Raw genomic sequence first — 72,089 nt, 5'->3', positions numbered from 1 at the left:
AGAAATTCCTGCGTGACCTAACATCCAGCTCTTCCTATAGTGTGTTAGTGTCTGTCATTTTTGTCAGCTCCCCAAGGTCTTTGGTCCTCTTTTGGCTGCCATCTTTAGTCAGGGCAAGAGTTTTCCAGGCATGCACAGGTGCACCTGTATCTGTCTGTCCTGGGTGGGGCATCTGGCCCCCACAGCTCACACAGGGGCTACATGAGCTTCCACCCTGGCTACGTCATGAGTCACTCTGCCAGCACCTGTTCTCAGGGTCACATTCACAGTTCACCCCAGGCAGCAGCCTTCTTCCGCAGCAACTCCCTTCAGAAAGGTACGGGCTGTGAATCTACCTTTGTTACGCAATATGCCTCAAACGCTGTACTTTCCGCTGTTCAGTGGACACTCTTGCCTCCCCACCCCCCTTTTGGGGTTCCCCTCTTTTCTGGGGACCAGTGCTCCAACCTAACCTGTTACATACAGGTTTGTTGGAGTTTTATTTTAGGGGGGACATGTGTATCCATTTCTCTTGATTCAATACGGAATCGCTGGATACTATGGTAAATGTATGCTAAACATTATAGGAAGCTGATGCCCTACCTCCCAAAGTGGCTGTGCTACTTTTAATTCCAGTTGCTCCACATCTTCCTCAGCGCTGGATATTATCAGATTTTAAAATTTGAGCCATCCTGGTTTTAATTTGCATTTCTGGAATGACTAATAATGTAGAGCATATTTTCATATGCTTAGTTACTATTCATATCTTTTTTTGGGAATGTGTCCAAATTTGTTACCCATTAAAAAAAATTAGATTCTTTTATTATTGAGTTGTACTATTACTTTAATAAAAATTTAAATAATTTAGATATTTTATCTAGATTTATTTATTTGGATTACTTAAATAATTTAAATATTTAAATTAAAATTTCTGAATAGGTAATACAGTCACATGGTTGAAAAAATTGTTCTAAAAATTGATTCATTGAGATGGTGCCCATCTCTGTCCCTGTTAATCCCTGACTGTACTGCCTCAGTCGGAGAACAATCTCATTAATTCAGGTTTTCTTGCAGGGTTCCTTTATGTAAATACAAATATAAATTCCCATCGCCTTTCCATCTTTACAGCAGAAATAATCTGCTTTGTACACTGCTCAGCACCATATATCCTAGAGAGTATTCTCAGACTTAGGGGTGTTTTTGTTTGTTTGTTTGTTTTTACAATTAAATGTGATTCTATTGCAGGGATGAGGCTTATTTAACCAGTCCCTGATTCTTGGATGTTTGAGTTGTTTCCAATTATTTCTTTACAAACAATACTATAATGAATTAACTTGTACTCAGGTTCTCTGGTATGTGTGTGGTTATATCTGCAAGATATATATATATTCTAGAAGTGATTTTTCCCATTACTATTTATTAAAGCATGGCCTCACTTAACTCCTATGCAAATTTCCTCTATTATTTCAACTTAGCTCAAGGGCCTTGTGGAAACCTTATTTATGAAAAGGAAAGTGGGTGCAGGAGTGTGTGTGAATGGGGTCAGCATGGGAGGCTGCAGATGGAGAGCACCCGCGATCCGGACTCTCCCCGCCCAGGAAGGTGTATGGGGAGGGCTGAGAGGTGCGGCCCAGCACCACCAGCTGTCCTGTGAGGGTGCCGCGCTCCACCCCACTGCAAACCTTCCTCTTTTGTTTGTCTCCGCTTACGTTACAGTGGACATTCCCTGCTTGTGTCTGCGTCTTTTGCTTCCGATCTCTATCTGACAAAAGACCTTTTTTCTGATGTGTTTCAGTCTCACCAGCAACTTATGGAGTTTGCTTTTCTTAAGTTTTCCTTTTGATCATTGTTCACCCTCAGTTAATTTGCTCAAGCAAAGAGCAAAATCGAGATTACCAACGGGACGGCTCACATTTAGCTTTATCAAATGAAGTGTTTTTGAATTTGATCATTCACTTCTCACTCAAGGGGGAATTAGGATGTAGTAATATAATCTCTTTGATATTTAACAATCTCATTGCTTGTCTCAGTCATTTATACGTTAAAGAACTACATGGGCTTTAAATACCAATTATTCCTTTAGACCCTATTCATATGCTAAAAACAGAAGTCAAGTCAGAACACTACTGCTAATCAGAGTGCCTTCTGATTAGTCCCATCTTACCTTTCGTATTAGAGAAACCTGTTAGTTTTGGCGTTCCTCTGCACACACGGGTGAGCTGCTTGTTTACTAGGAGGAGGTAATGGTGAAGGTGAAGGCAGGGAGCGTTGCCCAGGCATGTGCCGCCAGTTCACCTCTCCTGCACAAGTTACTTTGAGAATGAAATGCTGCAAAAGGGACTGTAATATTTCTCGTTTCACATTGTTTATTTCAAGAGACATGGGAACCATCACGAAGAAGATTCATAGGCTTAAAATGTAAACCCTGAAAGTCTACTTTGCTTGTGTTAATGAAGATGTGATTTTGGAGCCTCCTCTTCCCTGTTTCACCTCTGCCCTGAGAAATGGCAGGGGCTAAAATTTATGGGAATTCTGACCTCAGGGGCCAAGAAGTGCAGGAGACTGGAGACGGTGGGGAACAAGGAGACAGGCCCCTGCCTGATAGGGTATATTTCCCAGAAGAGAAAATAATGTTACCTGCAGCTCTGGTTTCCACAGTGCTGTTTTTAAACACTGAGAGATTTGTTACTTCTCTTGAAATAGCCTAAGGCATGTTTCAAAGACACAGGAATTCATTTAAGTGACTTCCCTTCCTTTCCAAGTCTTTATAGGCTGATAACCTACCACTTTATCTGGAAAAAAAATATCTTGAAGCACTGAGAAAATCCCTACTCTTAATATTGTAGACACACACTGCAAGTACCTAGTCCAAGCAAAGTTTTAGGGGGAAATGATCACTTTTTGGCTGAAATTTATTGTGAAAAAGATTTTATTGCAGAAGATCAATTTTTGTCGGTTCTATTAAGCTGACAGGGACAAGGCTGAAGGCTGAAAGAAGTCTTAGACGAAGTCATGAAAGCTCCAGATTAAAAAATATTTTTAAATGGTCTCATTGAGAAATTTTTCAAATGAGAGTCACACTTGAATGAATGAATGCTGTATCAAATTATCGAGAGACAAAGAAGAGAAGCCATTCTACCAGAACAAATGCAGCCTGCTTTGTTTTCAGGACAAATCATTCTTGCAGCCAGTTTGGAAAATGTCACTTTTAAGTCAATGAGAGTTGTGTTCAAGTACAGGGGGATGCAAGACCTTATTATATTCACTAGGATGTGATGTTTTGCCTCTGAATGGTTTCTACAGTGCATGAAAATTCCACTTTTGTTGGGGGGGATGTGTGTGTCTCTTTAATGTCTTAAACTGTTTTCAGGTTTTACAAAGTACTTCAGTTTTTGCATTGAAAGGGCAGACATGATCACACTGGGGCACCAGCTGTCCAGCTACAGAACTTCTGATTTTTTGGACAAGTCTTTTGAACTCTTAACCTGGTAAAAATAGATTCACTGGCTAAAATGGAAGTGATTCAGGCCTTTCCATAGTCCTACCCAGCCATTTTCTCCATCTTTCTGTGATACCAGCCCTGGAACTCTGGCCACGATGGAGTTGATTTGAGCAGGGATGAAGTTCAGTAGGGGTAGGAAGTTCAGAGGTGAGACTGAGCAAAAATGACAGGGAAGTCAATCCATCACCCGTAATTGCCAGACTGGCTGGCAACGGTGGATTCACAGGTCAGCTAAAGCAGTTTGGCCTTTTTGGTTCATTTCGGCAAATAATAAATCCTCCAATACTATCAGTAAACTCATGAAGTCAATTTGTTTTTGTTGCCAATATTAAAATAAATTTTTGGGAGGTGGGGTTTACTAACAGATTATATGCTAAGCAACAGTCCAACCTCATCAAACGCTTCTGGCAGATATAATAAAACACTTAAGATGACTGGTGATTAAAAAAAAATCATTTTGGAGTATGATTTTTCTTTATCTGCCACACGTGGGTGTGGGACCAGCCAGCTCTGTGCCTCCACCACTCCTACTGGTTTCAGTGTGGTTTCTTCTTTAATTCCATAGTTGGAAGACTCTCATTCAGCTCAATTTCAGGCGGTTCTGAACGGTGGTTGTTCCGTAGTTTAGCTGTAATTTTGATGTGGTTGTGCTAGGAGGTGAGCCATGTTTACCTGTGCCGCCAACTTGAGCAGAAGTCTACCTGATTTTTTTAAAAGACAAGCTTCTTCATGGAGGAGATAGGAGGATGTAAACCAGGCTGCCAGTGTCAGGCCATCCTTGCTCAATGACAAGTAAGACCCAGGCAGACACCAGCCTGGGCAGAAAGCCGATACTCATTTTGCTATGTGAACATCTATCCAGAAATAAACAGAGGAAAACACCTTGGGCACAATTTTAGAGCAGAAACTCAAAGTTTTGGAACGACCCAAATGAAATATCTCCTTCTGAAAAGAAAGGAAGTTTTATAGGGGCACAAATTATATACACTGTTGATAAAAATCAAATTAATTACATGACTTTCCGCCTTGGTTTTCTGGGAGAGACAAAGCTTTAGAACAGCGGCGAGCAGGCCGCGGTCAGGAGCCTGCCCATCTTCAGGAAGAGTCAGAAAAAGTATCCATGTTGCTGATTCTCAAGTATGCCGAGGTAAGAAACAAATGGCACAAATATCAGTACCAAGTTTTTGTTACAGATCTAATGATAAAAGCATCAGTAACTATAAAAGAATATTAAACATAATAATAGCAATAAGTATATATTATATTTTACTATGTGCCAGCCACTCTGCTAAGAATATTTAACCTTCAGGCAGTTGCCACAGGGTTGATATTATTAACCTCATTTTATAAGTAAAGGCACTGAGATAAAGAAAAGCATCATAGCTATTTGTTTAGCTTGGTAGAGACAGTATTGGAATCTAGGCAGTATAACTCCAGAGCCTGAAGACTTAACCTTTAATGAGAGCTAACAGTTAATGGAGCACGCTCACCCCGTGCTAGGCAGCTGCTGTCCTAACTACATTCTTACTATCACTTTATAGATTAAGAAACAGAGAGGTAGAATCGTTTTCCCAAGGTCATACTGTTACAGGTGGAGGTGAGATTTAAACCCAGTCACTCTGACCCTGGACTCTGAGCACTTAATATCTATGGTTGAGAATATACATATTTCCATGGGAATTAGTAACGGTATTTTTTTTTTAAATGGCATTGGCCGTTCTAATGAAGCAGTTAGTTATGACAGCTTAGGTGTTCACAGGACTGTTGCAGCGACCCAGATGGTTGGGCTTTTTGCTGGTTTGCACTGCCCTCTGGTGGTTGATAGAAAATTCTGATACTATGGCTATTTGATGGCAAACAGAATGTTGTCCCTTGTGGACACTTGTTTAAACATAAAGGTTAAATCATGAACCAGAATTAACAGTATTTGTACTTTTAGTATCTTTTGACTGAAAAATATATAGAAACAAAGAGCTACCATGAATTTAGTACCTCTTTTATGTGAATATATTTTATTAATCTCAGAAGTATACTGATACATTGGAAACAAGATGATACGATGTATATGTATGTATTATATTTTTCTAATGTACACATGTATATATACATTAACATGATTAATTAACAATTTAATACATATACATATTTACGTGATGCATTTATGTCTTGGCTGTAAGCAATGCTTGAGGTACACTGACGGGTTGGAAAGCCCTCACAACAGATTTCCCTTCTAGGCTCCTTGGCTAGAATTTCAGTAAATACCCATGTCTAAACCAATCACAGGCAAGAGGAGCTGAATTAACACAAAGTCTTAGATTAACCAGTAAGTTCTCCTGAATTGGGCCTCTCCCCTGAGAGGCAGAGCCCTGGAGAAAACTGGTGTTCTGTCCACAAGGAGGAAGTCCCGCTGCTGCAGTGCGGAGCAGGCTCCCCAATTCTCTCCTGACGCCCCATCTCCTGCCCTGGCAGACCTTAGAGGTGGTGGCCTGCAGGGGGAGGGCAACGGGAACAACCCCTCTAGTGCAGGCAGTAAGGGGCGCATTGTCTGCAGGGAATTTAAAAGCAGCACAAAAGCCAACTACAAAGGGGCCTGCTTTTCATTACCACCATCAGCCTGAAATTAGGAACAATGACAGTGATAAAATAATTCTCCCTGAACTTTTTTTCTGGTTAGATTCTAAACAACCTCTTTGGTTTCTGCTTAGACAAATAATATATTGTTCTCCAAATTAACACGATTTAATCACTTATCCTTCCGTAAACATTGTCTTCAACGTCGTGGAGGTTAATTGGGAGAACTTCCAGTTACCCAGTTGGCCTGTGACACATGCAGACCCCGCTAGGAGCGTTTGAAAAACACGAGCACATTTCAGGAGTAAGTCCAGGAGAAACTGGAATCACCAGACCTCGATTTGGGAACAAATGAGTCACAGTCCTGAGTCTACACTGAAGATCTGAAATGGTCAGCAGCAGTGATTATGAAGAACAAACAGAATTCCAGTAACCTTAACTCTGTCGTTCTGTGCAACCACACAAACAAAGTGCAGCAGCCAGGATCAGCCTAGAACAGTGAGCAGTGAGGTGCCAAGCTTTAGAATTGTTCACTGAAGACTGGCACATAGAAATGGGGGGGAATACCATTACCTCGACAAAACCGAAGCATACGAAAACGGACATTTCAAAGGAGAATGGCAGGAGAAAAGACAAAAGATGCTCGTCCAGCATTGCCAGGAGAAGTCAAAAGGACAAGGTTTGAATGGCTCAATCACTTTCATCAGGAACGGAATCCTCACTTTAAGGTAAAGGATCAAACATAATTAACGTTTACTGTCATTTAGCCACTCTCTCTGATTTCTACAAAAGAAAGTTGGGGAAGTGTTTAACCTAATACAGTAGAAAATTATGATGACTTTTTGGTAAAGAAAATTTAGGATTCTTTTTAACTGCAGAGACATTTGAAAACTGCTATAATTCATCCCAAAGAAACCAAGACATGGACAGTGTGACAAACTCTGGGATTTATTGTGAAAGGCGATTCTTATGAATCTCTGCCAATCTCATTCTCATGTTAAGTTTTTCTTAACTATTTGTGCACAAATTGCTTCATTTGGAAGCATTTCAAAATTAAAATAATGGAAAGTGCACTTCGTTCGATATGAGTGGAGACAGCGGTGTTCTTTCTCTATAGACACAGGGCGAAGGCTGAGTCTGACCGCCACTGAGAAATGAGAGGAGTGAAGGCCTGAGAGTGGGGACCGCACTGCCAGTCATTTCTGCGCACACTAAATGTAGGTACAAGGTTTCGCTCCTTCTCAGAAAAAAATTCACATTCTTAAAAGTATCAATCCGTCACACATTTCCTTTTGTGTCCTATAACTTTTACTTCATTTTTTAATTAAAATTTTGTTTACTGACGATCATACTGATGACTGCTGATGCCCCGTGGATATCTCTACCTTACGGAAGTCTTAGTAGCATCTCAGAAGAGGGAGCAGAGGTAGGACATTTATGAGGTGTCTGGGGTAATTTTTAAGGTGGGTCTTTCCATGTCAGGCTTAATTGGGATTGGACAAAGTGAACAATATAATACTTTAGTATTGATTAATACTAAAGTTAGGATTTTGAAGTGAGTTTTCAAAAAGTGAACAATTATTTGATAAGCATAGTCGAGCTAACTATTGCTTTGAGAAGGAGCTACTTATCTAGTGTTATGGAATGAGTGTTTCCCCCAAAATTCATGTGTTAAAGTCCTAACCCCCCAGTGTGATGGTATTTGGAGGCAGGGTCTTCAGGAAGTAATCAGGTTTAAATGAAGTCAGGGGAGGGGGGCTCATGAATGGGATTAGCGTCCTCATAAGAAGAGGAAGAGACACCAGAGCGATTCTCACTCACACGCACTGAGGAAAGGCCCCGGTGTAAGGACAGGGTGAGAAGGCGGCTGTCTACAAGCTGGAAGAGGGCTCTCGCTAAGGACATAACCCATCGGCACTTTTATCTTGGACTTCCCAGGCTTCAGAACTGAGAAAATAAATGTGTGTTGTTTAAGCCACCGTCTATAGTATTTTGTTATAGCAGCCCGAACTAAGACACTCACTAAGGGCAAATTGATAGCTTTTTATTGTTTGGATAAATCAAGTTTTTCAGGAAATTCAACTTTATCTTTTTCATCAAGAATTTTCTGGAAGAGTAAAGTTATGTTACTGCTGTCTGTCGACAGTTTCAGTTCTCAATATTTGCAAAGTTCAATGAAATAAAATTGACACTGTCTGCATTTCTTTCCTGGCTATCACCTTTACTCCTTTCATTTCCTGATTATTTCTGGAAATAATTTTGTTGTTTAGAGGAGGGGTGTTGAAAGTTATTTATTCTGGTTGCCAATTATGCAAGGGAGACCTGCTGAAGAGATCATATGAAAGGAGCCTGCAGAGGCCCTGCCTGGTGTGGCTCAGTTGGTTGGGCATCACCCCGGCAAGTGAAAGGATGCCGGTCAGATTCCCAGTCGGGGCACGTACCTGGGTGGCAGGTTCGCCCTCACCCCCCTGTTGGGGTGTGTATGAGACGCAACCAATCAATGTTTCTCTCTCACATCAATGTTTCTCTCTTCTCTTTCTCCGTCCCTTCTTCTCTAAAAATAAATCAAATCTTTATGTAACAAAAGCCTACAGTGGTGTGGGGTGGGAGCAGCAGGGTCCTGGCCGCATACCCGCAAAAGGAGGTGAAGTTAAACGTGTAATCCCAGGGGAATTATTCATCATGCAACTTTTTTGGTGTGTTAAGAACACTAATTTGTACACTTAAGTCCTTAGCAGCATTGTTCACAATAGCCAAAAGGTGGAAACAACCCAAATAACCATTGCCATATGAACGGATAAACCAAATGTGGTGCATCCATACAACAGAATATCGTTCAGCCTTAAAAGGGAAGCAAATTCTGTCACATGCTGGGGCATAGATTAACCCTGAGGACGTTATACTAAGTAAAACAAGACAGTCACAAAGAGACCTTATTTTGGCATCATTTCTTTTAAAAAGGGGAACACCACTGAAGCCGACCTCAAGGTATCTTCAGGTGAATAAGAAAAGGCACCTTTTCCTCAGATACCTTGCTGCTATTGGCTGAAAGATTATTCTAACGCACGTACAACTCTACAGTGATCCTGGCATGAAGGGTGCCCCCTAGAGTTGTGTAATCTGCTATCTGTGCAGAAATCTGCAGGCGCTGACAGCGAGCTTCACAAAATGCAAGAGCCCAGGCCTCTGCACCCCTGAGAGGCTCTGCGAATAGTCCAGGGTGTAAGTGGTGGCTCTTCAAAACGTCAGGACATAGGGAAACATGAGACCTTTGTTGATATGGAGAGTTTGGACTATCCTAGCTGTAGCAGTTGCAATGCTGTTGCATCAAGAATAGGTCAAACGCAAAGCCTCCAAGGGGCTGAGCTGGCAGCACAGGAGGCAGCTCTGGGTCCGAAGTGGTGGGAAGGGATGCGCCAGGGCAGGAAGGCGTTATCACCAAGGGGGCCCGTATTCACCGGTAAACAGACTGGCATTACACGGAACACTGAAAATCCCTGCACAGAGAGGTAATTTTTAAATTTTTGGGGGACTGCCTAGAACTCCAATAACTTTCTTTAGGACTTATAGATGGTTATAACTACATGTAACCTTAGACACCACCGTGTTCAAATCTCTCATTTCTCAGCTGAGCCTAGAATGTGAAATGACTCAGCCACGGTCACACACCAGCTGCCGGTATTTGGCTTTGCTCTCCCTCTGGCACCTGGAGGGGGAGAGGGTTCTCAGAGGAGGCAAAGGGCATCAGGAAAGGGTAGATAGAAGATTCTAGAGACCTGGGTGCCTCACTCCACAGCCATTATAATTCCCCTTTCCTAGAACCTCTAAGCCCAGGAAAGGTGAGTGGAGAGGGAGAAGGGAGAAACACAAAAATATTGATAATACAGAGAAGCACATCAAAACTTAAGAAGAAACAATAAGTAGTGTATATTATTAGACTTTTTATCAACTCATTCACTGAATATATTGAATATCAACTTGTGGTAGAAGTTATGTACTTGGGGACTTACCATGTAGTGGGGGAGAGAAACAGGTAAACAGCTCAGTTACGAGAAAACCTGTAATATGTGGTATTAGCCATATGACTCCAGTGCAAAGGAGACCCTGAGGAGGGAACGACAACTCTCTTCCCACAAAGGCCTTTGGAGAGGACGGGATATTATTGGAGTGGGTTTTGAAGGGTGACTAGGAGTTCGGCAGGTGGGAAGGTCCGAGGAACTCTGGGCGGAGGAGGAGCCTGCGCCCTGGGCAGAGCCTGCAGAGGGGCTGCAGGTATGAAGGCTTTAGGAACGACAGCAGGGCCACGGGACAGGAGCCCGCTGTGGTTAGCTGAGAGCGGGAGGCGGCATTTTATCCTGTCGCTTACAGAGTCAGCTGCGCGGTCGAGCGGAGTGCGACGGGATTGCTTGCTGAGGGAGCAGCCGGCTTCCCGGGAAGACGACTGGCAGTGCGGGCGCGGGGAGGCGGGGAGACCAGGCGGGAGCAGGCTGTCCCGACGCGCAGGCCGCGCGAGTGCGTGCACCTGCGGGGACCAGCCCGGCAGGGCGGGCGGAGGGCTCCGGGACGTCCCCTGCAGCCACCTGCTCCGTGACGCTCCCCGCCCGCACGCCCGAGCCCCCAGCGCCGCTGCTCTGGCCTCCGAAACAAAACAGCGGGGAGGGCTTAGAGAAAGGGAGGCCCGGGTGACGTGCCCCCACCCAAACTCCCACCTTGTGGTTGGGAATGAAAGTACGGTACATTACGGCTTCCGCAGCAGGACAGGTCTCTAGCAGCAAGGAGGTAAAAAAGGAATGTCTGCTCATCCCTTCCAGGGGAATGAACTGCATCGAATTCTGACAAAAGCAGGAGAAACTGGCCGTCTGGATGCACGCAGAGAAGATGGCTAGTGGAAGAGAAAAGTCTCGAACTTGAAAATGGCTGGATAGCAGGCGAACCTCGGTAGAACGAGCCCTACGGTTCCCGCCAGCCTCTGTAGAAGCAGAGGACCCGCCACCTTTGGGCGCAGGTAGCATTAGTCTTACCAGCGGAGGACGCTCTCTAGCGGAGTTGAAAAGAGTTCCTTGTTTGATAGCCCTCAGCCCAAGGTAATTCCATTTAAATAATTCTTAAATGGAATCAGACTGAAGTGATTAACCTATAAGATGCTTTACTTATAACTGTGTACACCTGAATATAGCCCCGTGGCTTGCTGCAACATTAAAAAAAAAAAAAAGCTGCAGATTATTATCTGGACAGGTTAATATCCAGGGAGGAAGAAGTGAAAAGGGTGTCACAGCGGCTGGACCCCAGAGCGCAGGTGGGGAGTCAGGCAGAGCTGCACCGCTCAGCAGGCCTCGGAGCCCTTTCTGGAGACCCAGGAAAGGTGTGTATCATTTGCTGGCCTGACAGAGAAACCTGAGTGTCCCAGGGGAGAGGTGGTGGTGGTGGCGGTGGCAGGGGACACTTGAGGAACTTGTACAACTGGATGGAAGTTTCTCAATATTTTAAATAACTGCTTGGCCATACTGGTGCACCTTCTTATAAAGGTGAGAGGTGAGAGGTGAGGGGGCAAGTGTCACAGAAGGACTTGCCAAGATATGTTTGTTCACGGCATAATAGATTGCTCTGGAATCCAAGCTTGGAGAAAAGAGAAGGTAATAATACAGCAATAAAAACTGTTTTTAAGCTCTTCACACTTATGTAACTCACTTAATTCTCACAATAATTCCATGAGGTAGATATACTGTTAACCCTATTTTACAAATGAGGAAGTCAAAGAGTACACTGGGTCAAACACTTGATAAAATGAAAGCAACAGATACAACATAAAGAGCACCCTCTTGTCTCGTAGAAATTAATAAATGACACCTATCTCAACCTGCCCTCATGGTCTGTGGTCTCCCCATACCTGCGACTCATATCAAAACCTTGTTTTGTAATTGATGGATTTCAAGGCAAAAGATTAAAAACCAAACTCACAGAAAAGAGATTAAAGTAGATTATGTGAGAAATTGTTTAAAAATGTTACAAGTAAATCAGTGAGAACTGAACAACAGTTCTCTGTCCATGAGCTGATCAGTGCGGGAATATAGCAGAAATAAGTCATTGCTTGCCCCAGGAAACTCTTACTCCTGAAAGAGGAGTATGAGCCAAATAAACAGCTTTCCAATCATCAATAACAATTTGCTCATCAAGACACCCCTCAACACCTTCCCCTCACTGAGCCCACGAATGCAAAGCTATTGTATCATAAACTCTGCTTAATGACAAGTGGTTCCTCACCTTGCAAGATCTGTTCAAAATCACTCAGTCCAGGTCCTAAAAACTTGAAAATATCCTGTCCTACAAGCTGGTGTTTATCAACAGATTTTTGTGGTGGTCTCGGAGCAGTTAACAGTTGACATTAGCGTATATTTAATTATATAGCTCTGATAACATTGTGACCTTCTCATTAGACTACCAAGCCTTAGTGCAGTCTACGGGTACGAAACATTCATTCGGATTCTTCCTGCTGCAGTGACGTGTGCTCCAAAACCAGAGCCAGAGATTTGAAAACTGGGGGCCCCAGTGGCTCTGCTTCCCTGTGATAGAACGTGGTCATTGCGATGCCTGGTTCAGGGACCTCCAACTGCCCATCATCCACAGCCTCTTGAGTTCCTGCCTCTCACCAATACCGACTGGACCTGAATAGGGTTCTGACAAATGAAAACACTATGTTGCAGAGATATCTGCACCCCATGTTCATAGCTGCATTATTTAAAATAGCCTAGTATACACACACTCACACACACACACCATGAAATATTATTCAGCCATAAAAACAAAGGAAATCCTATTATTTGTGACAATATCAATGGAAATCGAAGGCATTACATTAAGTGAAATAAGTTAAACAGGGAAAGACAAATACTGTATGATCTCACTTATACATGGAATTAAAAACAAAACCAAACAACCAAACTCATAGAAAAGCGATCAGACTTGTGGTTATTAGAGGTGGGAGGTGGGCATGGAGGAATTGCATGAAAGTGGCCAGAAGGTATAAGCTTCTAGTCCAAGATGATTAAGAACTGAGGACGTGATGTATGATAAGATGACTATAGAAAGCACTGTTGCATGATATTTTTGAAAGTTGTTAAGAGAGTATATCCTAAGGGTTCTCATCACAAGGAGAAAAACATTTTTTCCCTTTTTTGGGGAAATGGAGATGATGGATGTTAACTAAACTTATTGTCAATTATATCTCAATAAAACTGGAGAGAAATAGGGTTCTGACAAAGGAGGGCAGAGGCTTCTGAGGTGCCTGGACATGAAAAATCCAACCCATATGGATACAACAGAAGGCTGACACTCCAAATCTATTCCTGTTGGGAGTGAGAGAGGGAGGTAGGAAAAATTACAATAGGAGCCAAGAGAAGAAAGATAGAGGCAGCAGAAGTCTCTCAGAGAGAGAATCTGCGTCGTGAGAGTGCAGGACCGAAGCTCAGCCTGATGGGACCGCAGAAGGCTGGAGTTCTGTACACGTGCGAATTGTGTTCCAGTTCTCCCCAAGTCCTCAGCGCTGCTGATGAGATGATTTGTTGTAAAATGATGGAATAAGTAACATGCCTTGATTTTTTTTTACTGATGTACAATTGAACACACTATCCATAGATCTTAAATGTTCAGTTCAATCAATTTTAAAAATTGTGATATACCCATGAAACCACACCCAAACATTGATAGAACATTTTCATGACCCCAGAAAGTCCTCTTTTCTCTCTAGTCGCTCCTTCCTGCACCAAAGTCACTATATCTTAATGTGCCTGTTCTGGGGCTTCATGTACAGTGTGCTTTTGCTCAACATCATAGTTTAGAGAGTTATTATCCATGTTGCTGCAAGTAACAACAGTTGCTTGTTTTTTTCAATCCTTATCTGAGGACCTTTTTTTCACTACTTTTGGAGAGAGAGAAAGGGAAAGAGAAACACCGATGAAAAAGGGCAATATCGATTGACTGCCTTCTTATATGCACCCCAACCGGAGATCAAACCTGCAGCCTAGGTATGTGCCCTGACCAGGAGTCGAACCCATGACCTTTAGGTGTGTGGGACAACGCTCCAACCAACTGAGCCACGCCAACCAGGGCAATAGTTTGTTTCTTTTTATGGCTAAGTTGTATTCCATTATTGGTTTGTGCTCTAATTTATCATTTTTCCTTTTGATAGGCATTTAAATTGTTTCCAGTTTGAGGCTACAAACATTCATGTTTAAGTCTTTTGGGAGATATATGTTTGATTGTTTTTGGATAAATACCAAGGTGTGTAATTTCTGAGCCATCAGGTTAATGTATGCTTAAATTTATGGGGAACTGCAGGCTGTTTTCCATGGGGACTGCCATTTTACACTCCTGCCAGCCCCACGCAAGAGTTCTGGTCGTCCCACACCACTGCCAACATTTAGTGGTCAGTCTTTTTGACTTCAGTCTTTCTGTTGGGTGTGAAATGGTATCTGATTGTAGCCTGATGTGCATTTCTCGGAGGATTAATGATGTTGAGCATCTCTCTGTGTGCTAATATTTAGTTATATATATTTTCTGTGATGTGACTTTTCAAGTTTCTTAAAAAATTGGGTGGTTCATCCATGTATTATTGATATGTAACAACAGTTCTTTATATATTCTCTGTATGGACACTTTTTTCAGGTAAACATGCTGTAGAAATTTTTCCTAGTCTGAGGCTTGCTGTGTTCATTTTCTTCATGTTGCATTTTGAGAAAAAACTAACACTGTTTTTTGAGTGCCACTTTTTTGTGTTACTAGCATTATCTCATTAAATCTCAAAAATTTTACAAGTTAGTCTTCCCATTTTACAGATGAGAAATTGAAGACTAAAGGAGGTGAAATAATTTACACACTAACTCAGGGATGGGGGAGCCAGTCTTGGATCAGGTATCCTCCTGACTTTGGAGCCTGAGGTTTTAGCTTCCTACCAGACTTTGGGTTTTTCCTTTCCTTTTAATTTTTAAAAAATGATGAGAGAGAGACTGAATTTGTTATTCCACCTATTTATGCATTCATTGGTTGCTTCTTGTATATTCCTTGACTGGGAATCACACCTGCAACCTTGGCGTGTTGGGATGATGCTCAAACTAACTGAGCAGCCTGGCCAGGGCTTTACGTTTCTATGTTATTTATAAATGCCAGGTACTGAAGGCCGGACGTCTGAGTCTTTTTTCCAGACAACCCCAAAGAACGTCATGCTGGCGGCAGAGAACTCCGCCCCTGGGCAGTGCAGACCTGCTGCTGCGAACCTGCACTCTGTGCGTGAGCCACTTTGATGGCGAACAGCGGCTGGGCGCAAGTTCTTACGGGACTCTCAGTGCGCTTTGCTCCGCCTTCAGGTGCTCTGAAGGCAAGAGGTCCGCTCTGTGCACGCAGGTTTGCTGGCACCATAAACAAACCTGCTGGCAGGTTTGTAGGCTTTGAAGGGAGGTTATAGAGTTCAATGAAGAGAGGTTTCCTTCTAGGGAGTTGTTCACATTCGAGACTTGCCTTGCCCTTTTCTTAATTCTCTCCCATTAATTACACATAATAACCAAGTCATCTACCCAGATAGGGTCCTCTGAACAGTGCTGACCAGCCTCTCCCACTTTGGTCACGCTTGTAGGATTGCTATGTCACCACTGCTAAATATTAATGCTTCTGTTCTCTTAAGAATCTCATGTCCAGGAAAACGTCATCATCTGAGTTGGCCTTACACAGTTCTTTGCCACAATTCAATTATTTATAAAGGCTTGATTGCAGCAATATTTGAATTTGCATAATGACAACCAGGAATACCACACGTGATGCAGTGATACACCGGACAGAACAGTGGGCAAGAGCTATACAACTTTGGAGGAGAAGGGGCTCAGGAAAACCTGAGCACCCACGGCAGAACAGAACTCTGCAGCGAAGGGGGCCACAGGGCTTTTCTGAAGTGATAGGTAAAGACGGAAATCATGGGAAGGAGGCCCTGCAAGCAGGAGGTCTGCAAAGGAAGGGGACCCTTGCCCCGAGGAGCTGTTTAATGTGCAGTTGACAGGGGGGAAGGAGGTCCTGAAAGTGTTTACAGGAGTGCTCCAGCATTTAACCTCCCACCACCGTCCCTGGAGCTCTCGGCTCTGGGCTCCTAATGAGCACGGTAGAGGCTGGACTGTGTTTGCCTCACTTGAAATGATTCAGTGTTTATCTTGGCCCGATTGTGGCCTCAAAGTAGTCACCTCACAAAGATGTGTGACGACTTTCACTATTTCCTTCAATTCATATTCCTTTTCACTCACTCTTAAATGCCAAAATTGGGAACCATTAAAATCTACTCTTTCTGGCCATTTGGCCTTCTGCTAGCATTACAATCCAATAAAATACCCCTAAACCTTTTTTGCTGGTATGGGGTGAACATCGAAGCATTTTATGGGTACCTGATCAAGTTCTAGTTCAAGAGAGGAGATTAATAGAATGGTACATACAGCAAAAAACCACCCTTACTGGCTGTGTGACTTTGGATAAATTATTTAACCTTTCTGAGGTTTCCTGGGGGTGACAGTAATACCCACCTTGTATATTTACTGTGGACATGAAATGAACTTGTAAATGTATAAAACCCACCCAGCACATAACCGCACTCATCCAGTGCTAGTGTCCCTTCCTGTGTGGGCCTCACTTACCTCGTCTGTGAAATGGGACTTGCTTTATCCTCTCCTCACAAGGATCAAAGGAGAAAACTGGACAGATACCTTGTGAGCTGTGAAGCGCTACGTGTGGTAGTTGTTATTGTGAAACAGTTCTTTCTAGTGTCATCATGTTTGAGAAAGTTACCCCTCTGGGTCCCAGATATTCCTTAACATCGAGGAGAACAATGGATGGGAAGCTATCTGTGGTCCCCTCAACTGCCACTGGAACATAAAGCAGTGGGTTAAGAGCTTTAACAATTAGTAGAAAAGACAAGAAAAGAGCTTTAATGGAAGGGGAAAAAAAAAACCCTTCCTAAATGTTTTTTGAGACAAAAGTACTATTTTCAAAATTCAGCTTGAAGAGGTATTGGATTACAAAAATGAATTATACAGTATGAACTTTACAGTGTGGAATCTCAGACCCAGAGGTTCTCCCCCATTGAGAATTCAGCTCTAAATTATTTGTTTTGAAATTATTCTCTCATTTCCACAGTCAGATGTCAAAATGGAAGTTTATACCAAGATGCCATAGATGTCATGCGCCAGAGGCAGGCCCCAGTCACCACAGGCTGAATGAAGGAGAGCAGTTCCCTGACCCTTCACCCCTTACTCCATGGAGGTGGGGTGGGGGGTGCTGCCCTGGGGAGCCAGGGGTTGAGAAGGGAATGCATTCTGTACTTTCTGAGAGTTGTACCAGAGATTCCCAAGGGAATCTTGGAAAAAACCCACAACCCCCCCGCAAAGGAAAACTCAGGTGTGATCAAGCCCTCAGCAAGAAACTTGGAAACTGCTCTGACTCTTTCCCCTGGGGCCAGAGCCATCCCCACTCAAGGGAGCAGGCTGGGGCCCTGGTGGGATGGTGGGCATTGACCACAGTCCTCTCCCTACTGCAGAGTCTCCAGCAGCAGCTCTAAATCCATTGGAGTTCTGGTTTTTGCATGGATTCAGGCATCCCAGTTACTGACAGAGACTGTGCAGGTGACCTTAAGGGACCATAAAACAATTCCTCCCTGAGGGCCTGCAAGGGACCAGACAGGCCCTGGGCCTGTGGGAGTCCCCCTCCCCAGGGGTCATTAGGAAATGTGTTGGGAGTGCTTTGATTGTCACAATGATTAGTGGGGAGGGTGCTCCTGGCATTTAGAGGGCAAGGGCCTGGGAGGCCAAATATCCTAAAAATTGTCCTGCTTGAAATGCTAACAGTGCCCCCGCTGGGACCTAGACCTGGCCGCAAGGACAGGATGTCCCCCTCCCTGAACACAGTTTTAAAGGACAGTAAAAGGCAAAAATAAAAGTATATTTTGATTAGATCATCATTCATGCTTATTCACCATATCCGTTTCATTTGGGTTAAAATGATTTTGTGGGTTCTTTGCAGTGACCTGACATCTCTCCTCCATAGCCGTTTACTGTATCCTGGCTGCTCAGATGCGCTGGAGCAAGAGCAGGAGCAGCCTGCGTGCGGAGTGGGCCGAGGGTCACGCAGAGGTGCACCAGCGAGGTGTCGCAGTCCTGAGACCTGGCTGAAGACCGAGGTCAGCCCCAGGTCTCAGGAAATATGGCTGGCCCTGGTGTGGGAGGCTGAGCAGTGTCCATGTCCTAATCCCTGACACCGGCAACTATGCCACTTTACAAGGCAAAAAGGACTTTGCTGAGGTGATTAATTTAGCATGTTGTGATGCAAAGATTAACCAGGATTACTGGGCCCAATGCATTCACACGGTGCCTGATAAAAGGGAGGCAGCTGGATCAAAGCCAGAAGGAGGAGAGGTGACACAGAAGTTGGAAAGTTGGCGTGCTGTGTGTTCACGATGGAGAGATTCAGGTGACCTCCAGAAGCTGGAAGAGGCAAGAAAACATATTCTCCTCTAGAGCCTCCAGAGGGGCACAGCTCGGCCGACACCTTGACTTTGGATTATGAAACCCATTTTGGACTTCTGATCTCCAGAACTGTAAGGGAGTCAATCTGTGTTTTTTCAAAGCCACTAAATGTTGTGGTAATTTGATGCAGCAGCAGTAGGAAAATAATATACCTGGTTGAAAGTATAATACAAACCTGCCAGGTCAGGAGACCCTAGCAGTTCTCAGAATTCTCCCTGAAGAGCCTCCGCGCCACAGCGCACCCTTCCCTACCGGGTCTGAAGACTCCAAGGAGCTGGGAGAGCAGGCCAGGCGATGTCCCCTACCAGACCCTGCGAGCGCTTGCAGACAGAGCACACACGGTGCGATGTCAATGTGTGCGCAGGAGGACAAGGGGCCAAAGAAAATGCACGGGGTTTCTACATGTTGTCTGTGGCTTTCCTCCCTAAACCTGCCCTCTCTCTGCAGGGCCAGCTGAGCCCTTAACCCTGTTGTGTCGAGGACATCCAACCATTTGCTGCTCTCATTTTCACAAGGACTTCCTCACCCCGCAAGTTCCTAGGCTAGATCCTCCGTGGCTCAGATCTTGCAGAATCGTAAACAGCAAAGTGAAATAATAATTAAAGAAAATACGTGGACATTATTGGGAAAGGAAGAAGGATCTCCTTTACTGGCTGACCTGAGCTTTAAAATGGCAGTGATCGTACCACCATTTTCAAGTATCTGATGATGTGAGCAGGAATGCATTCACCACGCCCGGCGTGACTTTTGCCTCTTTGTTCAGACTGTGGGTAAACATTTAGCTACAAACTTGAAGATGGGCTTAAGCCAGACTTTTAGTTTATTTGACAAGAAATCTTAGTATCAGGTACTTATATCATGAAAGAGAAAAGACAGGCTAATGTGTTGTAAAAACTGAAGATTAACTAGGGGTCAACTTGGATCCTCCTATGGCCTGTTTTTTACTCATCTCAGGAGGGAAAATGTTGTTAATTCACTCAGAATTGGATACTATGGCACTAGCCTGCAGTCCCCGAGAAGGCCTGTTTTCTCTCAGGAATACTTCGTCTGGCACAGGCAACATGAAAACAAGTTAAAAAAAAATCATTCCTCGGTAGTAATTTTCTCTGGAGATTAAAAAAGAAAAGAGGCATTTATGTTGAGTAAAAAGTTTTCTCTGTAAGCTCATTTGGAATGTCAGGTAAAAATGCACAGAATGGGTTACGCTGGTAGCTTGGGTCCATCTGTAACTGCTTAAAAACAAAATTAAAAAAATGATGTTTCCTTTCATCAGCTGAAGAATTGGGAAGGAGAAGTTTATAAGTGTGTTTAATAGGAGACAAAGTAAGCAGTGCAGTACAGAGTTAATATGGTACATCGACCCTAATTTTGCTAAACTCTGACAAACGAGAAAATAATCAATGTTATTAATCAATGTGTAATTATGTGGGTTTCTGTGTAAACATATTACTCAACATAACAGGCCTACGGGGCTGCATTAGGTGAAGGTCCCATTAGGGAAATGCACAACTAACAGATTACATTCGGGAACCTGGGGTCTCTGACCCGGACGGCCCACTCCGAAGCCCGATGGGGTCGTCTTACTGCCTTCTCAGCTCACCTTCTGCATCTCCTCTGAGGCCTGTGGGAAATTCTGGTACCATCTAGGTCTCTTGAGGGTCAGAGAGCCTTATCAAAGGAGAAGCTATCTCCAGCCCCCTTCCTGTCTAGATTTGTCCTACTGCGGTTGCTACTCTACTAAGCTGCCCAGTGCTGGCAAGAGGCCGCCTCCTCCCAGGGATTCAGGAGGAAAGCAGATCATAAGGGCTTCTAATGTGTGCCACTCGCTCCCAACCAAGTGGTCAAACTCTCTTATTAAAAAGGTATGTTTCAAACATTACAACCGAGCAATGGGTACGAGTATATTTGGTTGTTATTCTGAAATGTATCTCACCTCCCCCCAAAACAAGCCTGAGTGAATTAAAAGGTGTTGGGCTGTAAAATAGGGGAATAAAGAAATACTTAGGGTGATATCAGGAAAAAAAACTGTACCGTCTCCCTTCCCCTCTTCCCCGAGCTAAGCTTTGGGCTATTAGGTTTTGTTTTGGCCTGGACAGCATCCAAAACACTTAATTAGTTGCTAATATTTTCAGTCGGATGATTTTATCTAAAAAGCTGTACTTTTGCTTTCCCTTGGAGTCAGGGCGACACTGGGCTGTGGTAGTTGCCAGGACCCACACTGGACAATCCTGCCTACCCCAGTTCTCTGAAGTCCCTCTGCCCCTGTGCCTCCCACATTCGCCTCATGGCCCAGTTCCTGAGGGCCTTAGTAGCCTCCACCCTTGACAGTGCTTTTCAGTGAGCCTCAGCGCCCTTCCTCGTGGTACCTCCTAAGTTATTCCCGACTTGTGCGCCTTCCTGGAACTCCCTGCCCTCCCCAGCCCCGAGTCCCATACACTCACACTGGATGACCTATTTTATTGAGCAAATTGGGGGCAATATTACTGACTCTTTTCCCTATTGTTCGACCCACAAAGTTTTCCATGTCTGCACGGATCCTGCCTCCACTCTCAGAGGATGGACAGCTCTGCTTTTGGTGAAAGCAGCCTCTTCAGTTATGCAATAGAAAATACAACACTTGTTATAATTATAGAAGTGATATGCCCTCATACCCCATTCCACCAACATTAAAAATAAAGTAATCCCCTCTACAGACCCACAGGGAGCCCACTTGCCACAAGTCGATACTGTTAAACTACTGCTAAGTATTTGGCAGAACCGTCTGGTTTGCATATACGCATACACAGCCATACACAGAGACGCCAAATATACACGTAATTTCATTGTGTTTTTCCAAAACTGTGATTGCATGTTGCTGTATAATTTGTTTTTTCTACTTAACAGTGATTACGAATAACTAGATGTGTTAGTAGATGTAAACCTACTTCTAACGGCCCAATAGCGTTCCACTGTTTGAGCACGTCATACTTACCACACCTTTCCAGAAACTACGAAAGTAGTATATGCTTACTAAAAATAATCCAAACTGTACAGAAGTATAAAAAGCGGAAGAGTCTTCCCTTTCCATACTCCCCCCTCCCATTCTCTAAGGGTAACTATTACTAACAGTTTACTGGGAACCTTTATGACCTTTTAAAAAAGTCAGATACATTGAAGTAAAATTCACATACAATAAAATTCACCCTTTGTAGTGTACAAATGCATAGTGTGGAACAAATACCACGGCTGAGAAATGTAACATTTCTGTTGCCACGAAACACTTCATCTTTTCGCTTTTATAGGGACCTTTTCCTCAGCCCCAGCCCTGGCCACCTGTTTTCCGTTCCCATAGCTTTGCTTTTTCCAGGGGGTCGTATCAATGGAATCTCACCGTGTGCAGCCTATTGAGTGGCTTTTTCGCTTAGTCCAGTGCCTCTGAGATCCGCCCGTGTTGATGTGTGCACCACTTAATCCCTGCTCTGTCTAGTTCAGAGACACAGCTTTTGTTTCAAAATGGGATCGTGCTATTCCTACAATTTAGCTGTATATATTTTTTGTTTAGTTAAATATTATAAACCTACTTTATATAATTTATTATATCTAAGTCTTAGATATAATTCTTTCTTTTTAACAACTCCCCAGTATTCCATTATGTACTTGCTACATAAGGCATTTAACTGTTCTTCTCTTAATGGACATTCAGGTCATGTCCAATTTTTCCTCATTCCAGGCAAGTATAAAAGTATGATCCAGTAAAATAGATACTTATTCATAATTTCTTGTGTATGTGTGGAGGCATTTCCATAAGAAAGACTCTAAGAATTGGAATTGATGAGTCAAAAGTCAGATACACTTAAAATTTTGATAAATACTTCCAAATTGCTCTCTTAAACTCATATATATTTAAATTCTACCAACCATGTTTGAGAGTGTCCTTTTCTTCATAATCTTACCAAGAGATATCAATGTTTCTAATTTTTGTTGATCTTACAGGTAAGATAATGGTATCTTATTTTATATCTTTCATCCCCAATGAGATTGATCATTAGAAATATTTTTATTAGCTATTTGATTTTTGTCTCCTATGAAATGCCAGTTCATATATTTTGTCCATTTTTTTTTGTTTTGTTGTTTTTTAAAAATAAATTTGAAGTAATTCTTCATATATTAGGTAGACTTGAAATTTTTTTCGGTCTTCACTTATTTATAAGGTCTAAAGAAACTGTATCTTTTATTATCTGTTCTGTAGCACCTTCTTTTATGGTGTCTGGAAATCGTATTATATATAGGAAAACCTTTCCACTCCAAGATTTAAGGGTTTTCTCAACTTCAGAGCTTACTAATCTTTTGCTGATAACTATGTAAGTTGTTTCAAATTTACCCTATTATAAGCAACGCTGCCTTGAACACTCATATGTATCTCCTTGCCTTTGAAGAATCCTGTACATTTTTTTCTCTTATGTGAACATTTTTAAAGATTTTTTAATGTATTTTTTTCAGATAAATTCCTAGAAGCTGGATAAAGGATAGGCTTATTTCAAATTTTGCTTATCTTTGCTCTTGGAATTCGTATCCATCAGCCCTTTTCGGGACCTTGTTCTATCAGGTATTCCCTCTCCTCCATAAATCTTTCACCTCTCCCCTCTGCGGGCTCTTTCTTGACAGCCTACAAGTATGCCACAGACTCACACCTTCCTAGAAACAAAGCAGAATAAAACAAAGTAACTTCCTTTGAGTCTGCCTTTTTTTTTTTCTCCAGTTGCCATCACCTCTCTTTTCTTCTCTTTTAGCCAACTTACTGAAAGGGCGGTCCACCCATCCTCATTGCCCAGTGCTGCTATCCACTGCCGGGTGTTCTCTGCCCCGTGGACTTCACTGAGGCTGCCATGGAAACGATGTTCAGGACCTCCAGCTGGTTTACCCGACTTTGTCTGTTGACCACTCCCTCCTCACTGGTATTCTCTACTCTCCACGTTTGTGACATCAGTTCTTTCCTGGTACTCCCCTTCCTGTCAGGCTTCCTTCTCTACCTCCTTTGAGTTCCCTCTTCCATTGCTCACTCCCTAACTTTGGTGTTCCCAGGGCTCTGTTCTTGATCTAAGGCTCCTCTCTCCCTACACATGCACCCCATTGATTGCATGTACCCTAACTTTATGCAAACAGAGAATGCAGTAGGCTGAATAACGGTCCCCAAATATATTCAGGTCCTAATGTTTGGAACTCGTGAGTATTACCTTATTTGGCAAAAGGGACTTTGCAGATGTGATTAAGGTTCTGGAGATGGGGAGATTATTCTGGATTATCTGCATGGGCCCAATGTAATTACAGGTGTCCATACAAAAGGGAGGCAAGAGTCTACGATGCGGGCTGTAGTGGAGGAAGAGCCATAAACTGAGGCATGCAGGTGGCCTCTAGAAGCAGGGAAAGGTGAGGAGAGGATTCTCCCCTAGAGCCTCTGGGAGGAACCAGCCCGGCTGCCACCTTGGCTTTTAGCTCAGTGAGGTGGATTATAGACCTCTGACCTCCAGAAATGTAAGAGAATAAATTTGTGTGTATTTAAGCCACTTTGGGGGGCATTTGTTACAGTAGCCTCAGGAAACCAATACAATGCCCAAATCTGTGCGATAAATGTCAGAACTCTCCTCTGATCCTCAGAGTCACAGCTGCATCTGCCTGCTGGCCTCAAATTCAACGTGACCCGTCCTGAACTCGCCGTTGCCTCCCTCCTCCTTCTCCGTTTCCCTGTTTCATTCAGTGCAACCACCATTGCCGAGTCACACAGCTTTGAACCCAAGGGTCTTCCTGGTCTCTTCACACCCCCAGCCAGTAATTATCAAACCCTGCACGGTTTGCTGCCTGAACTATGAAAAATATGCCTCCCCCTCTCCATCCCTGTGGCTCTCCCACTACGGACTGATCTCTTTCTCAAACCCATGTGCCACAACCGAGCCAAGATGAGCCTTCTCAAAGGCAAACCTACGTGCCCAAGCCCCTTCCTTTAACAGCTGCCCAGGGTCAAGTCCCAGCTGGCAGGCCGTGCAAAGCTCACCCCTTTTCAGCCACATCTGCTGCTGTTTACTGTCGTGAACTCTAATGACACTGAGGGGTTTGCCATTTCCCCACCTGTACTAGGCACTTTCATGCCTCCATAAAACTTCACGGCCTTCACCTCTGCTGCCCCATCCTTCTATTTCTGAGCAGCTTTCACTCATCCTTACAATTAATCACTTTCCCTCGTGAGGCAGGGTGAGGTGTGCTTCTTTTGAGCTCCTGCGGCACGTACCTGTCTACATAGCATAGCAATTCTCGCATGAAAGAGACACCACAGTCACGCACTGCATAGTGGCGTTTCAGTCAGCCAGGGACCGCGTGTACGACGGTGCTCCCATAAGGTTGTAAGGGAGCTGAAAAATTCCTATTGCCTAGTGACATCACAGCTGTCATAACCTCATAGCAGAAAGCATAACTCCTGTGTCTGTGGTGATATTGGTGTGTAAACAAATCTTCACTGCCAGTCACATAAAGGTGGAATATGTATAATTATGTGTAGTACATAATACTGGTTTATGTATGTATCACATTATAGTTTTTATCATTACAGTAGAGTGTGCTCTTTCTGCTTATTAAAAGAAGTTTGCTGTAAACAGTATCCCACACTATGTTGGCAGCAGCCTTTTACATCCCGTGTTTACCATGTCTCTTGATTGTATCATTTTCTCTTGTGCCTGATTTAGTTTCATGTTGTTTTACAAGTTTTGTGTAGCCCAAGCGTATGGTGTTTATAAAGCCTATAGTCATATATAGTAATACTCTAGGTCAGCGATTTCCACCCCGTTTTATCTCATGGTACAACATAAGCTAATTACTAAAATCAGTGGCACAACAGAAAATGTATTTTTTAATGACCTGACCCAAAAAATAGGTATAACTTTGACTCATTCACACTGGAGGGTTATTGTTTTGCTGTCTGTTGTCATTTTTTATTTGACAATCTAAGGAAAAAGAGGTCGATGCCCCTGACTAACTCATCAAGTGTTGCATGCTTTAAAAACTCTCCCGGCACACCAGTTGAAGTCACTGCCCTGGGCCTTCACATTCACTCACCACTAACTCACTGATTCACCAAGAGTAATTTTAGTCCTGCAAGCTTCATTCACGGTAAGTGCCCTACACAGGTGTACCGTTTTTATCTTTCATACCTGTTTTTACTGTACCTTTTCAATGATCAGGTAAGTTTAGACACACAAACACTTACCACCGTGCTACAATTGCCTGCAGCGTTCCACACAGGACCGTGCTGCGCAGCAATAGGCTACTTCGCGGAGCCGAGGTGTGCAGCCGGCCACACCGTCCAGGTTTACGTAAGTGCGCTCTGTAATGTCCACAACATCGCCTAACGATGCATTGCTCAGAACATGCCCTGTTGCTCCGTGGCCCATGGCTGTAGTTGTGAGCATGTTGAGGCCAGGACCAATTTCCTACCCATCTTTTAAAGCTCAGTGGTTTGCACAAGGCCAAGTAAGTGTCTGTTGAACTGAACTGAATTGCATTGCAGGCAAAAGAGAAAAAGTATTTCATTTGGTCATGATATTTCAAAAATTTAGAGGCTTTTCTTTAACAAACTTAATCTCCTCTGACAGTTTTGTGCTAACCGTACTAACATGTATAGTAAAGAACATGAATACAAAACAAACATAGTCTGAAAATTCCCAGAGTGAGACATTTAAAAAAGGAGCAATGAAACTGTAAGTAAATCCTGTGGTCAACCCTTCTTTTCAGTGTTGTTTCAAGAAAATATTTGAAGTTTTATTGTTCCTTGGTGTCCAAAACTGGTCAGAATATTTAAACAAGTGTCTAGGTGTTTTGAATTTGACTTTCGACATTCTTAGAAGTTGACTTTCCTAGTTATTTGTAAAATGTACATTGAAAGCACATTTTATTTAACCCATAGCCTAGTAGTAGGGTTGGGTGCACTACAAGAAGCAGCTATTATATCCGTTTCTTTACAAACAGAAAGAGCACCCTAAAGTGATATCAGAATGGATAGCTCTACATAAGGTACAGCTATGTGACCAAAGCAAAGCACAGAACGGTGTGTACAGCAAACCCCATTTAGTGTAAGGGAGGGGGAATAATATATACTCATGTTTGCATAAACAATCCCCGGGAAGGTAAGTCAGGAGCTACTAGATGCAGCTACCTGCAGGGTGTAAGAAGTAACTGAGTGGATGGGGATGGGGCAGGAGTAACATTTCTCAGTATCTATCTATTTATAGTATTCAGATTTTTCAATCATATAAATACATAATCTACATAAAATAATTGAAAAAATAAAGTAATATCAGATATGGGCCAATAATATTCTGATGTGATGTGTTAACATTTGAGAAGCAACAGTGTATTCTTTGTCTCTGGTCTAGAGTATTTTTTATTTTTAACCTTGAATTTAGAAATTTTCTCAGATTTTAAGAAATATATAAAAAATAAAGATAGCACAAAAAGATATGTGTCCTTTATCAGATTAATCTATTGTTAACATTTTATCCTATGTGAACTCACCCTATTTATCATCCATCCATTTTTTTCTATATTTATTTATATCTGTTATCTATCTAGCACCAGTTTTGTGTCTGAACTATCTGAGGTTCATGACTCTCTACCTCTAAAATATTTCACTATGTATTTCCTAAGAACATAACCATAGTACAGTATCAAGTTCATGAATTTATGGTGATACAATATGAACTAGACAGTCTTCCTGTGGAAACAAATGTTTCTTAAACATAAGACTCATCTTGACTTTTATATTGTACCAAATGGTCCCAGGGAGAAAGGCAGTTCAGTGTGTCACTGTGGAGCCCATCAAACACTCTAAATATTGTTCATCAGTCAGTTTCAGAAGACTTTTTCCTCTTCCCTTTGGTAAAAATCAAGCTATTCATTTCTTAATGCCTGCAGCTTCCCCAGAGTCCTAAATAAAACAGTTGCACATCCTCCCCAGTAATGGACTTGGAAGAAGGAAGATTCCACAATTACATTTTGTCTAAAAGCAATTTAAAAAATGTAAATGGCACCTTGTTTCAAAGCCATTTGTTTGCTTCCATCTGCAACAGCGATACATGTGCTCAGGCTACAGACCTTCCTTTTTGTTCCTGACTCCGAGCTGAGCTTGCTCCTGCTGGACAAAGAGGATAAATATGCATGTGGGGTGAGTCTGAGAGGTCTGAGGAGGTAAAGGGGGCTCACTTCACACCCTGCACCCCTCACCAGGGCTTCTTCAAATATCTAGAGTCTCATACAGCTCCTTCAACCTACTTAGAGATAGTGTTTTAAAGCTCAAGATCTAGGTGATTTTTTAAAACATATTTCAGAAGCATTCCATAAATACCTTAATGTCAGATGTCATATTTCAGGTAAATGACATTTGAGAATGTTTCTGTTATTAAGACAATCCTCATGAAGACTCCAATAGTGGTAAGGTGACCTTCCTGAGTGTGACATGTCAGCTTGGGCTGGGATTTTTGATTGAGTTTAGGGGAAGGTTTTTCCCTCCTACTCCCTTATCTTCCCCACCACCTCTGCTGTCCCCAGTTACTCTCTGTGGAACATGCCTTTCCTGAGCTCGACCACCATGGCAGAGATACGTTGTGCCATCTGTGGATGGAAATATGGATTTTTCTTAAAATTTTTTTGACTATTAGTTTTTATATAGCACCCTGATGAAAAAAATATATATATACATATATGGTCCAGCAACCCCACTTTGAGAAATTTGTTCTACAGAAATCATTGGACAAGTGGGCAAAGATATATTTCTATAGAATAAATTTCTTGAAGTGGGGTTGCTGGATTAAAAGTATGACTCTTTTTTTTTTTTGCCCTGGTCAGTGTGGCTCAGTTGGTTGGATCATCATCTGATTACTGAAACTTTGTGGGTTCAATTCCTGGTCAGGGCACATACCGATGTCGCCAATTGGATCCAGTCTTGTTGTGTACAGGTGGCAACCAATCAATGTTTCTCTCTCTCCCTTTTTCTCTCTCTAAAGGCAATGAAAAAAATGTCCTTGGGTGAGGATTTTAAAAAAAAATGTCTCCTTTTATGACTTTTGATACATCCTGACAAATTATTCTCTAGGGGCACCCGTTTCCAGTCCCACTAACAGAGCCTGAGGATGTGGCGTCCTCTTCCCAGGAGCCACCTGGTCTCTAGGGGTTTGGAGTTAAAATCCTGGCCATCTGGGCTCACACTCTGGCTGTGCAACATGCTAAATTCACCCTAGAAAATGATGTGACCTGACTAAATATTTCCTCTTTCTTCCAAGGGGAATAATAATAATACACTCCTCGCAGGTCTGTTGTGACAGTAAATGAGATACTGTATGTGGAACATGCATGTGATGCTTGCCTACTGTCTCTACCCCAGTCCCAGCCCCAACGCAGCTCCTCAGCTGCCCTGCCTAGTCCCAGGCTGGGGGCAGGGCCAAGGTCCAGTGCTGAGAGCACGAGATTGGGCATAGGGTCTCAGCTTTGCTGACGAGGGAGTTAGAATCTAAGAACACTGCCAGCCTGTGTTATTACATTCTCTATGTGCTTCATGACACATGACTGGTGGTTCAAAGCCAATTTTTCTCTTACTTTTTGTTGGTAACCACTATTTTGAGATAATTCATGCCAATTTATCAATTTATTAAGATAATTTATATCAATTGTATGCCAATATACAATTTAACTATTTCAGTGTAAAATTCAATAGTCTTTTAGTATTTTTTGGAGTTATGCAATTAATCATAAATGCTATCAGTTTTAGAACATTTTCATTACTCCAAAAAGAAGCCCCATATACTTTAGCCTCTCCATTCCACCCCAGCCCTAGGCAACATCTAAGCTACTTTCTGTGTCCAGATTTGCCTATTCTGAACATTTCATTTGAATGGAATTATTCGATATGTGGCCCTTTGTGTCTGGCTTCTTTCACATAGCATAATGTTTCCAAGATCCATCCATGTGGCAGCGTGTAGCAGTAAAGGAGTCCCTCCTTATCCATATCCGAATCCAGCAAGACCCTGCGCGTGCTGTTTTTCCTATAATACATATCTATGATACAGTTTGCTTTATAAATTAGGTACAGTAAGAGGTTAACAACTCACAAAATAGAACAACCATGACAATTACTGTAATAACAGTTATGCGCCTATGGCATTATTAAGTAAAATAAGGGTCACTTGAACATAAGCACTGTGATATCACAACAAAGGATCTGATAACCGAGGGGCCTACTAAGTGACTAAGAGGGTGGGGAGTGTATGCCGTGTGCATTCGCTGAGCAAAGGGATGATTCACGTCCTAGGCGGATGGAATGAGATAGCGAGAGACTTCATCACATTACTCAGAACAGAATGCAATTTAAAATTTATGACATATTTCTGGAATTTCCCATTTAATAGTTTTGGACTGCAGTTACTGCAGGTAACTGAAACCATGAAAAGTGGAGCTGCAGATAAGGGTGGTCTACTGTACTTCAAAAGGGAAGTACAAAATAGGGAAAGATTTCCGTGTCAAGTGAAAAGTATAAATATAGACCCAGGGGCACAGGTGCTTTGGCTTTTAACCTCTTTGAACAATCCATTCAGCATCTGTAAAATGAGTTGTTATAGATTAGTGATTTTCAACAGGTGTACCCCAAGAATTTTTAAAACATGCAATACCTGACTGTTTAGTCAGGGGGCACTGACCTCTTTTCCCTTAGATTGTCAAATAAAAAATGACAACAGCAGACTTCTGGTCAAGATGGAGGCATAGGTAGATACACGGTGCCTTCTCGCACAACCAAAAGAAGGACAACAACAAATTTAAAAACAAAAACAACCAGAAGTGACAAAAAATTGAACTGTATGGAAGTCTGATGACCAAGGAGTTAAAAAAGAAACATTCATCCAAACCAGTAGGAGGGGCAGAACCTGGCAGCCAGGTGGAGAGGACTTGCTTCAAGGCGTCGGCGGGTGGAGTGGGAGGTCCCACATTTGTGTGTGGATAAACTGGAACAACCAAGGAGTGAGACAGACCACGCGACCCAGGGTTCCAGAGTGAGGAAAGAGAGCCTCAAAACCTCTGACGGAAAAAACCTGTGGGAGTTGTGGTAGCAGGAGAAACTCCCAGCCTCACAGAAGACTCCATTGGAGAAATTCACAGGGTCCTAGAATGTACACAAACTCACCCACCCACCCAGGAATCAGCATCAGAAGGGCCCAATTTGCTTGTGGGTAGCAGCAGAAGTGACCGAAAGCTGGCCAAGAGCTGAACTAGAGACATTGTTCCCTTTTGGACCCCTCTTGCACAAACAGCACCACATTGCAGTGACATGGGTTGCCCCATCCTGGTGAATACTTAAGGCCTCACCCCTTACTATGTAACAGGCCTGCCGAGACAAAAAAGAAAAAATGGTCCAAATGAAAGGACAGATCAAAGCTCCAGAAAAAATACAACTAATGGATGAAGAGATAGCCCACCTATCAGATACACAGTTCAAAACACTGGTAATCGGGATGCTCACAGAAATGGTTGAGTATGGTTGCAAAATAGAGGAAAAAGTGAAGGCTATGAAAAGTGAAATAAAGGAAAATGTACAGGAAACCAACAGTGACGGGAAGGAAAATGGGACTCAAATCAATGGTTTGGACCAGAAGGAAGAAATAAACATTCAATCAGAGCAGAATGAAGAAACAAGAATTCAAAAAAAATGAGGCGGCTTAGGAACCTCCGGGGCAACTTTAAACGTTCCAACATCTCAATCATAGGGGTGCCAGAAGGAGAAGAGGAAAAGTGAGAAATTGAAAACTTGTTTGAAAAAATAATGAAGGAGAAATTCCCCAGTCTGGTGAAGGAGCTAGACATGCAAGTCCAGGATTCTTAGGGAGTCCCAAAGATGATAGATCCAAGAAGAAACACACCAAGACACATCATAATTACATTAGCAAGATTAAAGATAAGGAGAGACTCTTAAAAGCAGCAAGAGAAAAGGAGACAGTTACCAACAAAGGAGTTCCCATAAGACTATCAGCTGATTTCTTTTTTAAAAAAAGATTTTATTTATTCATTTTTAGAGAGGGAGGAAGAGAAGGAGAAAGAGAGGGAGAGAAATACCGATGTATGGTTGCCTCTGGCATGCCATGTACCGGGGACCTGGCCCACAATCCAGGCATGTGCCCTGCCTGGGAATCGAACTGGTGACCCTTTGGTTCACAGCCTGCGCTCAGTCCACTGAGCTACACCAGCCAGGGCTATCAGCTGATTTCTCAAAAGAAACCTTGCAGACAAGAAGGGGCTGGAAAGTATTCAAAGTCATGAGAGGCAAGGACCTCCATCCCAGATTACTGTATCCAGCAAAGCTATCATTTAGAATGGAAGGGTAGAAAAGTGCTTCCCAGATAAGGTCAAGTTAAAGGAGTTCATCATCACCAAACCCTTATTATATGAAATGTTAAAGGGACTTATCTAAGAAAATGAAGATCAAAAATATGAACAGTAAAATGACAACAAACTCACAACTGTCAACAACAGAACTTAAAAGAAAAAAAAACAAACACCAAAAATGAACTAAGCAAACAACTAAAACAGGAACAGAATCACAGAAATGGAGATCACATGGAGGGTTATCAGCGGGGAGGTGGAGGAGGGAGAATGGGAGATAAGGTACAGGAAATAAGTAGCATAAATGGTAGGAAGGAAATAGACAGGGGGAGGTTAAGAGTAGCATAGGAAATATAGAAGCCAAAGAACTGATATGTAGGACCCATGGACATGAACTAAGGGTGGGAGGGGAATGTAGATGGGAGGTGGTGTGCAGGGCAGAGGGAGATAAAGGGGGGGAAATGGGACAACTGTAATAGCATAATCAATAAAATATATTTAAAAAATGACAACAGTCAACACAATAGCCATCTGTGAATGAATCAAAATTATACCTATTTTTTGGTCAGATTGGCAAAATATACATATTTTGGTATGCCACGGAATTTTATTAATTAGTTTATATATGCCATGAAGTGAAAAAGTGTGAAAATCACTGTTGTAGATATTAGAGATGATAATGAAAAGCCCCCGACACTCAGTAAATTCTCAGTAAATGATAATTACTATTCTATCCTCTCTAAACTTTGAAGAAAAACTCCTTACGGGCCTACCCTCTTCATTTGTCTATACCATCCATATTACTGGATTTTCCTGTTTTAGTTTTAAATAATAGTCATATTTTTTTCCATCAGTAATTGCCTTCAGTAAGTGCCAGAGTGATAACACCTGCGGAAGCTAAAGCTGAGCTCTGCCTGAAGTCAGTCATTCCCTTTCCCCTTTGCCTCTTACTTCCAGCTAGATTCTCCTTGCTGTTAACTTCTTCCCTAACCGTCCCCCCCCCTTTCTGCAAGCCCGACTTGTATATCCCTCAGGTCCTCAAGAACTCCAGGCTGTTGTGCAGACCCAAGGTGAAAAAATGACATCTTGTATAAAATCGTGGTCTGTGGGCCATATCCAACCTGCAGCCTGTAATTGTTTGGTCTGCACAGTGCACACTAAAAAAATTAAAAAGTTGAACCAATATATGAAAACCGGGAGGCTTCACACAAAACTGTATTTCAGATTGCTTTTCGAAAAAGTCAGACAATGTGCCAATATTGGGGCTTTGTTTTTGCACGATCAGTATAGACTGGCATGTCCTACCCCAGCGTCTCCCTTTGGTGTTCCAGGGCTACAGTGAAGGGAGAGAAGTGGCCAGTACATGGAGCCACAGCAAAGACTTTTTTTTTTAACCATTTCTTGTGTCCAGGCGTCACCCACCCTCTCCTGCCTTCACTCCCACTATCGTTTCCCCCCTGGCATGTGTTGTGATTTCACACTATTCCAACTTTTTCTTTGCTTTGTTGAGTATTGTTATGTTGTCTCTTATTCCCTGCTCATATAGTTCCCAGCATCTACTCTCTTTAAAAAATATTATCACAAACTTCTTTCTCACTGCACAGGTCACTTTACCTTTGTCTCGAGGGCCTGCTGTTGAAAACAGTGGTTTGCTCAGTTCTTAAAAGCCCGCTAGAACTAAGCAGCGTCGGAGCGAGAGTGCTCCGTTGCTGCAAAACCTGGCTCGCTTTGAACCCCTTGACCCAGGATGTCTGCTGTCAGATCACTTGTTTCTTCATCAGCCCACAGCCAAGCTCATTGCTCAATCTTTCCTTGCACTTGATACGTTTAGTTAAACCCTTCCATTATCTTAAGGCTCTCTTTTGGTGCCTTATTCCGCCCATTTTAATCTTGCAACAAGCCCCTCTCTTCTCATACACCTTAAATTTTCAAATGGAGTGTTTTTGTTCCTGCATGACCTGTTTCTGCTCTCATCGCCTCTCTCTCTGTTTCGTCTGGTCTTTGATTTTGCTATTTCTGCTCCAGTGTTTTCGCCTTGGTTTTCTCTCTCTGTGCTCTCCCTTAAGTGCTTCTGTGGTAATATCTGTTTTATTATTGAAAGCCTTCTTTGGAAAGCTGTCTTTATGTCATTAAAAAAAGATGTTTCATTATGCTAAAATCTTTACAGAGCACAACTTCACAACTCCGGTTCTTTGCTTCTTCACCTACGTCCCTATGTTTTAAGAAATTAGTTTCAGTGTCTACCATTGCATAAATAGAAATGATAAAACCTTTCGCTTTGCATTTTATGACCTCTAGCATTTTTGCATATGTTACTCGTGATCCTACTATATTCAAATGGCTACCATCAGCCGCTAAATAAAGATCCCTCTCTTCAATCTAATGATTGTTAAATTTTAACAATTGACAGACCCTTTAGAAACAAAAACAAACTAATTTTTTCTGGACCCAAACTGTTGATCTAAATTACTTAGAATCAGTTGCTATTTTAATATAGATATGGTTTTGTCTAATTTGGGCAGTTTTAGCAAGGCTAGAATGACTCGATTGGCTCACTGTTTTTCTTGTCTTTTGAAGCTATCCTGTAACTTTTGTTCATGAGGAACATTTATGTGTTGAGTCTTCCTGTTTTCTTTTCTCACAGGTCTCTGACAATCGTAGTAGCAATCTGATCGACCCTAATGGGGTTGAGAACACCGGTGCAGACCGGGGCCCGAGGTCCTGCGGCACGCCTGTACTATAGGCGATAGGCGTTCAGGCCATTCAAAGTATGCTTTTGCAATGATTCAGACTGATTGGAAAGCTTGTAGAAAACATTCACGTCTCAGTTACCATATCTTACATCTGATAATAAATACTTCACTGCAGAAGTCACCTCTTGTTTCTCCACTGCCCTCGCTCTTTCCCAAGATGCCCCTGACATCTCCCCCAGCCTCATGCCTCTGGCTGTATTCGGGGAGACATTCTGCACACATTCTCCTTTTTTGGCTTTCATTTTTATTTTGAGAGTGTTTATCTATAAATTGGATCTTGTCTCCCAACTTGGTTCACTTTGACGATTTTTCAAACTTCAATATTGTGTCCCTTAAACAAAAATCCAAAAATCTGAACTTGAATGGTTCTTCCCCTGTTGAGGAATTTGGTTAGTCCCAAACAAGTCCTTTCACACACAGATTTCTCTCTTCATATTCAGCTTTATCTCTTACATAAAAATTACATCCAGATCCTCCCTTTTTAGAGGTTTCTAAGCTCCAGCTCCAGCCTGCATTTTGATGGGGTAACAGAGAGAGCTCTAGATTTGGGATTAAAAGATCTCCAGAAAAGTTTCTCCATTTAACAAGCTATAAAACCTTGGGAAACTCTTAACTTCTCTGAGGTTTATTTTTCTCATCTGTAAAATGGGATAATGACAGCTACCATCTCACAAGACTCTTGTGAAGATTAAATACTCTATGCAAAATCTTGTTCATAACTCTATATGTATTATGGATTTTTAGTTGAAGTTCTGCTCACCCTAATTATTTTTTATCTTCACCCAAGGACATGCTTATTGATTTTAGAGATGGGGAAAGGGAGGGAGAGAGAGGGAGAGAAACATCGATGTGAAACAAACAATCATTTTCAGGGACTGAACCTGAAACCTAAGCATGTGCCCTGACCAGGAATTGAACCTGCGACCTTTCTGTTTATTGGACGACACTCCAACCAAGTGAGCCACACTGGCCAGGGCCTATTTGCCCTAATTTTGTGTGTTTTTCTTTCAGTTCTTCATCATTTCTTTTAAAAGTTCTCTTTTTCTTTAGCTCCTTATTTCTTTTGGTTCAGGTTCTCTGGCACTTCTTTCTTTTTAATTCATTAATGAATTAATCATTCATCCATCCTATCATATTTAGATGGAAATGTTGACATCTGATAGCTGAGGTCTGACTTGTTGGAGGAAGGGAGATGATTTTGGGATAAGGTGATTGCCTGAGGATGTGGATTTTCTAGGAGTCAAGACAACCTAAGAAATACTAACTGTTGATTTGGAACCAAACAGGAGGAGGAGGAAGAGAGGGGGAGAATGGCAAGGTGAAAGCATCAGCAAGATGGTGTGAGGAATGTGGGACTGCCAGGGGTGCAATGAGGAGTGAACAAAACCCCAGGTGGGGAGCAATGGGAAGTAAGGGCATACATATAAAATCGGGGATATCTAATATTCTATTGTAAGTTGTCTGATTACTGTGATATAAATTCTCTACTGAACCTTTGGTAAAGCTTATTACTTGCTGGAGTAGGCTTTGGGGAAATCATGGGAAAGGGCTGAGTCCTAAGCCTGGGTCAAGATGGTAGGACACAGGGACAGAAATTAATGAATGAATTTGTTGAAAATCAGAGGTGACCATGACCATGTAACCCTCTTGGAGATTCACAGACAAGTACTCTTGTGGGGAGTACCTTGAACACCCATGAGGGGGAGGAGCAGGGTTTGAGCTTATCTTACCTACTCGAAGGGGATGGTGGCTCCAGCTTAGACATTCATATTAAAACATAATATGTACCAATGTCATCTAAAGGAAGCTGGTCACACAGGAGGAACCTGGTGTTTGCTGAATAAATCAATTTTAGTTTTTCCTGTCATTAATTTATCTTCTTTTGTTCCTTTCTTATACCACTTTTCCTCTGAGTGACCTCAGAGCTAGCTATTTGTGTTTTCTATATCCTTTTTCTAAGCAAGAATTGATTTCCCCTATTGTTTTCTTCCTATACTTCTTCACCTCCACTAATTTTATATTTACCTTTTTATTTCTTTCAGCCTAAAAGCCATCTTCATTGTCTAACCCCCCCCTGCCCCCCGCTCTCTCAAATTTCCCAGCAGTCATGGCTGTGGATGTTGCTGGCTCATGTGTGTGTGGATGTGTGTTTTATTTGGTTTTGGTTTTGGTTTCTCGATCTTGTGGCCAGCATAGCAATGCCAGTCTCTCTTTTATGGTGAAAGATTCCTGGAGGTTTACATAAATACACCCTTTCACTCCACAATATTTGTAAAATTCAGTTTAGAGGAAGAAAGACATAAAGATAAAGAGTGTGCACACAAAAGTACTTGTCTCTTGGAGTTAACACACTGAAGTGTTTCTATGATGTTTGGGATTTGCTCTAAAATAATCCAGAAGGAGAGAGGAAAAAGAAAGAGGAGGTGGGGGGCTGGACGCCATGGATGAAATAAAATAGACCACATTCTTGAAGCTCTGTGATGGGCTCCTGAAGGTTCATGATAATATTCACTCAACTTTTGTATATGTTTTTAAATTTCCATAAAAAGCTTAATTGAAATTTGTTTATTAATGTGTTGAACATACAATACAGTGTACAGATGATATAGAATTGTGCACCTGGAACCTGTATAATTTTGTTAACCAGTGTCACCCCAATACATTAAATAAAAAATAAATAAATGAAATTGGTTGTTGGGGACCACTTTTGTGGTTTCAGAGACTGTAGCCCTGTGTGAGCAAGGCCTTGCTTGTAAGTCTCAACCAAAACGCCGGGAATGCTGGTGGCAGGCACGACCCGATACTAACACCAAGGGTCCTCTTGGGAAATCAGGCCTGAAGTATACATTGTATCCTTTAAAGCTTGCTTTGCTTTTGCTATAGCCCTGTTAGTGTAAACCAGATGTTTAAGTTCAAAGCATAAGGAGTGAACTCCTTATCAAGGAAATACACCTTAACCAACCACCTGGAGCCAGCATGTCTAACAGACCCTGACCTGAGGCAGATCTCTGTGTTTCTTCAATTGTCATCTATAGATAGTATCAGTTTTTTATAACTATAGACTTTGGACATTGATTGATGAGCTATGCATGTATGTTGTATATCCCTACACATGCTGATTCCAATAAAAGCCATTTCGTAGAAGGGCTCAGGGCATTCTCTACTAGAGGGAATCACCACCCCCTTTCCCGGCAGAACAACAGATTGTGTCTGTGACAACTTATTCTCATCCACAGAGACCCAGAGAGCTCCGTGGGACAGGGCCTCCCACAATTTATTTATTAAGTTCTGCATGTGGGCATTGATCTCCACACCCAACACATTTTTAAAGTATATTTTTTATTGTTATTATAGTTTTGCCAATTTTTTCTCCCCTTTATCCCCCTCAATCTTGCACACTCCCTCCCACCAGCATTTCCCCCCCCCCCTTAGTTCATGTCCATGGGTTGTACATATAAGTTCTTTGGCTTCTCCATTTCCTATACTATTCTTAACCTTCTTCTGTCTATTTTGTGCCTACCAATATTGCTTCTTATTCCCTGTACCATTTCCCCCATTCTCCTCCTCCCCCCTCCACTGATAACCCTCTATGTGATCTCCATTTCTGTGATTCTGTTCCTGTTCTAGTTGTTTGGTTAGTTTTTGTTTTTTAGGTTTAGTTGTTGATAGTGGTGTTTGTTGTCATTTTACTGTTCATAGTTCTGATCATTTTCTTTTTCTTATCTAAGTCCCTTCAACATTTCACATAATAAGGGCTTGGTGATGATGAACTCCTTTAACTTGACCTTATTTGGGAAGCACTTTATCTGCTCCTCCATTCTAAATGATAGCTTTGCTGGATAGGGTAATCTTGGATGTAGGTCCTTGCCTTTCATGACTTGGAATACTTCTTTCCAGCCCCTTCTAGCCTGCAAATTTTCTTTTGAGAAATCAGCTGATAGTCTTATGGGAACTCCTTTGTCAGTAACTGTCCCTTTTCTCTTGCTGCTTTTAAGATTCTCTCCTTATCTTTAATCTTGGGTAATATAATTATGATTTGTCTTGGTGTGTTTCTTCTTAGATCTAACTTCTTTGGGACTCTCTGAGCATCCTGGACCTGAATGTCTAGTTCCTTTGCTAGATTGGGAAAGTTCTACTTCATTATTTTTTCAAACAAGTTTTCAATTTCTTGCTCTTCCACTTCTCCTTCTGGCACCCGTATGATTCAGATGTTGGAATGTTTAAAGTTGCCCCGGAGGTTCCTAAGCCTCCTCATTTTTTTGAATTCTTTTTTCATTCTGTTCCAGTTGGATGTTTATTTCTTCCTTCTGGTCCAAATCATTGATTTGAGTCCCACTTTCCTTCACTTCACTGCTGGTTTCCTGTATATTTTCCTTTATTTCACTTTGTATAGCCTTCATTTCTCCCGTCATTTTGTGACTGAACTCAATCATTTCTGTGATCATCCTGATTACTAGTGTTTTGAACTCTGCATCTGATAGGTTGTCTATCTCCTCGTTACTTAGTTCTTTTTCTGGAGCTTGGATCTGTTCTCTCATTTGGGCCATACTTCTTTGTCTCAGCACACCTGTTACATTGTGAGGGGTGGAGCCTTACGTATTTGTCAGAGTGGGGTAACCCACTTTCCTGTGTTGTGGCACTATATGTGGGGGAAGGGTCAGAGAGGTAACAGTGCTACTTGCTCTCTTACTTGGCTCTTGCACCTCTTTCTGTGATTTCTCTCGCTTCCCACAAGCAAATTGAGCCCTTCTGGTGCTTATTCCTGAGTGGGTGGGTTGTGTACATTCTAGGACCCTGTGGATTTTTCTAATAGACTCTCCTGTGAGGCTGGGAGTTTCTCCCTCAGCTGCACCCCCCCCCCCAAACAGGTTTTTACAGCCAGAGGTTTTAAGGCTTTATTTTCCTGCGCTGGAACTCCAGGTTACACAGTTTGTCTCACTTCCTACTTGTTCCTTCTGCTTATCCACACTCAAATGTGGGAAGTCCTGTCTGCTAGCTGCCACCTGGCCTACCCAGTCTGCCACCTTGCCATGTGTCCTCTCTGCCCCCGGCTTCCTGTCTCCGCCCCTCCTACCAGTCTGGATGAATGTTTCTTCTTTAAGTCCTTGCTTGTCAGATTTCCATGCAATTCAATTTTTTTGGCAGTTCTGTTTGTTTTTTGTTTAAATTGGTTGTTATCCTTCTTTTGGTTGTGTGAGGAAGTGAAGAGAAAGTTTCTATCTACGCCTCCATCTTGGCTGGAATCCTCCCAACACGGGTTTTTTTTTTTTTTTTTTTTTTTTACTGTACATGACCTTTGAGTGACTGCATGAGCCTCTCCCCCCAGAATGTCCCCCACCCACCTACCAAGTCATTTCTGAACATTCTCTTCATTTTGATTTGCCAACATGCCTGCTTCCCTTTGATCTAAGAGCTCCTGGTGGCAGGAGCAGTATCTTACTCATCTTTGTGTTGCAGTGCCTAGCATAGAGCCTCTTGAACTGAACTGAAATGAGTTATAGGGGAGTGAAGTGGTGATGGAAGGAAACCTGACTTGGCGTGGTGAACACACCATGCAGTATACAGATAATGTATTATAGAATTGTACTCCTAAAACCTATATAATTTCATCAACCAATGTCACCCCAATAAATTCAATAAAAAAGAAAAGAGCTAAAGAAGAGGATCTACCAGCAAACCCATAGCCACACCCCTACTGATAGCTCCTATCCCAATGCCATGGCTTTTCTGGGCCTGTGAACACATCGTAGGAACTCTCACTGAGTGGAGCCACAGTGCATCCATGTGGGGCTTATTCCTCAGGAGAGAAGGGGAACAGCCCCTTTGGCCTTCTACATATGCAGTTATGTCGCCAGAAAGTTCTCTTACTGACTGATCTATTTTGTTTTCTGCCGATACATTCTCCAAGATAATTCAAATTTCCTTTCATATGTGAAATTCACATCAAACTTATTTTCTATGATTTGGTGACTTAAGTGGCTAAAATTATGAACCCAAATTAATGCTGGGGTCATCACTACATCATCACCCTTTGAGCAGCCTCTCTCCCCCTATAATACATCTTCCATCTCTAGACAGAGAGAATGGTGCTTTCATCTCTTGTAACTTCCTGTGGGTAGTTGGCCTTATCTTACCCTCAGGAAAGCTGAGTGATGTAGTGCTGCCATCTTTGCTTCCCATCTCCCTTATCTTCCTCCCCTGCTTTCTTTCTGCATCTATCTAGCCTAAATCTTTAGTTTTCCTTTGAATTTCCTATTCTAGGCTCAGCTTATACTTAATACTTCTACCACTATAGTTCTGGAAGCTTCTAGAATAGTCATCCTGGTAATACCTTGCTCTCACTACTCTTTAAATGGCTTGTTGCAAATCCTATTGTCCGTTTTGTCTTCTCAGTGTGCCACTGGGAAGGTTAAACTAAGGGATCAGATGCTGTTGTCCTTGCATGACAAGGATCTGAAGGGTTGAGTGGCTTGTGTAAGGTTAACAACCTAGTAAGGGTCAGAAGTAGGACCCCAGTCTCCTAATCTCAGTTCAGTAGTCCAGGTAGTATCCACTGTAAGGCTTATACTTTGTTACTGTACCCTGGGGAAGTGGTGGCTGACTCTGAACTTCTGTGCATTTATTTGCCTTGCATCACTTACTATTCTGGAATATTCCGGACAACAATCCCAGAAGACTAGGAACTGAGCTAAGCCAAAGTGGGGTGTTTAGGACTGTCTTATTGATTCATGCTGGCACTGACCAAGGCTTGATATTATCTCAAACAATTCTATTACTCCTGAAAAAGAGCCAAACAACACAGAGAAGGAGGTGGGATACATCATTTTGACCACTGGGCCTTAGCCAGGTGCCTTTGGAGTTCCAGGAACCAGAGACAGGCTTGGCATCAGGTCACACTCTAAGGGCTGTCAACTTACAAAATGATGGACTAGAGAGCTGACCTCATTTTTGGGTCAAGAGAAGTGCTGAATGTTGGATAACATTATAATTTAGAGGTTCAGCATGGTGAAATAGCGAGTGATAGCTAACCTCTGTGGAAAAAGAATGTACCCTCCCATCCCCTGAGGATGCATTTGGTTATTCACCTGTGAGTATATGAAGGGGTGTGTGTGTGTTATGGAGGATGGGAGAGCTAAAGCAGGTTCAGCTAGGGCAACGCTTTCCCTCTTGACCCCACATCCAATTAAAATCAACTTCTATACCCCAATCACATATCCTGTAGCATCATCATCCCTTCAGTTTAAGAGCATGCACTTTCTGGGAGGCCCTGAGCAAATCCCCTGCCAAAACTATAGTTCAACCTCCCATCCTTGATTGCTTTGAAGAAGAAAATATGTTTGTAATAAATCTAATTTTTCCAATTTCCCCCAACAAAACCTTCAAAAAAACCATGTATTTATGTGTGAAACTGGAAAAGACATTTAACCTCAAGTGAAAGCTTGAGCATCTTAAGACAAACACAGTGAGAAGAATAACTCATGTTTGCATAGAATGTTGGCCTTTGCAAAGGTCATTGTACTCCTCTCCAACCTTTGCTTTCAGGAGCTCACTGTGGGTGGAATAATTCAGGGTCAGCATCAAGGATAAGAGAACTTGTCTAAGGAGAGAGAGTCAAAGAGTCAAGTATTCTGGATTCTCTACTTATTCAACAGAATTACTTATGTAAACATCAATGGGAAATGTCTTGGACCAAAATAAGGCCCAAGAATACATTGGATTTATAATTTCTGATGCTTTATTATCTAAAGTCCAAAGAGAAGATACAAAAGCTGTTTTATTTACCGAGCAAGCGCACGAAGTCTAAGGAAAGTTTTGGTCCTTTTTGCTAAGCTGTCAGATGTTCGAGGCAGTTGGCCAGATGGTAGTGTTTTATGTCCCAGTTTAACATTTTCGAGGCTGTTGAATAATGTAGATCCTTCTCATTGGAGTGACCTTCTCCAGAGCAGGTCTGGGTTTTTGATGTGCCATGTGCACTATTGCTGGAAATTTATGGCTGAGCTAAATGTGAGAAGGAAAGAAAAAAGAAGCATATTGGATCTTTTTGGCTATGAACTATTAAAGTAGTAGAAAGCAATACAGTTCATCAGGAAAACTTCCCCGATAATATCTCTTTTTCCCATACTGCTTCCAGCTCTGAGCCCATGGTGTGCTTACTTGGGTTTTCCCTCATTCGTTTATCTCTAATTCATAAAATTATAAAATGTACTATATTAAGTATACATAATGCATATGAGCGTTTGTATCTGTCTCTTGAAGTGACATTTTTAAAGGTAGAGGTGCTTCACTGTTTCTGCGTCAGTCTTCTAATGTTGGCGATTATTTTGGCACAGTCAGCATGCACATATGGATCACTATATTTTACAAAGGCTTTGGAAAAATTTGGGAAAGTCCTGAGGGGGAAGAGCACCTCAATTGTCAAAAGATTAGAAATAAAGAACCTATGAAAGAAGTTAGGAAGAGTTAGGGTTCTTTATCAGGTTGAAACATGTGAAATTGCTATTTTAATAGATAAAAATGGTGCAGTATTAGTCATTTTATATGGTTCAATCTGAACAGTCTGGTGAAGAGAAGTCTGAGGAATGATAGCTTCAGGTACAAAATTTCTCATTACTTGTCTCCACAGAAGACACACATGAGGAAACAGGCTTCAATAGATTGAAACAAACACAGACTGAGACTGTTTGACAATAAGAGAACCTTCACAAGGAACCGAAAGACCTTATGGAATTTACATTAAGGGTGGCTTAAAATCAAAAGGGATGTCCAATGCTCCAAGGACCTCAGATATAATTTTCTTAGGAGGAGAATTTGGACCCAGTGACCTTTTGGGTCCATTATAGTTCTTGGTTTTCAAGTCCATCAATATAAACATGAAGGTACCTAAGGATACCTTCCTTAGCAAGCAAGGAAGGGATGCCTCAGCTCACTAGGAATTTAACTTAATCACTATTGCACGTAGATGCCCTTGCCTTGACACTCAAATTAAATAAAAGCGGAGATAAACTGTTCATGACCCTAAGCATCACACTGTTTATGGTTTGTTTGGGCTCTTCTTAGCCAGGGAAAACACATGTGCCTTATATCTCTTCTCAAACGCGCCTGAGCTCTAGACACACAGCATCCCCTTTCCTGTGAAACTGAGCACTAGCAAGTCTTTTCTTCTTGGTCTTAAAAAATTAAACACACTGGAAGAATATAAACTGAAGTGTTAACAATGGTTATCTCCAAGGGACATAATTATGGGCAATTCCTAGTCTTATTCTTTATTTTGCCTATCAGTATTTTTCTAAGATTTTTTTACATTAAACAGACACAAGTTATATAATAATTAAACCCAAGGATGGTCTATGCTGGTATTCTAGCAGAAAGGAAGACAAATATTTAAGGAAAAAAGACCTGAAGAGTCTTTTTTCTGTTTTGTCAGATCAGTTATCATCAGGCCACAGCACATCCATTTTATAGTGCGGTGAGGGCACGGGGTTTTGTTTTGTTTTTCTTTTAACATTAGAACCAAAAGGAAACTTAAGAGGTCACTGACTTCAGTAGTTTTCTTCCAGACTGGGTGTCTTTAGCATCCACTAAAACAGATGGATTATTTCAAGTTAGCTCTAAATCACATTCAAGAGATTACAGGTAGGAAGAACAACCAGTCAAGTTACTTAAGTGTAAACTAAGGTAAAGTGGTTGGGGTGGGGGAAAAAGGAAATGAACAAGCAATTATGATATAACAGAAATCTGGGCAATTAGCCAAGGTGAGATGGAGCAGGGCAACAAGTTGAGACTGAAGAGAAAGCCACATTGTTGATGACTGTTGTCATGGGGGCGTGAGAGTGACAACGGGGTGGCGGTGGGAAAGCAAAGGGGCCAGGAGAACCATGTGTGGGAACACACTGATTGCTTAATGCAGTGCAAATCCACCTCCAGGGTTATCAATACAATTTAGGGACTACGTTTTTTGATCATTTAAAAATTGTGGTAAAATACTCTTAACATAAAATTTACCACTTCAACCATTTTTAACTGTGCAGCTTAGTAGCATTAAATACATGTACATGGTTGTGCAACCGTCACTACCATCTACCTCCAGAAATTTTTATTAGGCCAGACTGAAACTCTGTCCCCGTTGAACAATAAATTCTCATTCCTTCCTGCTCCAGCCTCTAGCAACCGCCATTTTCCAGAGCGACTGCACCATTTTGCATTCCCACCACTAAAGCACCAGGGTTAGGGCTACACTTTAACCGAGGTCTAACTGAGGTTCTGAAAGCTCTGCTTACTGCTTCTCAGAAGGGGAGCGCCGCAGATCAGAACTAACAGGGGGCGACCTCTGGGGCCCACTGGCCATCTGTAACTGGTTTGGGAAAGTTTAGGGGCAAAAAATCAATGGGATTGAGAAGGAAGTGGAAATTAATTCTAGCAAAGATAGTAGCCTTAAGGAAGCTGCCCATAATCATTAAATTACAAATGTACACGGTGGGGGGTGGGTAGTAATAGGTTTTCTAGCACCTCTTGTACAGGGTGGGGCAAAAGTAGGCTTACAGTTGTGAGCACGTGAAACACAGTTTATTCTTATATTATTATTTATTAATCATTGTATTATTTTCCATACAAACTGTAAACCATTTTTGCCACACCCTAGTATATACAATAAGAGAGTCAAGTTCTCTTTCTCAGATACCCACCCCCTTATCAGGAACATCCTAATGCAGAAGGACTTGGGGGTGGGGTATAGGTACAGAGTTTATAAGGAGTCTTCCACTAGAATTGAAACTGTAAATAAAATAGTCAATCCCTAAATGTCCTAATTTTGTGGTGTTGATTTTATATCAGTGGAGATAGGAAGACTTTATTTTCAAGTCTGAATTAGAAATAAGTAGCAATGGCTTTGCAGAGTATAACCTGCAACCAGCTGTGCCTTTAGTCTGGCGTCTTGGATTTTTCATCATTCATCTTTGTAAAATGATAGGGTTTGTAGGATGAAAGGTGTTTCTTGTCTGGTTCATTAGGGTAAGAGAATCTAGGGTAACTCCACAAGAGAAAGAATTCAAGGCCAGTGTATGTGTAAGGATTCTGTCCTGCTGTGGCTCCATCACATAAGGGCCAACATATTGAACTTGAAAAGCAGATCAATAGAAACTTCCACATTGAAAGTTTACCTTCATCTTGGGTAGCTGTGACCTCAGAACCTATATTTTTGGTTTCAGAGAAAAATCAAAAGAAGAATGTTAAAAGTCTTTATGATCAGAGCTGTGAAAGGAATTCTAGATGCCGGAAAATCAGCAACGGGTTTTGTTTTAGAGCCCGAAGTTAGGCAGTATTGTAGATGGGCAGCTCTTCCATTCATCTTTCCAGGGTGTTAACTTCCAACTTGAATACTGGCACTTAGACTTCCACACCCCGCTCAGCAAAGTGCTTAAAACAAAACATTCAGCTTGAGTCAATGAAATTCAAGGCTACTCCTACCCTGATGTTAATCTCCAGAATAAGAGAAACCTTTTAGATTTGCAGATGCCTTTGATAGTTTCCACTCCCCCTGGATCCCATTTCACATCATCTCACCTTGGCACTGGTGACCCATCTGGCAACTTGAAAAGCAGCCCCAACTTTAATTAGGCTTCAACATTCCTCCCCTCTCCACACCATAACCCAACCCTGTTACTATTGTTTTAACTGGATACTTTCATGTTTGGAGAACTTTCACAACTAATGCCAAATTTAATTGCCATAACCATCCAGAGGATTAATATTCTTGGCAGTATCAGTCTTTCTCAATCCCACCTTAAAAAAATTAAGTACATGAGCAATCATAAATCTCAAAGGATCTATATGACTTCTAACAGGTTAAACAATCTCTAAGGAGTAGGTGGAATTTGGTCTGAGACCAGGTCTCTCAGATATTTAGCCTAGAGAGTTTTCAAGGTCACATAACTCCTTTTCTTCCAAGAATGCCATGTCACGTCTGGCATTAGGCAACATGGATTCTCTTATTATTTCGGCAGGGAGAAATGGGAAGGGCTGGCTGGAGAGGTGGGAAGGGAAGGGGAAACGGAGTAGGGACAGAGATCGTGTGCAGGGAGGAGTGGGGACAATAGTGGGAGGAGAAATTTTAAGCTGCTTCCTACTTAGATTTATATAGTTCCAACATTTTGGGATTGTTTTCCAATCTCCCAAATCTTAAACTCTAGGTTGGTTTTAACGTAGGGTATCTTGTGATAAATAGCATATGGATAGAAATTTCCTGCCATGATTGAATGGTTATTGATATCCTATGAATCAGGCTGCCCTTTCACAGTCTTAGACTCTAAGTTCTTAAATTGGTATGAGAATTAACATAGGTTCTTGGAACTAGACAGAATTCTAGCTGAGGGAATGAATGAATGTTAATAATTTGATCCTCACTACTGTGCTTCTTCTGGCCGATTGCTATTGTTAGGTCTTCGGACAATATATATTTTGCAGACAAAATCATTGTAATACAGATGAAAATTTATCAGCAGATATCAATATCTCTATCTCTTTATCTTTTATGTGTCTTACTTTTTTGGTATGAGGTATAGAGTTTATATGTATTTATTTTTAAAAATTAAGGTATAATTTATCTACAGTAAAATATCCCCTTTTCAGGGCACAGTTCCATGGGTTTTTGCAAGTGCATACAATCTGTGACCACCACCACACTCAAAATACAGAACCGTTTCACCACAGCCCCACCCCAAACATATTCCCTCTTGTCTCTTTGCGGTCAATCCCTCCTCTCACCCCCAGCTCCTGACAACCACTCATTTCAGCAAATCTATTTTTTAAATATATTTTATTAATTATGTTATTACAGTTGTCCCACTCCACCCCCCCCATATTCCCCTCTCCCTGCATCCTCACTCCCACCAACATTACCCCACTCTCTTAGTTCATGTCCATTGGTTGTACATACAAGTTATTTGGCTTCTACATTTCCTATTTAAACCTCCCCCTATTTTGTGCCCACCAATTATGCTTCTTATTCCCTGTACCTTATCTCCCATTCTCCCTCTTCCCTCTCCCCATTGATAATCCTCAATGTGATCTCCATTTCTGTGATTCTGTTCCTGTTCTAGTTGTTTACTTAGTTTTTGTTTTTTAGGTTTAGTTATTGATAGTTGTCAGTTTGTTGTCATTTTCCTGTTCATAGTTTTTATCTTCTTCTTTTTCTTAGATAAGTCCCTTTAACATTTCATACAATGAGGGCTTGGTGATGATGAACTCCTTTAACTTGACCTTATCTGGGAAGCACTTTATCGGCCCTTCCATTCTAAATGAAAGCTTTGCTGGATAGAGTAATCTTGGATGTAGGTCCTTGCCTTTCATCACTTAAATACTTCTTTCCAGCCTCTTCTTGCCTGTAAGGTTTCTTTTGAGAAATCAGCTGATAGTCTTATGGGAACTCCTTTTATGGTAACTGTGTCCTTTACTCTTGCTGCTTTTAAGATTCTCTCCTTATCTTTAATCTCGGGTAATGTAATTATGATGTGTTTTGGTATGTGCTTCCTTGGGTTCAACTTGCTTGGGACTCTCTGAGCTTCCTGGAATTCTATTTCCTTTTCCAGATTGGGGAAGTTCTCCATTATGTTTTCAAATAAGTTTTCAATTTCTTGCTCTTCCTCTTGTCCTTCTGGCACCCCAATGGTTCGGATGTTGGAACATTTAAAGTTGTTCTGGAGGTTCCTAAGCCTCTTCATTTTTTTCAATTCTTGTTTCTTCATTCTGTTCTGGTTGAATGGTTATTTCTTCCTTCTGCTCTAAACCGTTGATTTGGGTCTTAGTTTCCTTCCCTTCACTGTTGGCTACTTGTATGTTTTCCTTTATTTCACCTTTCAAAGTCTTCACTTTTTCCTGTATTTTGCAACCATTTCTGTGAGCATCCTGATTACCAGTGTTTTGAACTCAGCATTTGATAGGGTGGCTATATCTTCATCACTTAGTTCTGTTTTTGGAGCTTTGATCTGTTCTTTCATTTGGGCCACATTTTTTTTTTTGTTTGTCTCAGCACACCTGCTATGTTGTAAAGGGCAGAGCCTTAGGCATTCACCAGGGTGAGGCAACCCATGTTGCTGCGTTGTGGCACCGTATGTGAGGGAGGGGTCAGAGAGGGAACAATGCGGCTTGCTTGGCTCTCACTCTGTTTTCAGTCACTTCCCCCACTTACCACAAGAAAATTGGGGCATTCTGGTGCTGATTCCCAGGTGAGTGGGCTTGTGTGTATTCTCGTCCCCTGTAGGTCTCTCTAAGGAACTCTCCTGTGAGGCTGGGAGATCCTCCTGCTGCCTCAACGCCCACAGATTTTTATAGCCAGAGGTTTTGAGGCTTTCTTTTCCCATTCTGGAACCCTGGGTTGCGTGGTATGTCTTGCTCCCCAGTTGTTCCTCCTGGTTTATCTGCACACGAATAATGGACTGCCTGGTCCACCAGTTGCTGCCTTGCCTGTATGGTCCTCCAGCTCCACCTTGCAGCGCATCCTCTCTGCCCTGCCTGCCTATCTCCATCCCTCCTACTAGTCTGGATGAATGTTTCTTCTTTAACTCCTTTGTTGTTGGACTTCCATACAGTTCAGTCTTCTGGCAGTTCTGGTTGTTTTTGTTTTTAAATTTGTTGTTGTCCTTCTTTCGGTTGTGCAAGGAGGCAAAGTGTATCTACCTATACCTCCATCTTGGCCAGAAGTCCCAGCATATCTATTTTTTTTAAAAGGAATTAATCTTTTCACCCCAGGGTGACCTTTATTATGAAATCCTACTACACGTCAGATTGAATTATGAATTCAGGGAGGATTTTTTTCTAGCTATAAGGAAATATGTGGATCCCACTGACTTCCATATTCAAGGTAGTCACTATGGTAATCTTGGGACTTAATTTTCCTGGCCTTTTATCCTTTGTCCAGGATTCCAAATAATGCCCTATGGGATATCTGCCTGGGAACAGGACTAACACTTAGTGAGGGCTAACTGTCTGGCTCTGTGCTAAGTACTTTGCACGTGTTATATAACTTATTTTATTCTCACAATATTACTTTGACATGGATACTATTAATGATCTTCCCATTTACAGATGAGGAAACAGAGGCACAGAAAAGTGAAAAAACCTGCCCAAGGATGGACAGCTAGTGAACGACAGAGCCGGCGGCAGACCCAGTCTTCTGACATCTCATGCCAGAACCGGTTCAGCCAGTTATCTGTGTAGGCTTAGCCACATTGTCACTTTAGTAAACACTGAGCTAAGTGTTCAAGTTTTTCTTTTTAAATGTATAGTTGCTTTTAAAAGCATTTCTAACAGCATACCATCTCAATGTTGTCTTACTTTTCCAAATATAACTTATTGTTGTTATTTAAGTCTTCTTTTTATCTTTGAAATAAAGAATTGATATTTTTAGCTGAAAGTGAAAGAAGCCCTCTATGCCACAGACATATGCACAGAGTTGTATAAAAAACGATATAAACCCTTGCATCATACCTAATGTATAGCATAATAAACCTTTATCGACCTCTCTCTTTAAACAGTTTATTTTGGGTGAACATATATTCTAGAGAAATGTGCCATCCAGTTTTCTTACAACCGTGGCATTCTCTTTCCCCTGAGGAGGAGGCATTTAGTGGTCAGGAGCAAGAGATCATGAGATGCAGAAGTGGGCATCCTCTACCCCTGCCCTTCTTGTAAAGCCAGCAAGGCAAAGAGGCACTTACAAGCTCACCTCAACTGTACTTGATGGGAGAACAAAGCCTCCCACATGAGAAGCCCCTGTAGCTAGAGTCTACAGTCAAGATCTTGTCTTATACTATCTTCTTTGTAACAGTCATGGACTTCAGGCATATCTTTTTATTTCACTGCCATGAACCAATGCTACTAACCAGAACAGATAGTGCGAACAGGTGACTCGATGCCAGGCACTGTTCTTGGAGTGTACTGTGTGTGAACTCATTTATTCCACACAACAAAGCTGTGAGTATATTCTCTTTCTTATCTCCATTTTACAAACAAGAAATCTGAGGCATAGGATAAGTGACTTGCTCAAGGTCATACAGACAGGAAGTGGAAGAGTCAGTGCCTGATGGGGACTCAGAGGTCTAACCACACAATTCTGCTCTAATTTTTTTTCAGATCCTTGATTTTGGCAGTAACAGCAAGCCTTTATTCTATAAAGGATGCCAAGTTCCATCCCTTCAATAAATGTGTGCACAGCTGAAAGAGTAGTTCTTCACTGCCTTAAATGTAACCTATCTGCCCCCTAGAATAAAGGAAGGACCTTCGGCTCACCTATGTAGTTTAAAAACAAACTCTTGAATACAAAAGCAAACCACTGTCTTTCTGGTAAGAGTTTTCTTACTTCCTTGAGCTACTTAGAAGAAATTCAAGATACAGACATAAAAATAGCCACGGTCAACCACCTTTATAAACAGACTTTACTGGATAAAGCCAGCCAGTGCCCAGCCTCCCTCCAGCCCTAAACTGTGCAGACCTCCACCGCCCACACTCACCTCAAATCAAGTATTTCCTTACAGGAATGCAGTGGTGGGGAGGAAGCTCAAAAACTGATGAATTCCCATCAGGCTGTCTTTTTGTAAAAGCATGCCAATGTTTCCGAGAAATATTTGGGATGGCAAAGTAAAGCTCTGCCAATTTGGTGTCACGATTCTTGCTTTATTTTCTATCTTATTTCTGAGATGATTTATTAAATGGACACTCGAGTTTGGGAGAAACAGGTTTTCTCCTCAAGACCCCTTTGTGTTTCTCAGACTGAGAGCAGATTCTTTCATGAGGACATCGAACATTGAGCTGGAAAACACCTCAGTGGCCATCGGCTCGTTCACCCATGCAGCCTTATCACTGGATAAATGCTGTCTGGAGTGTCACATGGTGTGTCTCACCCATTGCTCACCTTCTCCAGTGTGTCATTCATAGCATCCACCATCTGTATCTTGGCAACATTTACAATGGCACTGCAAAGATGAAAAGAAACTTCACAGAAGACCTGAAAACTTCCCCACTGAAGAGGTTAAATGATTTATATAGAGGGCGGTCTACTTGGCTTTTAAGATTTCACTCTGCGTGGCTTCATGTAAAAGATGAAAAATCCTGCCTCTGTGTGCCCATATGCTACCACAAGTTTGTAGGCCACTGCTTTTAAACTTTCCATTGAAGTAGAGTATATATGCAGACAAGTGCACATATTATCAGTGTGTAGCTTGGTGAAGATTCACCAACTTAAAACACTAGTCTAACCAGCTGCCCCTAAGGATAACCACTACCCTGACTTATAGATTAGTTTTGATGGATTTGGACTTCATAACATGAATCATATGGCATGTACTTTATTGTTTCTGGCTTCCTTTCTGAGGCCAAGTTATTTTGTAAAAGAGTTTCGATCAGGGCTGAGCCAGCAGTAGTTTCTTGAAGAAAACTCTGCACTTGGCATATTTTCTTTTTCTGGATGGTTTGTGTCGGACGGTACAAGTTATTAGGAAACAGACATAGATTGATAATGCCGAGAAACTTGTTTTCCAGGTACATTTTTCAAAAGATATTCTCCAAGAAAATGGAAGGGGAGATGTTTGTCTATGAAGATGAGGCACTTGCATCCCATGCGCACACTCACAAAGCAGATGCCAGTGGCAGAGGTGAATTTATGGGGGAGCTCACAAAGCTCCAGCGCCTGTTGCACGGGCTTCTTCCACGGCCCTAGGAGGAGCCCTAGCCATTTCGTACTGGTGACTTTTACTGTTTTTCTTTAAAATGGCACTCACATTATATAAACTTTGGGTCCCACCTACTTACATCTATTCCTGGTAAACAGGAAGCAAGAGAGAGGAAGAGCTATTTCTTGTTGTTCAAGTTCTGTAGTAGTCCAATACCCATCTTTTAACAACTACTGGAAAAAAATTGAGGTTTTTTTTTAAAAGAGGGTTCCTCTTTATTACTCTCTAGGCAACTCCCCTTCTGGCATTGTTCAGCTGATGTTGGAATGAATAGTAAGCCCTCATTTTCTGAGGTGCAGAGAAATAGGACTTGTCCACCAGCTGTCAACTAGAAAGTCATTTCCAAGCTATGACTCTAGGTCCTGAGCCCCTGGCCCAGGTATCTGAAATGTCGCAACAAACAGGGCTTATGCTTAAGGCAGGTTTTAGTAACAGAATAAACTTTCAAAATAACCAGCTTGAAATTCAACAACAGTCTGTTGTCATTGACAGAGTGCTTTGTGCTTCTAGCAGCTGTCCTTGATGCCAGGTCACAAGGGAGGACTATGTGACCCACTCTTGAGGACTCACAGCCTCGCTGCCCTTATGTGATGGTTATTCCGTGGTATCAGGAGAAACAAAAACTTACAGCGAAAGGAGCCTATGAGTATTTTATTTTAACACAGAAAAGATCCTCAAACAATTTCCTTCAAAAAATCAGAAAGAAAACTTTAAAAGTGACCCAAAAATATTTTATATGAAATAGCCAAAGAAAGTCCATAGTACATTTCACTCTGAATTCTCCTGCTGAGACTGTTGCCATTTGAACTCTTATGGAGGTACCTTGGGCATCCTCTAACCGACTCCTTTTCACATACTCATCAACCCGTCTCAGGAAACCATCTGAAAAAGTCTCTGAAGTGCCCCTCACTACCCTACTTGGAGGAGCCAGTTCTGCATGTTTATTTCTTTTTAGAAGGCGCTAATTTTCCTTAACTAAGGCATAGAGTGATCGGGCCCTTTTGCATGTCTGATCCAGCCAGCTTTCTGCTTGATTCTGGGAATAGTGTTGTGTGTCAAGGTTATGGTGGAAAGAATAGGGAGAAACCAGCCTCAGTATCTATAAGCCTTCCGGCTTTGTCAAATATAGTAGCCATTAGGAGTTTCTAAATAATTGAGTGATGAATTTGAAACAACAACAAAAACAGCATTTATTTTTAATTCAGGAGATTTGCTTTAGCAGAAAGCACACTATGAAAATAGGGCAGCCTAGGGACAATATTTTAAAGGCTAATGTGAAAATAGGATAAAGGGACATTTGTCAGGTTTGAATGCCGTTAGGATTGTGCCATTTAAGTACAAGACAGCTGGGCTGGATTCAGAGAGAGGGGGAATGGGTGGGGTTAGTGATGGAGGCCCAGAAAGAGTCCTCCAGAAGGTAGCTGCCTTCCGCCTGAGTGTGCCTTTCACCTCCATTCTGCATCACCACTGATATTGACCCCCACCCCACCCCACCCCAATGGCTGCCTCTAACCCTGCTTAGCAAAAGCCTAGGAGCCCTTGGTTTGTCCTGAAATACAGGGAGGCCTCTGACTTCTGGAATAAGAGTCACTCAAAACTCCTCAAGGTAAAGTGGTGGGGGGCGGGGGAGGAGAAATTAAGCAGGCCTGTACCTTGTTTTCTCTAATCCTGTTTTTTTGGTGTGTTTCTCCAAGATGCCAATTTCTTGTTTTTTGGAAATCCGCATTCCTCCAGCTTTCACTGTAAACAAATAAGCATCAACATTGGAGTCCTGGTTAGAACAGTAAGGAAGGCATGCTTTGGTATTCAAAGTATGCATTTAGACTTGAAAAGAATTTTAGAACTTATTTTTTAAAGATCTAAACTTTTATCGAAAACAATACAATATAAAAAGTTACCCTGAAACCACAGTAATATAGAAGAAAGTATGTTTCATGCAAACAAGGTGGGGAGGGGAAGGAGCGCTGAGGTCTGCTTGTTTGTGTTCAGAGAGGGGGAACTGAGGTTCAAAAGGCAGCAGGTTACATCTTCAATTTGGGGAGATGAATAACAACATACTCCCTTAGGCTTTTCACAGAAAAACATTGTTTCTTGTTATCAAACCAATTACATTCTTCATGATAGCGACTGACAATTACAGCGTGACCCTCCTGTTTTCCCACAAGATTAAAGTTTGTGCAAGGGTTGCATTTTTTTTTTCAGCCAAAGCTTTCAAAAAGCCACATTCTGAGAATGAGCCAAAAGTCAGGGCAGTGGTGATAACAGGCATTTAATTCAACAGAGATTCTTCTGATCCCACTGGATACCCACCTTCCATTTCAGACCTGAACCTCGGATGCTGGCCAAGCTCGGATATTGTAATGAGTAATTAAACTGCATTAATAATCCTGCCATTCAGAAGATCAATTAGTGTTAATTAGGCTACAGATGACCTAACAGCAATTCAAGTGTTTAACAATGTCAGATGAAATCAACTTTTAAAAAGGAACAACCCATTTCAAATTGCAAGTCAAAGCAAATACGTTTTTCTGTTCCCAGCAAATTTGCACATCTAAAATCTGACAAACCCAAATGAGAAAATGCTAAATGGACATTGATTTGTTTGAACATGTTAATTCCTTTTATGGGAGTGTCAAATGGACAGTTTTCTAAAACCAACTTCAATAAGGTAAAAAATTTTAAAAAATTAAGCTTCACTATGCCCAGTAAATTGACTTAGTCATTGTTCTTTTAAAATTATTATTTAATTTATTGGTTTGATTTTTTTTAAGACAGAGGGGAAGGGAAGGAGAAAGAGAGAGAGAGAAACATTAATTGGTTGCCTCTTGTGTGCACCCCAACCAGGAATCAAACCTGCAACCCAGGCATGTGCCCTGACCAGGAATCAAACCTGTGACCTCTCACTTTGTGAGATGACACCCAACCGACTGACCTGCCCACATCAGGGCTTTATTGGTTTGATTTTAATACATGCATAACACACACAATTGAAAAAGCATGAAAAGGTCTGCAGTCCTTCCCACCACTGCTTTCCAGCCCACTGGTTCATCTCCCTAGATATTGTTCATGTTCAAGTTTCCTATACATTCATACACAGATATTCTGTATGTCTACCTATATTATTTTTTAAATATTATTTTTTCAAAAGATTTTATTTATTTTTAGAGAGAGGCGGGGACCAAACCTGCAACCCAGGCCATGTGCCCTGACTGGGAATCAAACCAGAGGGATGCTTGTGGGATGACACCCAACCAACTGAGCCACACTGGTAAGGGCTCTTCTAGAACTTCTATGGTTTCACTTTGCATAATCAATCTTTGGTCATGTATATACATAAAACCCATATACATGGATTATATGTAATCCATATACATATATATGATCAAAGATTGATTATGCAAAATGATATATATAAATCCCTTTTATATATATATATATATATGTTGTATTTTGTGTAAGTCATTCGAAGGCATTATAGATTTTTTTAGATAATCCTAATAAATTAAACAATCCATCTTGTATATGTTAATTTGAAATGACATTTTATACACAGTAAATTCCCACATGTATGTACATGTGTGTACATATGCATTTACATGTGTATATTCATATGCAGACACATATATACTTGTGGCTATTTCTGGACTTCTGTTCCATTAATCTCTCTATCCATTTATATGCCATTACAACTCTATAAAAATTATTGTAGTATTATATTTTAATATCTGACAATTAGTCCTCTTTTGTTACATTTTCCTTGCAGAATTTTACTACCTATTCTTATTCACTTTTCCATATGAACTTTAGAATCAGCTTGTTAATTTCCCATAAAAATCTTATTGGTAATATTTTTTTTAAATCTTGCTTTGAATTTTTAATTTTTTTTTTAAAAGGAAAACTCTGCTGATTAGGTTCCACTTAAAGGTGAGGGGGAAATGCAGACAACTGTACTTGAACAACAAGATAAAATAAAATAAAAACAAAAGGAAAACTGTGTATCTTTATATTCCTGGTAGCTCTCTGTTCAAGAACATTGTATGCTTTTCCATTTTTTATATCTTCTTTTAGGTCCCTCAGTAACTTGTTCACATGAGTCTCACACATTTATTATTAGATTTATTCCCTAAGCATTTTATTGTTGTTGTTGCCGTTGCTATTATAAATAAGGCCTAGTCTTCCATTATAATGCTAACAGATTGTTCTTCTATTACTAATATTTATATCCAAATCTTATCAAATTCTCTTATTTTAAAAAAGATTCTATCTATTTATTTTTCGAGAGAGGAAGGGAGGAAGAGAGGAAGAGAAACATCAGTGTGTGGTGGCCTCTCAGGTACCACCCCAACTGGGGACCTGGTCTACAACCTAGGCATGTGCCCTGACTGGGAATTGAACTGGCGACCATTTAGTTCTCAGACCAGCACTCAATCCATTGAGCCACAGCAGCTAGGGCATTTCTCTTATTGTTTATAATAGTTTTAAATTGATTCTTAGGTTTTCCAGGTTTAAAAAAATGACTAACATGCAAAGAATATTATTTCCTCCAAAATAATGTTTAATAGTGATGATAGTGGACATCATCATCCTAATTTTTAAAGAATTGTTTTCCTATTAAGCATACTGTGTACTTAGGAGGCTATATACTTAAGTATGTATATTTTCATAAATACAGCATTTCATCATGTTAAGGAAATATCCTTCTAGTAGTTTTACTGTACTTGAAAGTTACAAATACATATTGAATTTTATCGAGTGCCTTTTAGCATATACAGGTACACATGATTTTTCTACTTATTGTGGTTAATTATGTTCATCAGTGTCTTACTATGAAACCATTCTTGTATTCATGGAATAAACTCCACTTGGTCATTTTGAATCACTACCAGCTTGGTTTTTTATTGATTATGAAAGCCTCTCACTAGAATTTTGTAATGTTAGATGTAGGCTACGGAAAAAATGTTATTCTTAGACATGGTTTCCTTTAACTGTATGCACACACATACACATATATACACATATGTATATTTATGAAAAAAGGCATACAAAGTAATCAGCAGCAAAACTGAAATTATGTGGAAACATGTTCTGAACAGCCATGGAATACAAAGGTGAAATAAACCAATGAATGGCTTTTTGGGGAGACGGGTTGAGGAGTGTGTGCCCCCGTGTGAGGGGTGGTAGTGTTCACGGCACCATTGTCTCGTCTCTCAGGAGGAATCAGACAGGAGCCCGTGTCTTCAGTGCCCCTCCCAATGGTATTTTTCATTGTCCGTATGACAAGTGCTTTTAAAATAGGGTGTATTGTGATTATTTTCTTTTTAGTGCTCCTTTTGTTTTTCCCAATGCTATTGTTTCTATACATTTTCTTCCATCTGGACTGATTTTATCACCAACAATCAAAGCCAATTGTTATCATTTAATAAGCAAGCTAAAAACGAGAAGATCTCTGGAATGCTGGATTTGTGCATGCATTTACAAGGACATTGACAAACCAGAGAGTGTCTGGAGGAGAGTGACCAGTGCAAGGAAGGGAGCCATGTCACACAAGGACCTAAGGAATCAGAAAAGGTCACGTCTGAAAAAAAGAAGACTTGAGTGAGCTTAGGGTGCCAACTTCAAAGATCTGAGAGGCTGCAGTGTGGGAGGAGGACAGGTTTCTTGGTGAGAAAATGTTATATAGGGTCAAAGGGCTCTATCCCTCCTGGGATCTAATCTTGAGCAAGAAGACACTTACACCTCTCTGAGGCTCATTTTCTGCATCCTTCACCCGGCTGATCAGGTTGTCCTAGAGAATAGAGGTGATATGAGCACCTGCTACATGGTCAGTACTCAGCAATTTGTAGTTATTATTTCCACGTATTTTATGTTTTTCCAGATAGAGAATGAAGACCAAAGAATGGAAATTCCAGAAAGGCAGAGTCTGGCGATGTATAACAGTGTGTGTTATTCAAAGTGGAGTAGATGGCTTAGTCCATCAGTGTGTCCTTTGCCCCTCAGTGTGATAAGGAAGTCTGCCTGCCATGAATATCTTAGGGGGATTTGGGTGAATTTGGCAGAAGATTACTAGATGATCTTTATTATGAAGTCCTTACTATGATTCTAATTCTTCCCATCTACTGGCAAAAGAAAACCTATCATTTCACTCTCTTTCAAAAGACTACAAGGCACTTAACAGAGAGACAAATGCCAAAAGAAAATTTTAAAAATGCAAACATAGGAGTCCTTCATTCTTAAAATCAATAAAATAGTGACATTTGAGGGGAAAATTAAAAAACCCTCCCAGGAGATTCCTACTTCTACCCAGGAGTGTTTGAATCCTCTCTGGTATAGGGCTGTGAGCTTTAAATGGGTGATTTAGGAAGCATAAGTGAACCACACCTTAGATCTCCAAAGCACAGTTCCTCTACCAAACTTGTTCTGGTAGGCACTCCCATTTCTCAGCCAGGTACAGTAGAAGAAAGCAGGAGATAACATTCCTTTACTATAATGGACACCCTGGATATACATAAGTTAAGGCCCTCACTACATTGAGGTGACTGAACCAGATGGACCCAGTTTGTGGAAGGGTCATCTTCAAAGTTCTGCTGGGAACACTGCGTACACAGGTAGCATGGGATCTGGATAAACCCTGGTGAGTAAGTACCTACAGACAGGTCGGACTCATGGGGCCTCTTCAAACCTCACTGTAACCAAATTAATTCATTTAAATTTGTGACATTCACATAATTTCCTGTTAGGGACTATATTGTCTTTTGAACTTGTGTACAGTAGAAGGATGAAATGGAACTGGGCAAAGTGAAATATGAACCGATTTAACACTTTAACAGGCTTTTGAATACAAATACATAAGGTAAAACTTTAGGTCCTTTCAACAAACAAAATAAACTACAGATAAAATGTAAAAGAGAGAGATACTCTTTTGGATAGTTTCATTAGAAAACTGAAATTTATGTGGGGAAAATGAAACTCTGTTTTCCTATCTCTGAGTAAGAGTTATACTCTTGTGGCTTCTTTTGTAGTTTATAACTTTAAAAACAGACCTTTGAATTTAGAATGCTATACAATAATTTTCCAGTTAAGATTTCCAGAAATTTTGCAGTTTTTCATAGAAGGTAGTCAAGATAAAGAAAAGCCTGCCAGAAAAATTAAGTTTTTTTCCTTTACTAATCGGTGGAGAATGTGTGCAAAAACACCCTGAACCCAAAGGTTTGTGTAACTCTGCCTTATGATTTTGAGTTTTTATGTAAAGATTTTAATTAAAAGGTTAGATGTTTATAAAAATGCTTCCTTTGCATTTACATTTGATTTTTCAGAAAATTTTAAGCTGCTAATCAAGACCTAAAAGACTCTCATCAGAAGAAGGCTGGGCAGCAAGAAGAGCGGGCTCGGAAGCACTGTGTCACGTGGTCCACTTTATTTTCAAGTCTCAGCCCCATTGCCCTCTAGCTCTGTAGCTTTGGACAAGTTCCTCAACTTTGCTGTCAGTGTAGTCCTCTGTGACACAAGCATGATGGGACATGTTCGGCCTGCAGGGGTGTTGCCGTGTAGGTTCTGTGCAGTGCCAGGAGCACAGTTAGTGCTGAGCGAATGCAGTTGTTGGAGTCATCAACCCCCTGTCCCTGGATGCTTGGGGTAGTGGTCTCCCACCCTCTCTCTCCAACTGCACAGACCAAACCCTGTAAGTTGACGTAAACAGACTGAACTTGAGAGAATTAAGCATTTACCTTTTCTTCTTCTTTTTTTTCCTTATGCAGCTATGGTTATTGCCATTTTCTGCATTAGTTTCACACTTGAGGATATACTCCCCAAACCTCATTCTCTCTTTAATGAGCCAGAAAACTGATTCTCTCTGGGGGTTCAGTGGTGGCCTCTCTGATGGCTCTGATTCATTTGACTTAAACCAAATTAAAAAGTGCAGGGAATATGTAGAAAACTCATGAACTCCTGCTTTCTCTAGTTCATTATTATGTACTTGGCTTCCTTGATCACCCCCGACTCACACATTTTTGGCTGTCGATGTCATGGGGTTCTTATAAAACTGAGAGTGAGGCAAATCAGAAAAGCAGAACATCGAAAGCTAAGCTTGCTAGTGTCCAGGCCAGCTCATGTTTAATGTAGTCTTGTTTCACAGCATAAATCTCTAACCAGGACTAACAGAGGTGCAATATATTATATTAATATACATGAAAGAAAAACCATAAGCACTTGACATGCAGGTGGGAAAGAGTTACAGCCGGCTGAGTTTTGAGCGGTTTCATTTTTGGCTATGATGGGGCAGGCACGTGTGTATTTTCCACTGCAGTTTCCTTCTGTTCTGCTTCCTGCAATGGTGCCTAATGCAAGAGCCCTCAAAGGTCGGGACGCCTTTCAAATGGGGAGGATAATTTCTTTTGACAGCCACGTGTTTTACGAGGCCTGCATTTTATGGGCATTATCATGCATGTGCAGGGTACCTCACATAGGTGGTCACCTTTAATCATCATAACAATTTTATAATATCGATGTAATTATTACCCCCTGGTTTAGAGATGAGAAAACTGATGCTCAGAGATGTGGAACGAAAGCAGGGTTTAAACCCATGTCCACCTGACTCTGAAAGCCGTGTCAGGCCCTCCCCATTTTATCATGTCTGCTTCCCAGTTTCAGGGATCTGTATATTGTTTATTTAAAAATCAAGTGAAGATTTAATGGAATTTTGGTGATGAATTATTATTGTTCCATAAATTAAATTTTGCACCATAGCATACCGGTTGAGACTTAAAATAGGTAGCAAAACCAGATGAAGGATGAGGCATCTTTGTTTTCTTGCCTCAGTGGGGAGGCAAAAGTCTGCCTTCATCTCCATTTAATTATCCCAAACCTCTTATCTGTAGTGTCACTGTTCATAATAATTAATTGTCATGCCAGAGGCACTGTGACATGCTTGATGGATTCATGGTGTGCTATGTACACAGAGTAATTAGCAATCATTAGTAGTGGGGGCAGAAAGTTGTCAGTGGTTTCATTCAAACATTCACTTGGTTAAGTGTATGTCTGTGTTCTTTGTGCATAAATGTAATCCAGCAAATCAGGTTTTAGCTTAACTGTTTTATGAAGGATTGGGGTAGAAGTGATGGCAAGAGAATGGTGTTCTTTTTCTTTTTTCTTTATCTCTGTAATGACTTCTCTAATAATTTGCATATACAGTTCCTTAACATTAGGTAGCGTCATTAACCTTAATATAGATAATGTTAAATTTTGCTAAATCCAATTACAAACATAAAATGTTGAGAATCTGCCACAGGAAAGTAGGGCACAGAGCCCAGAACTGGAAACTCAAAATTTGTAGTAAGATTTCTGACTCTTTTCAGCTAGGCTGCTTGCCAGAAAACCACTGAACCTCTGGGTCAGTTTTTCAAGCTTTGCAAAGGTTATTATCTGCCATCATCCTCTGGAGCAAAGATGACTGAAAAACCTTGGCTTAGAGGTGTCAAATAAGTATACCAGTAAGTAAAGTTTGTAAGTGGAGAAAGGCGAGAACAAAGCGGTCAAGCTTTTGAGATCTTTCTTAAAAGAAAAAAGAAGGCAGCCAGTTGAAAGTACATAAAACTGGCTAAAAGTAGGGCTACACGTTATATGAATATATGGTTAAGTACAATAAACTAATTTCCATATTCCAAAGAGTTGATATATATAACATATGTTTAAAATAAAGAAGGAGGGAAGGGGAGAGAAAGAGAAAGAGAGAGAGCCTGCGAGCAAACTGTGGATGCTCTGCAAAACGTCTCGATAGCTACCGGTTCCAGTCATGCCCCTCCAGTGCTTGGGTCCTTATTAAAAAGTGCTCCTTAGCCTGTTGACAGGCAAACTACCTCACTGATAACACTGCCCAGCCCAAAAGCCTGAGGAGGAGGAGAGAATGATGGCTGTCCTTGTGGAATCTGGTTTGCCTGACTATGAAGTCAGGTGATGCACAGGTCTCTGAGTCTTAGAGCTGGAAACTCTAGGAAGGAAGGTTTCCAGGGCAGTAAATCATCTTCCAGGTGTGGATGTGTCACTCCTAACCTACAGCCAGGAAGGAAAGGACCAACCTCCCTCCCTGTCTCTTTCTACAAGCACACAGTTCCTTGTACTCCCACATATAATTAGGTTTTAATTCAACTGGGGCCTGACAAATCCCCAGGGGGTTTTATACATAAGCCAAGAAAGATCAAAGACAGAGGAGGAAATCAGGTTGTGTGAAGTCAGAGTAACAGTGGGAGGCTGAGGTCTCTGCTCGGTTGGGGAGCCTCTGTTGAAGGCACAGATGGGAGAAGGAGCAGCAGCAGCAGCGAGGCTCTTGCTATCCACAGGACAGAGGGCAGCTGGGCAGCCTACCTGCGGGAGGATGTCCCCCTTTCAGCGGGGAGGGCAGGACTTGCACTTCATTTGCCATAGTGTGTGCCAGTGCCAGTGCCAGTGTCGGTGCTGTGTTCTGGAGGGCGAGTGCCAGCTGTGGCTGCCCCACTGCACCCTGGCTTTATAAGGCTGGGGGCGGGGCCCCTCAAGGGCATTGCTGAGCAGCAACAGGGCTTGTCACCCAGCTCTCTGGGAACCTACATCTCCTTGGCAGGTTTTCTCTTAGGAGAAAATTTTCTACTTATTCCCTTAATCTGAGAGGCGGGTAGATGGCTAAGGGAACTCTTCCTCTCTTTCACAAAGGAAGGGGGGAGAATGAAGTTCAGTGGAAAACTTTTTCTCTCCAAATATCCATCCCTCAAGTGTATATATGGTGAAACCACAGTGTGATGGGCTCTTTGTCATATGCTGGCATGACAAGGAGGGAAAGACTAGATCTTCGCTTCAAGACATCTGTAGTCTTTTAAAAGAGACAATTGTAAAACAAAGTGCTATGCATTTCTGTCTTTGTAATTGTAAGCATTTATACCAGGAAAATAACTGGAGATGTAAACAAAGATTTCTGCATAAGAACGGTAATCACATATAATCATTAGAATCAATATAAACATCCCTAAATAGAGACAGTTAAATAAAATATAGCCACGAGAGGATTATGTACACATTTACAAATCATGCTTTAAAATAATATTTAATGATGTGAAAAATATTCACGATGAGGCAATGAAAAAGTAGGCTAGAAATCAGTAGGTGGCAATTTTGTTAAAAAAAGAATATGTACAAATTTAAGGTTAAGCAATATTGTATCTTCTGTGCTGAGCAACATTTAGCATATGGCAGCAACAGTACTTAGAAATATCTCTTTGTTCTTCAATACAATGAAAAACTTTTGCTCTTCAAAAGACATTGTTACAAAAATGAACACCAGATGCAAACTAGGAGAATATATTTATAGAACACATTTCTGATAAATACTAGCATCTAGACTTTATAAAGAATTCTTACAACTCAATAACAACTCAATTAAAAATAAGCAAAATATTTTTTTAAAACTCCACGGAGTAAAGATAGTGACAACAAATAAGCACATAAAAAGATGCTGTGCATCATTAATCAATTGGAAAATGCAAATTAAAAACACTCTGAAAGGCCTGGTTAGTGTGGCTCAGTTGGTTGGAGCATCATCCTATACACCAAAAAGTTGTGGATTTGATTCCCAGTCAGGGCATATACCTAGGTTGTGGGTTTGATCCCCAGTCGGGACACATATGGATGCAACCAATCAATCTCTCTCTCTCTCTCACTCTTTCTTTCTCTCTCTCTCTCTCTTCCCCTCTTCTTCTTTCTCTTGCTCTAAGAAAACAATAAGCATATTTTAGAAAACACACTGAAATACACTGCATATGTATTAGAATGACTCAATTCCTCTCTCTCAAACTGCCCTCCCCTCAAAATAGAAAACTATGACATATTTGTGAAGAGGTAGAGCAACTGTAACTCCCATACAGGGCAGGTGGAAATGTAAATTGGTAGAGCCACTTTGGAAGTCAGTATGTCAATTTCTTATAAAATTAAACATACACGACTAACAGTTCAATTCCTAGAAATTTTCCCATGAGAAATGCAAACATTTGCAAACATAAAAACCTGTATACACATGTTTATAACAGGTCTATTCATAATTGCCAAGAGTTAGATACAACATAAACCAATTGTAGAATGGATAAACAGATTGTGGTATATCTACACTATAAAATTTAATCAGCAATAAAGGGGAATGAACAGATACATGCAACAACATGGGTGAACCTCAAAAGTTTAAACTAAATGAAAATGAGTAAAAAAGCTGCTTAATGTATAACTCCATTTCTATGGCATTTGTGAAAAAGTCAGACCTACAGAACAGAAATCAAATCAGTGATTGTCAAAGGAGAGGTGGGGGAAATGGTTTGACCACAGTAGAGCAGGAGGGGACTTTTGGGGGCTGACAGAAACATTCTGTACCTTGATTGTGGTGGTGATTACATTCATCATACATTATACATGTGTCACATAGAAGTAGTGAGTTTTACTGTAACAAATTATGCCTCAATATAATGGTTTATCTCACTACACAATAAAAATATTTGTTAAATAAATGGATAAAAATACTCTAAAATGTTAATGGTGGTTGTCTGTAGGTGGGAGTATTACCTGTTGATTTTTATTACCTTTTCTCAGTTTTTCTGTGTTACTTTTCAATCAGTAAAAACCAATAAGACACCAAAAGCAAAGGCAACACAAGCAAAAATAAACAAGGGGGACCACATCAACTAAAAAGCTTCTGCACAGCAGAGAAAACCACTAACAAAAAGGAAAAGGCAACCTAATGAAAGAGAAAAAAATTGCAAATCATGTATCTGATAAAGAATTAATATTTAAAATATATAAGGAACTCATATAACTCAATAGCCAAAAAGAAACAAACTGATTTTAAAAATGGGCAGGGGGATCTGAATAGATATTTTCCAAAAAAGACATTCAGATGATCAACAGGTGCATGCATCAAAGGTGTTCCATATCACCAATAATCAGGGAAATGCAAATCAAAACTACATTGAGTTATCACCTTATACCTGTCAGAATAGCTATTATCAAAAAGACAAGAAATACAGGTGTTGGAGAGGACATGGAATAAAGGAAACCCTTATATACTGTTGGTGGGAATGTAAATTGATATAGCCACTCTGGAAAACAGTATGGAGGTGCCTCAAAAATTAGCAAAATAGAACTACCATATGATCCTGCAATACCACTTCTGGGTATTTACCCAAAGGAAAGAAAAACACTAATGGGAAAAGATATAGCACCTCCATGTTCATTGCAGCATTATTTAAAATAGCCAAGATATGGAAGCAACCTAAGTACCCATTAATGGATGAATGGATAAAGAAATTGTGGCATATATACACACAATGAAATATTACCATATTTTGCCATGTATAATGTGCACTTTTTGCCCAAATTTTTGAGAGAAAAATAAGGATGTACATTATATATGAGTAGTACCTGAAATACCTTGTATCTGTTCTTGTGTTTTATAATTATTTTTTACCAAAAATTTCTTGTATCATAACATGTTCAAAAATGCTAAAATTTCTTTATAACATGAAAAACAAGTATGTAAACAAATATTTATATTATAAATGATATTATAAATATTATCAATAATATTAATATTATCAATGGTATTATTAATGTTAAATATTATTAACAATATTATAAATAATTGGATTAAAAATTAAAATGAAAGATTTTTTTCTTGAAACTTTGGGCCAAAAAGATGGGTACACATTACATATGGCAAAATATGGGTATTTGGCCATAAAAAAATAAAGAAATTATGCCATTTATGACAATATGGATGAACCATGAGGACATTATGCTAAGTGAAGTTAGTCAGATAAAGCCAAATACTATATAATCTTGTTTATATGTGGAATGTACAATAAAACAAGTCATAGATACAGAGAATAGATAAAGTGGTTGCCAGAGGCAAGGAGTTGGGAATGGGCACAAGGGGTGAATGTAGTCAGAAGGTACAAACTTTTAGTTATAAAATAAATAAGCCCTGGGGATGTAACATACAGCATGGTGACTATAGTTAATAATACTGTATTATACATTTGAAAGTTGCTAAAAGAGTAGATCTTAAAAGTTTTCATCATAAGAAAAAATCTTTTAATTTATATATGGTGATGGATATGAACTAGACTTATTATGGTGATTATTTTGCAATGTGCACAAACATGAAATCATTATATTGTACACCTGAAACTAATAGGATGTTATATGTCAAATATATCTCAATTAAAAAAAAAAATAAACAGTAAGCCCTGGCTGGTGTGGCTCAGTGGCTCAGTGGAATGAGCACTGGCCTGCATGAGAACCAAACGGTTGCCAGTTCAATTCCCAGTCGGACCTGTGTTGCAGGCCAGGTCCCCTATTGGATGTGTGCAAGAGGCAACCAATGGGTGTATCTCTCACACATCGATGTTACTTCCCCTTTCTTTCTCCCTCCCTTACTCTCTCTCTAAAAATAAATAAATAAAATCTTTAAAAAATAAATAAACCAACAAAAAGATTAGAGTCTGAATGGAAGTTCTAAAAACAACCCCACAAAAACCTCATTTTGCGGGGCGGGGGGGCGCGGGGGACTGTGTTAAAGTGTTGTGACCAAGATAGGTGGATGCTATGGGAACAAAGAGAAGGAATCATTCGTATCATCTGGCAAATATTTGTGAGTGGCCTTCTCTTGGAGAGCCCTGGACTACAAGCTGGGGTTTAGAGGTGACAAAACCCCATTCCTACTTTCAGCAAATCTCCCAGTCTCGTTGGGATGTAGAAGATGACATGAGAAGGCTAAGGGGACTCCTTCTATGGTTAACAAGGTTTACAATGAATGGTGTTCAGCAGAAATTTCTGTGATGACAAATGCTCTGTATCTGCTCTGAGCAACATGATAGCCACAAGCCACATGCAGTTTGAGCACTTGCATTGTGGCTAGGGAGACTGAGAAACTGAATTTTAAGTTAGAATGAACTTAAATATAAAACTACATGTGGTTTGTGGCTACTGTATTGGACAGCATGTGTCTGTAGCACAAAACCTAGGTGTGTGATTGTTGACCATGTTTTAGGAGAAATACCAAAGGTACAAATAATAGAATCCACAGGGCATTTCCTCTCAATTCTACTCTCCTCCCAACCCTACCTATTTAACATGAGGTTCTTAGACTAATACATACCATGTTAGCTTTTATTTTTCTACTTACTCCCAAGTGAAAAATATCTATGAGTTGATAACAGATCTGTAAATAGGGATGTAATAAAAGAGTGGCATAACTTACAGAGAGACAAATAACTTGTTTCACTGTGGGAATTTGAGAAGAGGGAGAAAAAGGAAAATGAGGCCGAGACGGTTTTCTTTCCTGGCTGCCCCTGCCCCACTCTTCCACCACCCCTGCTTCCACAAGAATAGGGGGTCCAGAGTCTCCATCCTGACTCCTCGTGCCACCACAAGGCAGCTGTCTCAGGGGGGTGGGCTCTCCCATGGCCTTATCTTATGTCAGTCACCAAGAGTCCAGGCCTACTGTGCACACTGTGAGGTGAGGAGAGCCTGGATTACTTATTTAGTGGATGTACTGTAGCCTCCATCAGGATGGAAGTCTCAGCCAAGGAAGGCAACATATTATTAGCCTTTAAAAGGGCTTATAAACCTCATTTGAAGAGAGTCATTTGTCCAGTTAACTGCAGCGGGAAGTAGTTCATGCTGGGACCAAAGCATCTGGGACTGTGCTGAGTAATGGTCAAAGCCTAGTAAAATGGCTTCTCACGACATTGAGGTTGCCTGGCAGCTTTTTGCCTTTTAAATGAAAGGACAATTAATGACATTAGTAATATTTCAAAATTATACAACGCTTCATCAGAGTACTTTCTTCTTTCAGTTTGTGTGTTGGCAGCCATTATTACTTTCTTCATGCACTTACAGTTTTGCAATGTGTATCTCATTTATATATATATATATATATATATTTTTTTTTTTCTCTTAACGTACTGCATCGAATGCCTGGTTCTGAAAGCATGAGAAATCTGTGTTAGATCAGCAAGAAAGCTAACCAGGAGGATAATGACTTTCATGTGATGGGGTGGTTTAGAGGGGAGCTCCCTTCGAGGGGCCCTGCCCCTGTTTTGTAAGGTATTTCTGAGCTTCCAGTGCCTACCTGGGTTCACCAGCTTCCTTTGTCTGTTTATAAGATGTAGTATGCCTTCCTCTCTCCTTTTTCTTCACAACATCAGAATTTTCCTTTCTTCCAGGGACGCCTGAAATTCCTGGTGTCCTTTATCAGCAAACTTGTGCTGTTTTCTCTGCCTTTGTTGGACTCGAAACAAAGAGGCCATTAATAAGTCAGAGATGTATATAGGGATCTTTCCTCTGTGTTATCACACAGACACACACCTTTACAGATGGGGGATTTCCCCAGAAACAAAACAAGCCTCCATTCTGTGAGCAGGGTGGCTCTGGGCATAGTTTTGATAACGATGGTAAATAGTATACTTTCTCTTTCCCTGGGTCTTGAAGTTTTAGTGGTGGGTGTTACAGCAAAAAGGCAATGTCTTCATTGGAAGATATTACTTGTTTGTAGAAGTACACTTGAGAAGATTAGTGAAAACAGTAATTTCTGCAATCCCCTATCTTCACTAACTCCTATAAAGCAAAACTTATTTGCTCCACTTTACAGGTGGGAAAAGGCCATAGAAGGAGATAAAGAGAGGCAAATGAGCCATGAAAATTATAAGATGGCAGAGAAATGACTGGAAGCTGCTATTGCTCCACTGCTGAACCAATCATCAGCATCTGAGAAGTCACGCTGGAAATTGCATAACACATCAATAAGAAAACAACATTCTTTCTAAGCAGCTGCTGCTAATAGTAGGTTATATGTCACAGGGATAACTGCTCCTTCAATGTGTTAGAAAGTTTCAGGTACCTGAGATTCTGAAAGGAGTTCCAACTGGAGCCAGACCGAGCCACCAGCCTTTTATGGGCTAGTGTTGGACCGTATTTGCTCTGTCGTCCCCTACTGCCCAAGCTCCTCCCTGCCTTTCCTATTAAAGGAAAAACTAGAACTGAAAATTCATGGTGGACATTTTTGCTAATTCTTTAGTCTGTATCAGTTTATTTCAGTGCTTTGTTTTCTCTTTCAATTTTATTCGGTATTTTCCTTGTGGTTTCCCCATTATATGTTCTCTAGGTGGGGTGTGGGACATGGGGGTGACTTTATGGAACAAATGCTCACTTGGACCTAAGGGACTGACATATTTGCCTCTGGGGACCTTTTCGCTGCCATACAGGGTAGCAGGGTAGGTTTCTTAGCCTGGGGATTCCTTTACATGAATCCTAGGCCCTTGTATTTGTGACATGATGACCCCTTTTCCATCAGTGACTTCCATATCCCCGTCGGAAAAACACTCCCATTTAGTGTGTATCGTGTATGTCTTTATTGTCAAAGCCCAGTCTTATGTCTCCAACAAATCAATCATCTAATTTAACAGCTTTGAAGTTATTTACATTTTTATTTATTAAACAGATAATACATTTATGTCATTCAAAACTTAAAAACTACAAAAGGAGACATTAATGAAAGAAATTAAAGGAGACACCAATAAATGGCAAGATATTTCATGTTCATGGATTAGAAGTATTAATAATGTGTTACAATATCCATAGTACCCAAAGCAAGCTACAGATTCAATGCAATCCCTATCAAAATTCCAATGGCATTTTTACCAAATAGAACAAACAATCCTAAAATTTGTATGAAACCACAGAAGATCTCAAATAGCCAAAGCAACCTTGAAAAAACCACAAAAACCCAAAGCTGGAGGCATTATGTTTTGAATCTCAAACTATATTACAAAAATACAGTAATCAAAACAGTATGTATGGGCATAAAAACAGATACATTGATCAATGGAACAGAATAGAGAGCCCAGAATTAAACACACTATATATGGCCTATTAACTCATGACAAAGGAGCCAAGAACATACAATGGAGAAAGGGTGGTCTGTTCAATAAATAAACTGAACGGCCATATGCAAAAGAATGAAACTGGACCATTATCTTATACCGTACACAAAAATTAACTCAAAAAAGATTAAAGATTTGAATGTAAGACCTAATCCATAAAACTCCTAGAAGAAAACATAGATGGTAGTTTCCTTGATGTTTGCCTTGACGATTTTTTGGATCTGACACCAAAAGCAAAGGCAACAAAAGGAAAAATAAAGTGAGACTACAGCAAACTGAAAAGCTTTTGTACAGCAAAGGAAACCATCAACAAGATAAAAAGGCAACCTACCAAATGGGACAGTATATTTGCAAATCATATCTGATGAGTGGTTAATATCAAAAATATATATATAAAACTCATAGAAATCAAAAGAAAATAACCAGTCTGATTTAAAAATGGGTAGAAGATATGAATTGACATTTTTCCAAAGAAGACATACAGCTGGCCAATAGGTACATGAAGAGATGTTTAATATCACTAATCATCAGGGACACACAAATTAAAGCCACAATGAGATATCACCTAATGCCTCTTAAATTGGCTATTATCAAAAAGACAAGAGGTAACAAGTGTATCAAAAAGATAAGAAGTAACAAGTGGAGAAAAGGGAATCTTTGAGCATTGTTGGAGGGAATGTAAATCGGTACAACCACTATGGTAAGCAGTATGGAGATTCCTAAAAAAAGCAACCCAAAAAACTATCAGATGATGTAGCAATTCTACTTCTGGGTATTTATCAGAAGAAAATGAAAACACTAACTAGAAAAGATATCTGTACCCCCCACATTCATTGCAGTGTTATTTGCAATAGCCAAGATATAGAAACAACTTAAGTGTTCATCAGTGGATGAAAGGATCTAGAAAGTGTGAGATATATATATATATATTCCCATCATATATATATATATATATATATATATACCCCGTACATATATACACATACATATATACCATACATATATACATGCATATATCCCATATATATATATATAATGGGATATTATTCAGCCATAAAAAAGAATAAAACCTTGCCACTGTGACAACATGAATGAAACACGAGGTCATTTTGTTAAGTGAAATAAATCAGACATAGAAAGACAAATGCCATATGATCTCACTTATATTTGGAATCTAAAACAAACAAACAAAAAACCCAAGCTCATAGATACAGAGAATAGATTAGTAGCTGCCTGAGGCAGGGAGGAGTTGGAGGGGGGTAGACAAAATGGGCAAAGGTGGTCAAAAGGTACAAAGTTACAGTAATAAAATAAATTTTGTGGGGAAGTAATATACAGCATGGTGACTCTAGTTAATAATACAACAGTGTTATATATTTGAAAGTTGCTAAAAGAGTAAATCTTAAAGGTTCTCATCATAAGAAAAAAGTTTTGTGTAACTATGTATGGTGATGGATGTTGATGTACTGAGGTGATCATTTTGCAGTTTATACAAATATCAAGTCATTATGTCATACACCTAAATCTAATATTGGGTTGGCCAAAAAGTTTGTTTAGTTTTTCCTGTATGATGGCTCTAGTAGTGCTTAGTTGTCTTTAACTTCATTCAAAAGAATGTTGTTAGATTGTATTGTGACAGCTGTCATAACAGTGTTCATTTTAAAAAAAGCTTATAAAAATTG

At 40.8% G+C, this 72,089-nt stretch overlaps 1 protein-coding gene and 1 long non-coding RNA gene across 2 annotated transcripts; one reads left to right on the top strand and one right to left on the bottom strand.

Annotated features, from left to right (window-relative positions):
- Nucleotides 1–42,454: 42,454 nt before the first annotated feature.
- Nucleotides 42,455–62,967, bottom strand: DAPL1 (death associated protein like 1). Its single transcript, XM_024579913.3, has 4 exons — nt 62,816–62,967; nt 54,112–54,199; nt 51,643–51,703; nt 42,455–42,737 (listed from the first exon to the last, which is right to left on the bottom strand). Exons 1-4 carry the CDS (start codon nt 62,871–62,873, stop codon nt 42,621–42,623), a joined length of 324 nt encoding a protein of 107 aa, XP_024435681.2. The 5' UTR covers nt 62,874–62,967; the 3' UTR covers nt 42,455–42,620.
- Nucleotides 58,903–70,377, top strand: LOC123478662 (uncharacterized). Its single transcript, XR_006653940.2, has 3 exons — nt 58,903–59,090; nt 59,773–60,137; nt 69,117–70,377. It is a non-coding gene; the product is annotated as an uncharacterized lncRNA (long non-coding RNA).
- Nucleotides 70,378–72,089: the final 1,712 nt, after the last annotated feature.

Source organism: Desmodus rotundus, chromosome 2 (genome assembly GCF_022682495.2).
Source record: "Desmodus rotundus isolate HL8 chromosome 2, HLdesRot8A.1, whole genome shotgun sequence".
In the NCBI taxonomy this organism is placed as follows: domain Eukaryota; kingdom Metazoa; phylum Chordata; class Mammalia; order Chiroptera; family Phyllostomidae; genus Desmodus; species Desmodus rotundus.
This window is presented reverse-complemented; position numbering and strand designations above follow the sequence as displayed.

Coding starts and splice junctions, on each gene's coding strand:
- DAPL1 (XM_024579913.3), bottom strand. CDS start 62,873: ATGGCAAATGAAGTGCAAGTCCTGCCCTCCCCGCTGAAAGGGGGACAT. Junction 54,200..62,815: donor AGGGGGACATCCTCCCGCAG/GTAGGCTGCCCA, acceptor ATTTGTTTACAG/TGAAAGCTGGAGGAATGCGG. Junction 51,704..54,111: donor ACAGGATTAGAGAAAACAAG/GTACAGGCCTGC, acceptor TCATCTTTGCAG/TGCCATTGTAAATGTTGCCA.